Source organism: Hibiscus syriacus, unplaced genomic scaffold (assembly GCF_006381635.1).
Source record: "Hibiscus syriacus cultivar Baekdansim isolate YM2019G1 unplaced genomic scaffold, ASM638163v2 tig00010888_pilon, whole genome shotgun sequence".
Lineage (NCBI taxonomy): Eukaryota > Viridiplantae > Streptophyta > Magnoliopsida > Malvales > Malvaceae > Hibiscus > Hibiscus syriacus.
In genome coordinates, this window is record NW_024062236.1 from 77,501 (window position 1) to 131,725 (window position 54,225).

General features: G+C 33.8%; 4 protein-coding genes across 6 annotated transcripts; 1 reads left to right on the forward strand and 3 right to left on the reverse strand.

Moving 5' to 3' along the window:
- Positions 1–12,895: 12,895 nt before the first annotated feature.
- On the reverse strand, positions 12,896–13,396 carry LOC120204414 (extensin-2-like). Its single transcript, XM_039204508.1, has one exon. The coding sequence runs from the start codon at positions 13,394–13,396 to the stop codon at positions 12,896–12,898; it is 501 nt and encodes a 166-aa protein (XP_039060439.1).
- A 1,223-nt stretch (positions 13,397–14,619) lies between these two features.
- Positions 14,620–15,198, reverse strand: LOC120204415. The gene has a single exon (XM_039204509.1). The coding sequence runs from the start codon at positions 15,196–15,198 to the stop codon at positions 14,620–14,622; it is 579 nt and encodes a 192-aa protein (XP_039060440.1).
- An 11,601-nt stretch (positions 15,199–26,799) lies between these two features.
- On the forward strand, positions 26,800–29,348 carry LOC120204418 (COBRA-like protein 7). The gene is made up of 2 exons (XM_039204510.1): positions 26,800–27,378; positions 27,661–29,348. Exons 1-2 carry the CDS (start codon positions 26,832–26,834, stop codon positions 29,079–29,081), a joined length of 1,968 nt encoding a protein of 655 aa, XP_039060441.1. The 5' UTR covers positions 26,800–26,831; the 3' UTR covers positions 29,082–29,348.
- A 5,206-nt stretch (positions 29,349–34,554) lies between these two features.
- On the reverse strand, positions 34,555–38,391 carry LOC120204419 (two-component response regulator ARR2-like). Of its 3 annotated transcripts, XM_039204512.1 has the most exons (7): positions 37,974–38,391; positions 37,487–37,639; positions 37,005–37,385; positions 36,486–36,562; positions 35,174–36,364; positions 35,033–35,076; positions 34,555–34,942 (listed from the first exon to the last, which is right to left on the reverse strand). In XM_039204512.1, the coding sequence occupies exons 1-7, from the start codon at positions 38,146–38,148 to the stop codon at positions 34,939–34,941; spliced, it is 2,025 nt and encodes a 674-aa protein (XP_039060443.1). In that variant the 5' UTR covers positions 38,149–38,391; the 3' UTR covers positions 34,555–34,938. The 3 variants fall into 3 exon arrangements, with proteins under 3 accessions (XP_039060443.1, XP_039060444.1, XP_039060442.1); XM_039204513.1 differs by lacking the exon at positions 35,033–35,076 and having other exon boundaries at positions 37,974–38,390; XM_039204511.1 differs by lacking the exon at positions 34,555–34,942 and having other exon boundaries at positions 34,951–35,076.
- Between the last annotated feature and the right edge of the window lie 15,834 nt (positions 38,392–54,225).

A 54,225-nucleotide genomic window follows, 5' to 3' on the forward strand; every position in this document is an offset into this window, starting at 1 on the left:
GCTTGATCATTATCTTCAAGAGAAAGTAAGGACACAAAATTCGGAGCTTGATATTTTGTCTTGGTGGAAAACAAATGGTTTCAAGTATCCAACATTACAAAAAATTGCTCGAGACATATTAGCAATTCCAATATTCACTGTTGCGTCTGGGTCTGCCTTTAGTACAAGTGGTAAATTGGTGAGTCCTCATCGGAGTCTTCTTCATCCAAAGACGTTGGAAGCGCTAATATGTGCCCAAAGTTGGTTAATAAATGAAATAAGAGGTAATCAATCATTTCTTTTACTTATAAGTTTATTTTTTCAATTGTATTGTTGATATGATATGGTATATAAATTAATAAATACAACAACTTGTTCACAAGAGTCCGAAGCATATTGTAAAAGCATCGAATATGATCGTGATGATGGTGACGAAGTACTAAATTGATATACAAGTTATACGTGATATCATTAACTTTTTTATATAAATTTTGGTGGCTTGTAATTTTTTTTGTGTAATTGTAGCAATCGGGGGTCACAACTGTTTGATGACGGTGGTGGTGTCCTTGACGTGACTTGGAAGTTGGAACTTTGGAAGAATGATTTCGTTTATGAAAGTTGAAACATTATATTATTTGTCGTTGTTATTATATTTGTCTATTTGAATTGTTTTGTTTTTATATTTTGGATGCATTTGATGTTGTTTGGCATTTCAAATAAGTTTAGATCCGATAATGACATTTTTTTAAATAACTCGTGTTATCGTGTGAAATTTAAACAGTAACGGGGATCCCGCGGTGAAAAATAATCATCTAAGGTAAACGGTTATTTAAACGGGTAATTTTCACCGTGGTTGTCCCCGCGGTGAAAATTACCCGTTTAAATAACTGTTTATGCTAAACGGGGATACTCGTTTTCTCGCGGTTTTTCCTGATTACCCGATGGGGATCCCCGTTTACCCGATAGGGATCCCCGTTTAAATCTCTGTGATTTTTTAAGCGGGAACGGGTACGAGTTTTTTAAACGGGGACGGGAGACCAATCCCCGACCCGAAACCGCCCCGTTGCCATCCCTATTCATATGTGAAATATATATCATATAAATTTGACGGACTTTGCTCAAACTTAAAAATCAATACATTAATTACTAAAAATTTTGAGTTATTTGAATTATTATTCGAGTTCAACTTTATAACTTGACTTGAAATTGAATTCTTTTTTAGTTGATTCAAATTCATGAAATTATGAATCAATTAAATTGAAAATATCAAATTTTCGAGTTGAGTCAAGTTTTGTGCTCGTATCCCAAAAGACATGTGATTGTTTAATTGAAACATTAACTTATTGATTTTGAGTTAAATATACGAGGAGTGAGTTTGTTTGAGACAATACGGATTTTAATAAAATAATTTTGAAAGGTTTATTTAAATTTTAAAAAAAAAGAAGAAGATTTATTGAGATGTTTTAAAAATTTTAAAAGGAAATTTTATTTAAAATATTTAAAGAAATTAAAATTTAATGAGAATAAAAAGTATTAAATTGTCAAATTGTTTTTTAAAAATATAAAGGATCAAATGTTAATTTTATTAAAATTTAGGGTCGTATCCCTTCTAACCCATTAATGTTTGTCTCTGTTTGAGGGATTATTTTTTTCTTAACTTAAGAGATTATAAGATAGTATATGTTCTAAAGATTCTAAATTATTTGATAGTAAACAATCAAATATCTCTGCAGACATTGTTGCTCGAATCTGGAACCTATAAAGATAACATCTATCCATTTAACTACTGAGGTAAATGATACGAAATGTAAGATTACCAGTGGGAATAAAAGATTACCAGGGAATAGGATTATTGGGAATGTTACATTACTGTGTTTGGTTAGTTTGGCAGGAATGCAAGATTACAGTGTTTGGTTGAAGGAATAAAAGATTACTAGAATGTATATTTTACCAAATTGTCCTTGTTCTATATTTGTTTTTTTAACAAGTGAAATTCTAAATATTTAAATAAAAATTATTTATATAAAAATTCTATTTTTTGATAATATATTTCTTGAGTATTTAAATATATAATGTATTATTTTAATTTTAATTTTAATTAATATTAAATTTTACATAATTTATGTAAAAATATATTAAAATGAGTTTTTGTTATGTAACAAATGAGATAATACTTGAGTAAGAATACAAATGTAAATTAAAATTCAAACTCTGTATCTTTATTTTGAGGAATTATGATTATCAGTTTTTATTTTATTGTAACGAGAACCACATTACAAAATGTAGCTAGCTAATTCATGGATGATTGTGTAATCTATAAAAGTGTTCACATGAATTTATTCAGTTGAACAAGATGACAAATACAGTGTAATGAAAGTTCATAATCCAAATCCCACATGAAGATATGAGTTTTTGTTCACTTGATTCTTAGTTTGTTAAAATAAATTTATTTAACTTCCTAAAAGAAGGGAATTACTTTTGTTTTGTTTTGTTTGTTTATAGTTTAGTTAATAACTAATATAATTACCGTTAAAAAATATACATGAAAGGGGTGATTATGATTGATGAGATTCACCGGGATTAAATACTGAAACACTCTTACAAATAATGGAACCAACAAAGGCAGCAACTAGTGTTGTTGGGACCATCGCAGATCCTTAGGTAGGATAGAGTTTTGATCAATCAATGCCAACGCAAGCAAACTGTGCTCGAATTTTAAGCCTCCAAAGAAAAGTTGGCAGTTCACTCTTTGCAGCATAGGCGTACTTAGATGTACTGTACTTCCTTTGAACGCCTGTAAGTTTTCCTGTCCCCGCTTTCTGATGGAACCCGATCATCATTCTCGAGCATTCCATAAGCTGCTCTTCCGAGTAGGAAGTATACCACTCGCTGGTCTTGCTCTAATGCTTACACCCACTAAGCCTGCAATGGGCAGTGAAGATAGCTGCAGCAGCTAACAAAGATGGTGGGAACTTAAGCATTTCGTATTCGACCAGGCAAAGCTCAATCATGAAGTATGACAGAAACTCAAGCTTCTTGTTTGATTGAGCAGCTTTCAGAAATCTCCTCATGAACACGTTAGGCGTAGGGACTGATAGATATGCTGATTTTTATGGACAATTTCAGTGGCTGATCCAGTACGGTGCTCTACTTGTCTATGTAACACCATCTGTCAAAGACTTCCAATATTCACTACCGATAAGTTGCGACACACAAGAAAGCGATAACTCTTAACTATCAAAGACAAGGCTTTTACTACATAACAAAAACTATCAAAAGTAATTAACATATTCGAAAACTAGCACATTACTTGCAACTCATATACTACATAACAAAAAGAAGTATAACATTAACCATCAAAAGATTATACAATATTCATACTTACAAAAGATAATAGCCATGACATTCTAAACATAATCATATATGTTGGCTATATTATATACACACAAAATTCTTCAAGTTAAAATATTGTCATATACTTGGTAAGCTACACAAAAAGTTGGGACCATATTCTAAAGTCATAATCAAAAAGAGATCGACATAATTGTAGAAGGACGACAGTCAAGATGATGGTCTAAATTGACGGCATTCAACCAATTGCTTAATCACATAATCTTGCTTGAATTCTTTTGATTTATCGATTGCATCTACATTGACCTTAATATACGTTCCATCTAGAGCACCCAAACATCCCTATATTCATCAAATAAAGTTAAATTTCATTATTACCATCCATTTATGTATTAAGCTTATAATTAACTTAAAAGAAAGTTCAAAATTATGATACAATACATTAAACCATTTCCATCTATCGTCTGTTGAATTATCTTGTATCGGTTCTGGTTTTCTAAAAATGATCGGATGCAGTTTCAAGACTGAAGCTAACACTCTATGGAGAACTCTACTAATTGTTTCACCAGATCTTACTGTTTGACGTTTTAAAACTCTAATTATATGGTGGGATATAATATGAAGGAAAATAATAATCATTTCTTCTATAGACATATATCGACTCTCTTTTAACTCACCTTGACTTTGTAATAGGTGACACAATTTGATAAATGCTCTCCTATCAATTCGACAATTATCAACACTTTGTCGATCACTTTCAAATACAATTTTATGTAAATTAAGTGATCTAATATTATGTCTATGAAGTCTTTCATGTGCATAAGTTATTTTAGGTCGATTTTTATATTTTCTAAGAATAACTGAAATAACCATAAGCATATGACACACAATCCCATCATTTGCAGTTGTAAAATAAGAATTGTGGCGATATGCGTCTTCTTTCGCATTGGTAACGAGTCATAACTGTTATTATGAACAAATATTTTAATATTAGAAAATAATAATATTTAACAAAAATAATTGTTTGTCATCACAATAAAAATGACACTATAATAAAATGATGATAGAAGAGCAACTATGTCAATACAATTCAACAAGTTACTGTAAAACAAGTAGGTAGCCACACATTTCTTTGTTGGACTAGTGGAACTCGAGAATCAGGCTAAGATAAACCCGTATGCAACTTTAAATGTTAAAAAAAGAAAGAAAGAAAAAAAAGTAACCATCTCAGCAAAACTTAAAATCTAGACCAAACCACCTTCAACTTTATCGTATTACGGCTCCAACCAGTTCTCGAAAAGAAGAAAAAGCATATAGGGGTTCCTTCTACCAGTCGAGCCTTATCGTACGTGCATGAAAGGAACAGTGTCACCTATTCTTGGTCCAGTTTCGTACCAACTTCATGTTTTATGATGTATCCAGGGTTCTTTTTATTCCAACCTCAGAATCTAGAAGGAATCTGCCTTCACCGTGAAGGCACCTGAGTGTGATATTTCTAATTTTGGTGAAAAAAAAGGGTATCTGCATTAACCCAAACATTCTTCTTTTCCATTTCAGATATTCTCAAGTAAATCTTTCATATATATATATAATATATATATATATATATATATATATATATATCAGATTAGATGAATATGATTATTAATCCCTAGATATAGAGTGTTATTTTATTCGGCCTTGGCACTAAAGCTCTCATATGTCTATCAGTGCACCGGTTGTGATTCTTTTCATCTACAAGCGGTGGACTTCAACTGCTATTACCAGGAAAATCATTCTATAAGCAAACCTTGTATGACTAAAGCAGCTAACAACTACACTGTTCTACCCACTGATGCAAATTTCAATCCAAGAGCTGGAAATTTCAATACTAAAACTTAAGATTCGTTTGCAACAAAAAAAAACAGATTACTTGGAAATTTTAATTCTATAACTGTTATTTAAAGAACACAAGCTTTGGTTACTATAAACTTTCCAAAATCCTTGGAAGTAGTTGTTAAACGAAGTCATAGACTCTAACATAGAGATAAGAGTAAAGATGGCAAGAATTGTAAGTAATTACCAAATAACCAAAGGCAAACATATCCAACATAACAATATCTGCTTGAAACATACTTGCATGGCGTTCTTATATTTTGGTTCCTTGCATGGCGTTCTAATATTTTAACCAAGAAGCCTTGGTACAATGATAGAGACAATACACATCCCAAAGGCTGATTGCTTTTAACCAATAAATTTAAGGGAGGCAAAAAGTGAAGATGCACAAGCTTAGCATGATAAAATATGGAAAAGAAAAAGACAGAGATGTTAGAATGATGCATTCTTCTGTACAATGAGGTTGCCTAAAATTTGGGTAGTAGAAATGCTATCCTGCATCTGATATGAATCTATGTGAACTGATTAAACCCATATAACAGTTCGGTCAATGGATACTATCAGATTGAGCTTAAGCTACCGATGGCCACTTGGTTTATAACCACAAAGAAAATAGGATATGTTCATAGCCTAAACAACCAACATGATAAAACTAATTTATAATAACCTATGGAGATAAACACCAAACAAGTTCACAAAATGAGAATTACATAAACTAAATGCTAGAGACAAAATCTAATTTCGAAAGATAACTTATTAAAATGTAAGGACCCCAACAGCATATAGCTTCATCACTCTTGTCATCTGCATGTACCCAATGTGTTCCCTACTCTCATGCCCTAACAACCATAAACATCCTGCTTGCTCGTAACTTTAGATTATAAATTATTGAGAATCTTAAATGTTGGTATGATATTTCCTTTTTTTGCTAACTAACTGTAGTTTCCCTTTTCCCTCAAAATCTCTCGTCTCTGTATTTCCTATCCTTCTTCAACATTACTCCAAACAGTATAGAACTCAAATGAAGCAAAACAGAACATAACGTAGCTGGAAAACTATTTTGGATGAAAGTCAATCCCCAAGACTGGTGTGGCAGTTCAGAAGGCCAAGTGTGTGGAATGGGCAGCAACATTCTCAAGAAGTTTAAAAGAGAACCAAGTAAATTTAGTTTGATAAGTTCAGTAAGATTAATTCAAGTAGATGTAAATCAAAGACTGCTAGGAAAGAAGGAAAAAGGGGTAGATCTATAAACTCAAAGAGAAAGGACATGGTTGCTTCTTACATCAAGGAAAAGTATATGGAAATGGGATAACAAAACATGTAAAACATTGTGGAGATCCACACTCTATCCAGAAACATATGTAAGAAATTGCAACCTCAAATTTGAATTAGAAAAGGGCAGGTTCTACCTTCAAATTCCATCATATTCTATCGTAGAAGTTCAGAAAAATAACCTATTTCTGTTAAGTAATTACATTGAAGCATATAAACTAAATTTTTGTGTTTATGCCTTATCAATAACTTAATTTTTTGGGCAATCGCATATACGGTTCAAGTTAGACCCAACTTCAATGTAAAAGATTTCCAGTCCCGTAACTTCAACAATTGATTACTTGGTTTATTTGCGCAGAAAAGGAAAAAGAATTCGCATTCTAAGCTCAACACTGAAACGTTCCAAACGCTTAAACATCATACGAAAAGCAACAAGTTCAGCTGAGAAAGCACGAAATTGTGTACTTTGTAGACAGGAAAATGAATAAAGCAATGTAACATTATGAAGCAAAGTCAGAGAAAGTAAGAGTTTCATGTGATTTCTGGATCCTCACGACAGAACTAGTACTCACAGTAAGCTCAAATCAAAAGCATGGATGTTGAATTCAGGAAAAGTTGTTGAAACTAGACTACCAGGAAAAGAATCAAAAGCAAAGGAAAAGAATCAAAAGCAAAAGCAAAGTAACATTACTGGGAAATTAAAAGAAAATGAGTGGAGGAGAAATCTTGCTAGGAAAAATTCTCAGCAAAGGAAATTGGACAGAAGCGAGGTCACGGGGAGAAGATGAGAAGAAAGGGTATTTTAGCCCAAATGCCAAGGAATAAATAAAACCCTATGTAATATGTGGGAATGACATTCCCAGTAAAAAGGTAAAAAAAATTCTTTTTGCAATGAGATAATACCCTCAAGTGGGAATCTTTCCCATCCAAACGTGAGTATAACAGCCCGGGAAAAGAAAATTCCTACCAATAAACAAGATTTCCACGATCCAAACATCCCCTAAGGGTTTATAACTATCACCGTAAACTAATACATAATTTGGATATTTTCCCATAACATTGAAACTAATCACTTTAGATCATATGAAGACTGGAAAAAGTTAAAAACTCAACCAAAAGATTCAAATAAAAAATATATGTTAATAAATTTGATTGCATCGGCAAATTAACCACAAAAGAGGATTAAGCTATTGAAAGACCATCGAGAACCCTAAATTAGAGCCAAGTGTCATGAGACACTATCCACGAAAGCAAAATCGTGCATCCAAATTCAATCTGAGGGTCCATATCAGGGAAGATCAACATGACTACAAGTAAATGTCATCTTGATCAGTCGTGACGTCATCAAATCATACTCTAATAAAATATAAAGTAAAGAACGACCAAGCAACTGAGAAAGAAAACGAAAAACGTGTCACAAAGGTATAACTATTTTTATTAAAATATCAAAAAGAAACAAAGAGAAGAGAATTGACGGACGACAACCAACATCAAAACCGAAGTCATACGACTAAATAAAAAAATTAATCTAATCTATTAAAAAATACACAAACTTTATTATCAATATTTAAATAATAATGTTTTTGTAATTGTTATCAATAATGTTAAAAATTATTTTAGGTTGAGTTTGTCTCTTCAATTATTTGTATTGTATTCATTTTTTGAGTATCGTATTTTTAATTTTTTCACTATAAATTTATTTTAATATAAACTCACATACTTTATTATCAATATGACGTTTCGAACCCTAAATAAATTCATACTTATCATAAGGACACATGTGTTAATAATTCATATTATATTTAAGTGTGCATATCATTTTCATGTCACATTATGTATTGAAGGGTATATCATAGTGATTTAATTTATAGAATAATATTTTATATAATATGTTATAATTCATCTCGTATTTTTATATTTTATACTATTCATTTTAAAGAAAAAAAAATGTGTTTATATTAGTGTTCTCGATTTTTTATGTGTTTAAATTTTTTTTGTCCTCTCGATTCCAAGGATTTACTTTAACTAATCCAGATCGACCCACGTTGCACAACTGACTTTGACGAATGAGTCTCCCAACAGAGATTTCCTGCATACACAATGACTCAAACTTGAGACCTTACTCAAGCGATATCAAGCTACTTATCACTTGAACCAACCCTTATTGGTAAAATATTATTAATCTTTAAACCATAATAATTAAATTGAAATATTTGCATATTTTTTGTTGTCTGAGTATTATTTTCTCCTGTATTATTTTGCTACCATGTCTTATTTAAATTATATTTTACATAATTTATTATAATTATTTAATTCCAACTTTATTTTTTAAAATTATTAAAACTATTTTATATAAATATAAAACATTATTTTTAAAACATTAAAATGATAGAAGTGATTAAAACTTTGAATCAACGTTAAAAATTTGACTTGACTCATAATTTCATGAATTTGAATTATCTAAAAAAATTAAATTTGAGTTTGAGTTGAATCCCTCATTTATGTACAATATATGTAGTGACGGATCTAGAAAAAATTTTGAGGGTGGGCACAAGTATATTAATAATATAAAATTTTTATACCTAAATAGATAAAAAAAAATTAGGGTGGGCACATGCATATATTAAGAGAAAAAACTTTGAGTTATAAAATGAGACTCATCACTCGAATAATTTAAAAGATTTTTATTCGACTCGATTAAATACTATACATCATTTTATAGTTTAATACAAAAGTAGGATCTTACTTAGGTTACTGTACGTAATTTTCCCAGGGAATGAGTGACCAATATGAACAACACAATATCTTTTTTTCTGGATAAATGTTGATTTTATTCATCCAAAAGAACCCCACTATACAAACCAATTACAACCAGGGGAAAGTAAATAATGCAGCACCTATAAACACCATAAGCAAAAGAAAAGAAAAGCTATACCAAATCTCATTCTGCAGCAAGCACAAAAGAAAGAAAGAACTATCATAGTACATCCCTTCAACCTCAATCTGACATAATGCCTTATCTGCAGAACCATACACTTAACTCGATGAGGACTAGCCCCATGTAATCTACCATTCCTCTCATGCCAAATATAATAAAGATACAGCATCAGGCTATTCGAGTGATGGTCGCCTTCAAGGACTCCCCTCTACGATGAGCTTGAATCCAACTCATTATATCCACTCAACAACACACAGACCAATCAACATGACATGCTTGTAAAACACTAGACTAAACCCACCTAGAGAAGCTACATTCAGTAAAAAGACGATCTCTATTTTCAACACCATAATCACAATGAACACTAGTAGGGTCTATGTGACCCCCTCCCCAAAGGAACATACGAATTTTCATCGACAAACGATAAAAAAAAATTAATCAAGAGATGGAGTGATGGAGGATAAACAAATCACCCCAGGCCCAGATGATTTTGAACCGAGGGCCTTATCCTTGCTTGCGCCGAAGAGCCTCCCAAACCCTCTTCGATTGGTAGTCACCGTCCAAACCACACAATATCTTCATTCAAAATTACTAGCTGCATAATGGGTTTATTTATTTATTTGCAGTTTGGGTTTGATAATATCGAAGTTAAAGGCAGTGGAGCAAAGCCAATAATCAAACTCCCTTTTTCCCTCTCTAAAAAGCTGCTGCCTCTATAACCTTCACTGACACGGTTCTCACCATGCTAGAGACGGGTGTGGGAGATGAGGGTTTTAGGGGCTAAATTATTAAAATAAGACCCTTTTAATCTTTTTTTGTTCTAATAAAATAGCACCCCAAAATTTTTAATTTCCAAACAGAATAGTTCAGAGAAAAGTAACATATGCTTATTTTTCCAGCTCCAGATTATCCCCGGCCGTTTCTAGAAACTATTTGTTGTCTTTGTTATAGTGAGCCTTAATATTAGTTAAACATTTGTGGACGCAGCATGCTCTAAAACATGGATCAAGAAACCGCATATCCCGTGTTAAACTTGGATGGCTTGTGGATAGTGTCAAGAGGGATGTTTTGTTGCAGGATTTGCTGTATTGATTTGGTTAGAACTTGCAACGTTGTAACTTTGTTTAGTATGATAATTGGAACTCGTTTTTCTTATTGTTGCGGTTGTTCCTTCCTCGTATACTATTTTAGAAATAGATTCCATACTTTGGTTGATTGATGGGCCTTTGAAAATGGATAACCACTATTCACTCCATTTCATCTCTCAATACCTTCTTTCGTCTTTATTTTCTTCCTCATTCTTATTCTTCTAAATTTTATTTTTATATTTATCACATATTAAAAGACTTTTATAATGTTCTTAAATTGTGATATCGACAGTTTGTTATAACTAAATTATAAAGAAATATGAAAATTAATCATATCAAATCATCAAGAATAAAATATTAAATTTGTAGAAGTCTACCTGAATTAATTGATATATTGAAATCTTTGAGTCTTTATTTGGTTGTGATCTTCCAATAAGGTAAGTTTACTCTTGTAATAAAAACTCTATGACGGGATAAGACTAATACAAGTTAACATATTTCTTGGAGACTACTACTCTTTATATAGATTGAATATTAGGTCAATCTTTTAAGTATTTATAATTTTGTCCTTCATCAAATTATAAATACAACTTATGGTATCTACACATTTATTCTATGTAACTTTAATATATATAACACATATAACATAATTAATTACTTAATTCTATGTCATATTTTATAATAACATTGTACATTATATATACAAGACTACAAATATGAATTTTATTCAAACACGGTTAACATCTTATCATATTTTTTATTATATTAAAATATTGATCATGTTTATTTTTCGATCATTCCGCAATGGAGAATGCAGTTTAGTATTTAGTTGAGTTGATGGGACAGCTTTAGCCTACTTGGCTGGTCCCCAACATTTTTTTTTGGATAATTGGTCCCCATCATTGATGAACATGTTAAGTGACATCCAGCTCATTTTCCCTGTAATTCCTCACTCAATAAGATAATAATTTTTATGCCCGTATCAATTCGGGTATTTTATGGCTATGGTTAATTGTCAAACCTATCTTTAATTTTGGCTTTCATTATGATACTAATTTTAAGAAATATACAAAAATATATATATAAGGGTAAGGGACCCCTTAAAAATAAAGGACAACCCCCGCTTTTTCTCCACGTTCATAAAATGCCCTTGTGAAAGCAAAGTAAAAGTTGTCATGAAAAAACCCTTCAAATTGTTATTGCGTGTAGCCTACCCTGCCAAGATTGGGATAATGCCCCAAAGATTAAGATTGGGTGGTCAAGATTGGTGCCCAGTAATCAACATTGAGAGATGAGCAGATCAAATGTATGTCAGAACTCCCAATTTTTCTACTATTATCCTTTCGGCTGTGCCACCCACCATGCATTATTGTTCATACACCTATTTAATTTTTCAACCAAAATTATATAGCCTCTTAAAGTATATATTTTTTCAATCCAACGTCCAAAAAATGTATTTGATAGACTTGAGCTGAGTCAAATTAAAAAAATAGTCTTAATTAATTGATAAATTATATTTTATAATTTAAATTTTATTTAATTTTTTTGAGTCGACTCGTATCTATAAATTTTGAGTTTGAGTTAAGTCGAATTGTTTAGTTTCTATATAAATTTAATTAGCATTATTTATAATATTATGGAATAAATTTTTTTTATTGATTTTCTCTAATCAGATAAGATGTGCATATATATATATATATATATATATATATTCATCAACTTTTTAATATTTATAATATTATTTGTTAAAGAATATAATTTGAGAATAAAATATTGATATGAGCATAAAAGAGTCAAATAATTGATAGAAAAAAAAATGTAAAATAAATTACGGTCAAAAGATTAAATAAATAAAATAAAAATTAATAGATCAAATTGAAAAAAAAAAGTTTTTTGATTTACTTAAATTTCTTATATTCTAACTCAATTTAAACTAAAAATTAAACTCTATAATTGAAGGTAACTAAAAAATTTAAAAATAAAAAAATATTTTCGAGTAGCCAACATTTTTGTGATAATTTAGTCAAATTATATAGTTTCCATAAAAGAAACCCTATAAGTCGCATGTAAATCTCGATACTAATTCAAAGACCTAAGCACTATTAAAATGGTTAATTAATTAATAAACAACCATAACTCGCCTTACTTCATGGGCCAACACGTTTGGACACAAATAAAACCTCCAACCCAAGCTCAATTATTGTGGAAAAAGTGACTGATTTTGTTATTAACTTCCGATTAACATCAAATATTAATGAAACAAAAATGATCAGAAAACAAACTATGGCAAGAAATGAAGAGAAGTTTTACTCCACGTGTTTTGTAGTTTTCTTTGCTTGATCTTCTTCATTTTCCCCTGATCTGCCACATTATTTTCACCATTTTCCTTTCTTCAATGTCTAAAGGCATGAAGGAAGAAACACATCAAGGGAACAAGAGTTGAGACCCAACAAGCTAGCAGTTTTTCAGACCCCGAAGGCGGCGGGGGAGTGTGGTAATAAAATGGGAAGTAAGGCACAATGGGGTTCGGAGGTGGCGGCGTTGGGTAGTTTTTGTACGTCGGTGGAGGGTAATACATGCCACCGATGACGCCACTTGGCGGCGGAGGAGCGTAGTAGTTGTTACCACCTCCGGATTGTGATGGTGGTGGTGGTGGAGAGTAGTAGTAGTTACCACCACTACCGCTAGAGCTGGGTGGAGACGGCGGTGGTGGACAGTAGTTGGAGCTAGAAGCAGGTGGAGGTGGAGACGGTGGAGGCGGCGATGGGTTTTGTTGCTGGCATGGGGTGCATTTGATGTCGTTGGAACTGGTTTCTTCTGAACCAACCAGTACTGAACTCAAAAACCTCGCCAGGAATGTCGAAACAGCGGTAATTGTATGAATTTTTTTCATTTTTCTGGGGAAAAATGATTCCCTGTTTGGATAAAATGAGTTTTCTTGGGAAAGAAGAAGGGGAAGAGGTGAATTGAGTGAGTGAGTTGAAAGGAAATGAGTAAGATGCCTTATGATTGAAGTTTGAAGTTAACGGAAAGCTATTTTTATACGATGGATTAAATGGAAGTTGGTGACTCAAAAAAGGAAGAGGAAAGGAAAAAGTGTGGGTTAAAATAAATTTAAAAAAGATGAGCTTCAAGTTCCAAAAGACTACACCGACACGTTTTTACTTTAACCTTTAAACAGAGCGCCGAATTTTACGCGGAATCTGAGGAGTTTTATGTCCATTTTGTCAAAATATGAGGGTAATTTTGGGATTTTAAACATCATTCATGCACGTGTTGGCAGCTAATTGGATGGGTTAAAAATTTGATGAAGTAAATTTTGTTTCAAAATTCATACCTCTTTTACATATTAATTTATCTCATAAGTTGTGTAAGAATGATTATTTTACTACTTGCTTTCAGGTCGAGCACCTTACCGAGTGAGTTATGCAAGGTAAATAAATTGTGACAATGGTGTCACAAAATTGAGTAGAGGATAATAGCATGCCTTGGAGAGTTGATAGACATTAATCCTACGTCCAAAAGAAGAAGAAAAAATGTACTAAAATTTAAGAAAGAAAACGTAATGGCCATGTGACACTTGCACAATATAATAACTAAAAAATTTTAAATTAATTTAGAATTATTTTGTGTAAATTAATTATTAAAATTATTTAAGATCCATTAATCGGTTAAAGATGTTTATTTTATCTCATTTTGCATGAATTTAAATTCTTATATTTACTTTGAAAATATAATATATCTTCACTTAATCGAAAAATAAATAAAACTAGCAATAGTTCATTAAAAATTATTTTTAATTTAAACTATTAATTTATATTTACTCATTAATATTAAATTAAATAAAAAATAGAAAAATTATTTCCACCGTGTAATTGTATTGTACCGGGATGAATTTATAGGGTCATAAGTGGGGGGCTTGACTGAGATGACGGATTGGGTGAATCAGCGCAGACGTGACAAAGAGGCAAGCTAAACGTGTTGCTTTTCCCTTATGTTTTTTTTCCTCTCTAACTAACTACTTTTTTTTTTTTTATAAATTTCATATTATTATCCAAGAAGCAATAGTAAACACACTGTTACAACTAATACAATGCACAAACCAACACCCACCTCCTAAGAGGATCTAATTCCCCAAGCTAGACAAAGGTCCCTATTGGCTACACTACTCTGTATAACCATACGAACAAATTTCATCCTAACAACCTCAATAATACAATTCACTACATTAGCAACATCCCTACTGTGACCCCTAAATTGTCTATGATTCCTTTCTTCCCATATACAATATATATATGCACACCAGGCAGTTCTAACTATAAAAACAAGAAAAGTTTTCCCCCTGAATCTGGAGACTGCCCAACTTAATTCCTCATCCCAACTTTCCACTGTTATGTCGATATTACACAATCGATTGATCATCTCCCAAATAGCTTTCGTGTATGAGCATTCAAAGAAGACATGGCTGCGGGTCTCGGCCTCGGCTCTACATAGCCTACACTTATCATCCACCCCAATCCCCATACGGATAAGTCTGTCAACCATTGGCAATATGTTGAGGATAGCCATCCAAGCAATGAGAGAGTGCTTGGGAGTGTGCAAAGGAAACCATATAGCCTTATGCCATTCTACCTTCACTGTCCTCCCTCTAATCTCCTGCCACGGCCAACGAGCATTAATTCTGCCCCAGTCCATGATCCCCGAGAATAGGGGTTGCACTTCCTCTCTAACTTTTAAGATTTTCCGTATGCACCAACTGAAATATGGTTTACTTTCAACAGACCAGAGATCCACTCCCTTAAAAACGTAAGATCTCACCCAAGCAACCCAAAGTGACCCCTCTACCATAAGAAGCTCTTTAACCAATAACAAAATGCAAGCTTTGTTCCAGCTAGCTAACTACTTATATCTTAACCACAATGCTAAACTGATGCTAATGTTTATATTTTTTCTCTCTCTCTTTTTATTATTTTTTGAAATATGAAACTTAAAAATAGTTAAAGTAATAATTATTAACATGTATAATCAGATCAGATCAATTAATAATAGTAAATTACGTAATCCAAGGCTGGCCCTAAAGGTTTTAATACTATATTTTATAAATAAAAAATAAATACAACACATTTTAAAAGAGTAAATATCTAAATGAATATATAAAAAAAACCATTAATGATTGCATATCCTATGTGTTGTTTATAACTGTAATGTCAAATATCATATAAAATTATTTGAATAAATAAATAAATATATTTTATAATGTAATGATTTCTCAATATGTATACACTTTCGGCCGAACCTATCCAGGCTGGGGAGGAGACATATGCCCGATTGGATTCACAATAATTCAATTTTCTTTTCCTTTTTCTTTTTTCAATTAATTTGATTGGAATGTGCAATATGTCTTAAAAGATTCCCGGCTCCTTGATATATATAGCTTGAAAAAGGGAAGAAAATATAGAATCTTACTATACATCTTTGGTTTCCCTTGACTTTCTGGAGCCCTAAGGAAGCTTTAGGAATCAAAATAAATCCTTTTTTGAATGTTTTGGAAGATGGTTGCTTATTTGGAACAGACTATGGTTAAATGGACTAAAATCATCTTATATTATTTGCACTGCACTCCTCTAGGCAGAATAGATGAAGCAAAGTAGTGGGCGATTTTCTCGATATATCACCGGTGATCGGTAATTTTATTGATTTAACATCGGTCATACTATATTTCCTGATTTAACACCCTTAGCAGTAAAGTGCGCCCTCTGCACCGCGCTATACGATGATTTGGCGCCACGTGGGGTATAGCGCGCCCCCTGCACTGCGCTATACGGTGAGCTGGCGCCACGTGGGTATAGCGCGGCCGCTGCAGCGCGCTATACCTGTATATCTGACACGTGGGGTATAGCGCGGTACAGGGGGTGCGCTATACCCCTAATTATCGACCCCTCCCCTCCCCCATCCTCCCTATAAATACCCCCGTCCTCAATCACTTTTATCACACCAAATTCTCTCAAATTCTCTAAATTTCTCTCAAATACTCTCTTTTTAAGGTATATTTTATAATGTTTTTACTATTATGTTTTTACTTTATTTAATATTTTACTAATATAATTCTTTTACAGATATATAATGGAAGGCAGTCTATTTCGCTCGGATGGAAATCATATATCTCTACACTTTGCTGATACAGTAACATTTTAACGTTTTAATTTAAATTATTAATAATATTTAGTTATTTATTTAATGCATGATTATTATATTAATAATTAAATATCTCGACACTTTGCTGATACGATAACATTTTAACGTTTTAATTTAATTTAAATTATTATTAATAATTAGTTGATTCATTTAATACATGATTATTAGATTAAGAATTAATTTTTGTAATTATTTATTTTTAGGAGAAGGACCGTGTATTAGATCCTTTTATTAAGAATCTTAAGTTAGTGATACCCAGCCGTGTCTTGCCGTATTTAGTAGAGGCTGGATTCGGTTATATAGGTAGATATCAGGGTCACTGTAAGATAGAGCCAAACCTGATTTCTGCCTTAGTAGGGCGGTGGAGGTCGGAGACCCACACATTCCATCTTCCGTGCGGAGAGTTCACGATCACGCTTGAGGATGTTTCTATGCACCTGGGGCTTCCGGTGGATGGAGATGTGATATCGATGATAGCTTCCGGTTCTTGGACTGCTTTATGTCGGGATAGTCTAGGACGTGTCCCGGAAAATTTTATCGGAGGTAGGATACCGTTAAATTGGTTAGATGCCAATTTTCGGGAGTTGAGCGCAGACACCTCTGAGGATGAGGTTAAGATGTATGCACGGGCATGCATACTGCAGCTGATAGGATTATATTTGTATTTACTCTATTTTGTGATGATGACAGCGAGGAGTCAGAACCAGTGATACGAAGAAATCCTCCTCGAGACTGACAGCCACCGCCCTGCGGAACACATTCGCGTCATAGGCATCTATAGTTTTGTTTTTTTATTATATTTTGTATTTACTTTATTTTGTTAAATTGTAATTTTTTTTATTATTTCTCATTTAATACTTACTTTATTTTGTTAAATTTGTTGGACTTTTTAATGTATTTCAGTTCATTTTTTTTATTACCATTTAATATCAGTTATTGTAATTTGGTTATCATTTACCATTTAATACTTATTGTTATTAGTTTGTTAAAATTTAATGATTGTGTTTGTTTTTTAATCCTTATCGGTGATTATCAAATGACATTAACTTGAAGTAAATGCAAATTAAAGTAGAAGAATTATTATTTGATAATAAAATACATCATTTCCTCATCAATTGTTACTTGATGACAACAGAATTGGACATGTTTTTCTAGTGTGTCCTGGGTTTCTACAATGACCACATCTTCTGTCTTGTCTAGATCTTTCTCTAATATCCATATATTTGATTGGATTTTGGACGACCACGCTCCCTCAATAAAACTCAGATTTGGTACAATCAGAAGCCAATCTTGAACCTCATCAGGGTCTTCTTCATTACCTATGGGGGAAACTCAAATTCGTATACCTTAAAAACTTCAGATAGTAGGTATACGGGATCCACAAAATGGTTATAGTCTTGACGTGTATACGAGCAAGCTGCTATCACATGAGAGCATGGATACTTTAGAGCTTGAAAAAACCCGTAGTCGCACATTTTGTCCCTTAGATTTACTCTTAACGACACAACTTCAATCCCTTGAAGAGGTCGCGGCAACTCTGTGACATGAAACATTTCATGCCTTATAGAGAAGCTTGTTACAGACATTCCATTTGATGCAGCAATTTTTTTCTGTAGATTTGCAACTAATTTAGGGTGATAGACATGACCACCTTGCATCCAGGTTTTAGCTTGTCCCCCGAGCTTCGCAAAAAGTGCCCCAAAACGAAAATATGTAGTCTTTACCAAAGCCGCTACTGGTAAGTGACGTGCACCCTTTAAGGTTGAATTGATTGCCTCTGCCAAGTTGGTCGTCATGTGTCCATATCGATATCCACCATCATATGTGTTCGTCCATATTTCTTTATCGATGAGGCTGATATAATCATATCCTTCCTCGTTCTTCGCCCGCAACTCTTGAAACATTGATTCAAACGTTCGAGGAAGTAGTTCGTAACCTGATCAAAACATATATAACTTGCTAACTTGTTGTCTTTGCAAAATTAAAACGATCGAAAGAAAACAAACTTGCTAAGTTTCACTTACCCATGCGCACAATTAATTGACGCTCATCATTCTTCTTGTACCTTCCATGGTAGTTCGCGGCAATGTATCGAAGACAATACCTATGTTGGACAAAGGGTGGTTGCCACATTGGACCCAAAGACTCCATTGCTGCTTTGATCCCAGCTCCACGATCTGAAATTACACAAATGTTTTCCCTCGTGATAACATGTGCCCGTAAATTTCGGAGGAAAAAAGCCCAAGAAGCTGTATCTTCTCATTCGACAAGAGAAAAAACAACTGGAAGAATGTTGCGATTGCCATCTTGGACAACTGCCAATAATAAAACTTGCTTGTATTTTCCATACAAGAAAGTCCCGTCGATCTGGACCACATGCTTGCAGTATTTGACAACATTAACGCACTGTGGGTAACTCCAAAAAACCCGGTAGAATTGGCATCGACGCGAAGAACTCGATCATTATGGTATGCATAGGAGGTTTCAAAGTCCACAATTTTCCCAGGATTCAACGTTCGCACCAGCCTAAACCAACCTGGAAGTTTGTTGTAAGATGCATCCCATTCGCCATGAAGTTTGACAATGGCATTTTGTTTTGTCAACCAAGTTTTTTTATAGGAGACAGTGTACCCATACTGCGATTATATAGCTGAAATCAACACTGCAACAGCTATATGAGAGCTTGTTTTGACCATGGGCATGATGGCTTGGCATATCACTTCAGAGTCCAAGTTGGGATAATCTTGGTTGACCCCTCCAGCACAACATGTGTGAGGACCGTTGTATACTGTTAGTTCCCATCTGCTGTTTTTCCTCTTCCTCTTCGATACGTGAACCATCCAATTGCATCCGTTTTCGCGCTGGTCACAATAGCATACATATTTTTCGGTCGTAGAGCGGTCTACTCTGGATTGAACAGAATTACGGATATTGTAATTTTTGATAGTCATCATCTCTTCTTATTTGCTTGAAAACTCCATGCCTAAAGATAACTCACAATTATTTATTGATGAGTAATACCCATAGTCACCGAGATGAGGCATATCCGCAAATTTTGGCCCGTACATTGCACCATAATCAGCTTCATATATGTGTTCAGGAGGGTCAGTTTTTGCCACATTTCCTGGAACTTCATCATCATCGGAGTTGAATTGCGGTGATTCTGGGTCAATGAATAGTCCAGTCTCAGCACCATCCGCACCAGGCTCACGAAACGGTTCTTCTGGTGGAGATGATGGTTCCTCCATGCTCTCCACATTTAGGTCGAAGAACCTACTACTTGCACGCCTTCCCCTTGAACTGGAAGGCATATCGACATTGAGATCGAAAAAGCTCGCAGTCGAATGCCTTCCCCTAGAGCTTGAAGCCATCGCGTCAAATGGAACTGCACAGATGGTTGCGTCGATGGCATCTCCATATTAAGGTCAAAGGGATTTGCAGATAAATGTCTTCCCCTTGAACTGGACGCGATGTTGCCATACGGATTGTTCGTCGACCTACCTCGATACATATCGTAAGGAGTTGCGGATGAATGTCTCCCCATTATGGCATTAAAATCATTACACATTACTGTCGTCGGGCTGTCAACTTGATCAACTTGTTCAGTCAGCCTATAGTGGGAGCTTAATGATTGACCCCGAACAGCACGCACTTGAACAAAATGTGCATACATCTCAATAGCGGCGTCTGAATAATTACTTTGAGCTTCAACCATCATTTCAACATCATCATTGTTCGAAAGTTCGAACGCTGTATAAGTTAATGGCAACAATGATATTGGAAATCTATACTGCAACGACGACACTCTTCTACTACTTCCAACATGAATCTTCCTCGAAATCTTCGTTATCAGCTCCTCAAGAGTTATGTTTCTCTTGAATGATATTTTAACACGCTCATTTGATACGAAAACAACGCCGGTTTCATCTTCTCGAATTTCACCATCATAATAAACAATAGCTGAAAGTCGCGCCATTATTTGAGTTTAAAAGTGCGGCACTATTGTATCTGTAAAAAAAATAAATGAAATAAAATCTGATTTAATAAATTATATATGAACGAACATATAACACAATAAATTTTTTACACATCAACGTAAATAAATTAAATAATATAATTTAATATTATTACCTGCACCGTAAAACTATTTCGATGTATGCTCCCGCTTTCCAATTTTACAAACATAAAAATTAATTGAAAATAATTAGTATAATATTTTTTTCAAATAATCATAATAAATAATAAATATAATAAAAATTATAACAAAATTACCTTATAACGAAAAATCGCACGAACTTCTAAATAAAATAAGAGAAGATTGCCAGAATTATTGACTCGTTGACGGAATTGTTGTATTAATTTATAAGTTGAGATGAGAGATGTGAGAAATTAACCGGCGGAGAATTGTATTTATAGCGAGGAAAGTTATACAAAACGCGGTACCTGCCCCGCGCTATATAAATTATGTCAGGAGTAAAGGTATGTCGCGGTACCTGCCCCGCGCTATATAAAATTATGCAGTAAAGGTATAGCGTGGTACCTGATCCGTGCTATACCCCTACGTGGCGTATAGCGCGCTGCAGGGGCCGCACTATACCCACATGGCGCCAGCTCACCGTATAGCGCGGTGCAGGGGGGCGCGCTATACCCCACGTGGTGCCAAATCATCGTATAGCGCGATGTAGGGTGCGCGCTTTAATGCTAAGGGTGTTAGATCGGGAAATATAATCTGACCGGTGTTAGATCGATAATATTACCTGTCATCGGTGATATATCGAGAAAATCGCCAAAGTAGTGGGGGTGGAACTGTAACTTGAGTGTGTGAAAAAGGACTTATAAAAATGGACCTACAAAACATGGCAGATACAGTTGCGTAGTTGTGGTGGGATGGCGGGTGAAGTGTAAAGTGTCCACAAGAAGAGAAGATGATGATTTTGTACTAATATTACCTTATCATAGTGCATGGATTGGCATACAACACATACAGTGATCCCAAGTTCTTCCAGTCCCTGTAAAACCTGACAAGAAGTGTTGTGTTGTGTTAGGTTGGCTGCCTTATGTTTCTTATGCCCCCTTCACATGCTCTGCCAACTCCCAAGTTCGGCGATTGGACCAAACTGACATTATTTAACTGAATATTTACCTTTTTAACACTGTTTGATATATATTTCCCGAAGTGGCACCCTTTCGGCTGAGCTGGCGAAAGGTGCATCCCCGGGGACGCGCTTTACCTGGGTTTTCGCTGAGTTGGATGCCACGTGTGGAAGACACATCCCCGGGGACGCGTCTTCACGGGATTCTGATGACTCGGCTGCCACGCTGGTATTTTGTTTAATAATAAATATTTTATTTTTATTATTATTATAAATTAGTAATATATTATGTAAAGTGTTTCGATTATAATGTAAGAATTATCAAATGTATTTTGTTAATGTGTGTTAAAGGTGGAGTGAATTATCTACATTAATATGATAGAACAATATATGAAAACCAGTTTTGATTTTATTGTAGTTATAGGAAAAATGTATGAAATTATAATATTACACATATAGTTATATTATTATTTTTTATTTTGATTATCGATCTATTTAATTTTATTAGTTAATTATTCAAATGTTATCAATCTAGTCATCTCTTATCAATATTTAACGAAAATATTGATGCATAAGTTAATAAATTAATATAATTACACATTTAATCTTCAAGACTTACATATTTTATGAATTTAGTCTTATTGAAAATTTAATTTAATAAATTTAATCATCCAATCAGAACATGAAATGTGTCATCATATACATAATTTTTTTAATAACTTTTAATTTTTTTAATTTAATATTTTTCTCTACTTAGAAGGTGGAATTATTATTATATTTTAAAAAAAATTATAACTAATAATATTAATTAGTATATTAAATAAATATATTGAAAATATTTATGTATTTAAAAGTTAAAAAAAATTATTTAGGTGTACATACATTGACAAATTATATAAAATGCAATAACATTAAATTATTAGAAACAAAAACATTCATTTAAATACAATATTAATTACATAAGAGTTAACGGTTATATGATGATAACAGAGCTGGACATTTTTTTCTATTGTACCCGATGTTTCTACAATGCCCACATCGTTTTTGTTCTGTTGACTTCTCCCGAATATCTATATCACAATGTATTCTAGTAGATTTTGGACGACCTGAGTCCATCAATAACAATGGATCTGGTACAATTGTAAGCCAAGTTTGAATCTCATTTGGGTCTCTTTCGTTTTCTATGGGCGGAAACTCAAATTCATATACGTTGAATACTTGTGAAAGTTGGTATACGAGATCAACATAATTTTTGTAGTCCAAATACGAATGTGAGCAAGCTGCAATGACATAAGAGCACGGATATTTGAGTACTTGAAAGAAACCACAATATTACCACCTCTCTTGCAGATTAACTCTGAAAGAGTTAGCTTCAATCCCTTGCAGCGGACGTGGCATTTCGGTTACACGAAACAATTCACGGGTGCGAGAAAAATTTGTAACTAACATCCCATTTGATGCAACAACTTTTTTCTGTAAATCAACTACTAGTCTTTGGTGGTAAATATGGCCGTGTTTCATCCAAGTAAGAGCTTGTCCACCGAGCTTTGCAAAGAGATGACCTAAACGAAAATAAGTCGTTTTAACCAACGTCGTGACTGGTATAAAATATAATAACTATTTAAAAAAATACTAACATAAAAATAAATTTCTTACCACTAATAAAAAATTTAAAACTCAAATAGTTGGAGAATTTGAGTCATATAAGAGAGGAGAATATGATTTTGGTGTGAAGAATGAGGGAGGGTTGAGGGGGTTTATATAGGGGAGGAGTAGGGGTAGTTAGGGAAAACGGATGGGGGCATTTATGGCATTTAATGGAAGGCGCGTCCCCAGGGATGCGCCTTCCACACGTGGCAGTCGAGTCATCAGAATCCCGTGAAGGCACGTCCCCGGGGATGCGCCTTCTACACGTGGCATCCAACTCAATAAAAACCCGAGTAAAACGCGTCCCCGATGATGCGCCTTTCACCAGCTCAACCAAAAGGGTGTCACTTCGAAAAATAAATATTAAACGATATTAAAAAAATAAATATTCAATTAAACAATGTCAGTTTGATAAAATCACCTGAATTCATCATATTCATTACCTGTTTTTGCTCATATCTGAATATGGCTGTCAAAGATGTCTCTCAGCTGTCACAATAGTCGAGGTTCGAATATTCTAATTATAATTTTAGTATTTTACTATATTAATGTTCAAGATTTTATACTTTCACTTTAATTTGATGCGATGGTCTCTCTACTTTTATGATGTCATCTGTATATCTAAATTGATAAGTTGTTATTGTTGAAGTAATTATACGGTTAAGTTTAGATAGCAGCTTAGATTTAAGAAAGAATAAACATTAATTTGAATCATGTGAAAAATAATAAAGTATCCATTTGAATCCTGAAAGTAAGTTTAAGTAGCGATGAATGCGTTAAGCCTTTATATGGTTGGGTTTGGGCAAAGTCAGAGACGAAGACGTGGGCGCAACAACAGGCGGAGATTGTGCAACACTCTCTTGCATTAATTTTGACCCTTGCAATTGCAAACGTTCTAATTCTTTATTCAATAAACAATTCAATTGTTATTATTATTATTATTATCTTATTCTCAACATAACAAAACTTAGTTATCATCATTGCGTGTTCAAACTCAAATCTCGAATTATTAAAGAAGAATTTTTAAAATATTAAATTCAAATTATATATACAAATCATATGTAAATTATTTAATTAAATGAACATTAGACCTCTTATTATTTTAGTATAATAATAATTTAATCCCTCTCAATACTTTTATTTATTAACCCAAGTAATTACAAAGTAGTATATGTTATAATTCTCTCAACATTTGATAATGAACGCTCATCACCCTGCATTGTCGCTGGTCCTCGAACTCGTGACCTCTAGGAATCAACAACAATTCCTTTAATTAACCACTGAGGTAAGTTAGTTTATGTTCTACATTTACTTCTATTATACCAAAATAATACTATTTTTATTTTTAATTTCCTAATATATATGGGTAAGCTACAATTTTGATATATGAACATTACTCTCTCTCATATTTCACTCATCGTACTTACAATTTTTTCAATTTAATCACTGAACTTTTTAGATTCTGCATTGTCGCTGGTCCTCGAACTCGTGACCTCTAAGAATCAACAACAATTCCTTTAATTAACCACTGAGGTAAGTTAGTTTATGTTCTACATTTACTTCTATTATACCAAAATAATACTATTTTTATTTTTAATTTCCTAATATATATGGGTAAGCTACAAGTTTGATATATGAACATTACTCTCTCTCATATTTCACTCATCGTACTTACAATTTTTTCAATTTAATCACTGAACTTTTTAGATTGAATTTTTATATCTCTCCGTCGTTATTTATTCAACGACATTATGATATGGTCGTATTTTAATCAAAACAAAGTCATTTTGATTTAATTTTTCATGTCATAGAGACGTTTAATTATTTAATAGAAGAGTGACCAAAAAATTCAATCTATAAAATTTAGTGAGTAAATTGAAAAACTTAAAAGTATACTGAGTGAAATAAGAGAGAGAGTAAACCTCAGTTGGAAAACGTGCAATTTACTCTCTCTCTACAAATATCAGAGTGGATCCCTTTAAAACAACGGGTGGAAGCAGCCTCTCTCTTTCGCACACGCTACCCAATGAAATTCAAAATATAGGAAGAGGAAGAGCCATTATTACAACGGCAACTTCCTTTTTCATTGTTTGTTCTCCACTTCCTTTCACACTCATTTCTCTTTACCCTTACTTAGATTTTGATTTGAAATATTATAATTATTTTAAATCAACTCTAATTTTGTATATCTACGTTTCATTTTAAATTTATTGAAAAAAATAAGATATTTAACTTTAATCATGCCATTAATATTAATGATTAGCACTAATTTAAAAGTAAGAATAAGGTAAAATATAATAAAAATTTTAACAAAGCTTGTATTTATTTGACGGATTAAATGAAAAAAAAGTTGGCCATAGCACTGGAAATAAATATTTAAATAAAAATAAAAGAAAATTAAATTATATGACAAATTACTTATTTGATCAACTATTTATTTCAATATTTATATTTTAATCACTCAACTATAATTCTAGACTATTATATCTAATAGTAATAGAAATGTTGATATAATAACAGTTTTAATCCTAAAAAACTTACACATTTTATGTTTGTACTCTCCCCAAATTTTGGGGGTTTTAATTTAGTCTTCTATATTCGAAGGTTTTTAGGCGTGACTTGGCAGCATTTATGGGCACAAGGGCATGATTCGAAAATTTTAGGGTGCAGTTTGGAGTGGTGATAAGGCGGAGTCAATTCAACGAAGACTGCTATCGATTTTGAATTAGAGATTCAAGTCGCAATGAAACTGGTAACATGAAGTGACGACGTAACGATCAACAAAAATGATCCATAATTTTGAAATATAAAAGAAAAATAGACATTCACACAATAAGCTCCTAAGCTTTGACATTTTTGACATATTTAAAATGAGAATCGATTGAGAGGATTTTTAATTATGGGATTTTTAAATCATTTTAATTAATGACTAATTTTATATAATGGGTAAAATTTGAGGACTGAAAACTATTATTTTCATTAAGTCAACGGTCAATTCTAACAACAGCTGACTGAAACAAAATGTAATGTTAGATGTAGTTTTGATAAAAGAATATAGTTGGGTGACTAAAACATAAAGACATGAATAGGTGGATGATAAAATAAGTAGTTTACTCTAAATTATAATAGAAGGACTAAAGTATGAAAAACATATAGTATAAGTACCTGGTAAAGAATTTCACCTAAAGGAAAAGAACCTAACGAAACAGCGTCGTCGGCTTCAAAATAAAAATTGGCTCAAGAAAATCAAAAGGACGATACTTTCAAATTCCATCGTCTACTGAGCTAGCTGTCTTCTCCCTTCTCTCGTTCCACGCGTTTCATTTCTCTACTTATTCTTTCTTTTCATTTTTTTCTTCCAGCAAAAAAAATTGGGAACCAAATTCCAAAACAATGGCTTCCAATGCGAACCACAATCACCACTTCGTCTTCAAGCTTTCGCTCCTCCTCTCCCTTTTCAACTTCTCCTTGTCCCAAACCGTCGTCGTCGGGGCCCCATCCCCCTCCTCAGATTCTTGCAACGGTATATTCTTGTCTTACGCTTACAGTTCCGGTACCAAGCTAAAACCCGACGACCCGACCCATCAGCCGTACAGGTTCGAGTCGGTTTTAACGGTGCTGAATAACGGCGACGAGGAGCTTAAATCGTGGAGGGTTTTCGTGGGGTTTCAAAACGACGAGTTTTTGGTTTCGGCCGCGGATGCTGTCTTGGCTGATGGGACGAGTTTGCCTGCAAATGTTGGGAACGGCACCGTTTTCGCTGGGTTTCCGATGAGTGATCTCAAAACGGCTATTGAAACGGCGGGGGATTTGACTCAGATGCAAGTTCAAGTTAAGCTTCTTGGGACTCAGTTCGGCGTGGCGGCTCCCGGTGTACCATTGCCGGAAAACATTCAGCTTGCTAATGATGGATTTATTTGTCCCAAAGCTTCTATGCAAGGTAAAAAAATTGGGTAAACTTTATTCATATATAGTTGTTTGATTTTGGACTAAAGCTACGCGATTTGTATGTTTATAGCTATTGAACTGCTAATTTGTTAGTCAAATATGCCTAGAGCCCTAGAGAGTGAAAGAAAAACCCTTTGATCATGTTCCAAGTTTATATGATGCTAATTAGGCTTATTATTACTGTTTTTAATCATAGTTTTGAGCATTAGTTTAGTTGTGAACATGCCTGTTGGATATTGATGGTGTATGTTTCTACCGGTGGTGGTTGTCTCAGGTAGAAACGAGATGCAAGTTTGTTGCACCGAAGACCCGAAATTCAAATCGAATGTTACCGTAGATGAGGAGTTTCTCCCTCGGCAAAGTGGCGATCTCACGATTATGTATGATGTGACCAGAACGTATGACTCGAACTATTGGTCGCAGGTTACTATATCGAACCATAACCCCCTCGGGCGTCTTGATAACTGGAAGTTGAGCTTTGACTGGATGAGGGATGAGTTCATATTTAGCATGAAAGGGGCTTATCCTTATGTTGTTGATTCGTCTGGCTGCTTATTTGGCCCGCAAGGACAATACTACAGAGAGCTAGACTTTGGCAATGTGTTGAATTGTGAGAGGCGGCCGACGATTATCGATCTGCCTCCAACAAAGGCCAATGATACATCCCTTGGGTTGATCCCGAAATGTTGCCGGAATGGTACAATCTTGCCTCCATCGATGGACCCTAGCAAATCAAGTTCAGTTTTCCAGATGCAGGTGTTTAAGATGCCACCAGACCTCAACCGATCCGAACTTTCTCCTCCTCAGAACTGGAAGATCAACGGTACGTTGAACCCTGATTACAAATGTGGCCCCCCGGTGCGTGTCAGCCCTAGTCAGTTCCCGGACCCAAGCGGCTTGCCATCGAACAAGACTGCAGTTGCTAGCTGGCAAGTGGTTTGCAATATTACACAGCCAAAGGGCGCAAGCCCCAAGTGCTGTGTATCCTTTTCTTCCTACTACAATGATTCAGTTGTCCCCTGCAGAACTTGTGCGTGTGGTTGCCCAAGCAACACGGCTCGCACTTGTAGCGCAAATGCTCAAGCGGTTCTTCTTCCTCCTGAGGCACTTCTCGTTCCATTTGAGAACCGAACTACCATGGCTCGAGCTTGGGCTGATCTTAAACACCTAACCGTGCCAAATCCAATGCCATGCAGTGACAACTGTGGGGTCAGCATAAACTGGCATGTTCTTACAGACTACTCTCGAGGATGGAGTGCTCGGATCACGATATTCAACTGGGACGAAACTGCATTCCCCGATTGGTTTGCCGCTGTACAAATGGATAAAGCGGCCCTCGGGTTTGAAAAGATGTATTCCTTCAACGGAACTGCCTTGGAGTTGAATGGGGTTAACAATACTATACTCATGCAAGGTCTTCCCGGATTAAACTATATTGTTGGAGAAACCGATGGAGCCGACCCAGAGAAAGATCCAAGAGTGCCTGGGAAACAACAAACAGTGGTCTCCTTCACCAAGAAAAACATCCGTGGCATTAACGTGGCTTTCGGCGATGGATTCCCATCTAAAGTTTTCTTCAACGGCGAGGAATGTGCTCTTCCTTTAGTATTGCCGACGAATGATAGTAACAGAAAGGGGTCCACTACAATACTCTCGATCTTGGTGGCAGTTGTGTTCATAATGGTGCATCAATAGCTGGAATGAGCCGGTCTTTTGATTGTGTATCGATAGCTGATTCGTTAATTCTTTCGAGTGGTTTGATCATTACATTGCTGAAGGTACCGATACTGTGATTAGAGCATAGAGGAATTTGGATTACATAGGTTGCTGTCCCTTAGGCTTATCACCATGTGGTTCTCTACATGGCCCTGAAAACTTACAAATATATGTAATGATCCATGATCATATGAGAGTGTAGACCACATTTATTTTCTCTCTAAAGTTTTCTCGACTCTTTCTACCTGTCTTTTATTGGAGGGATAAAAATGATTGAAAATAAATTGTAGCCCTTCGAAATCAATTATTTATCGCAGCTGAATCTGTATATCAATAAACAGATTGCATAATGTGAAGGTTGCCTTGAAGAGAGCTTGAATGTTGATGGCCAATATTCTGTAGCTCCCACTCTTCCTCGTGTCTCTCTTTTCCAGTCATCATCACCATATCAATGAAGAGCTGAGCCGCGTTTCCATAAAGTCCAACCCTTCTTCATTCGCTTTCTTATTCTTCGTTACTACCATATCTATTATCATCCCTTCCTCTTTGCCTCTTTACATCGCTTCAGAATCTTCACACATTCATCGTCACTCCAATCGTCTAATATCCACTGTTTAATCAACACGAACCCTTCACTTAGTCAAAAAAAAAGCATAAACAAGAAAAGAGACGACAAAAGAATTAGTAAAAGAAACCTTTAGTAAAACTGCAAACGTGGAAATGCATTAGCAATGGTCTTCCCCAGATTTCCTGTGTCCCCTGCAACATCCACCGGTAGATGTTGCATGCCTTGGTAGCATTGAGCGTCGGTGATGATCATCGGCTTGCCTTGGTTTCGAATGATATCTGGGATGCCTAAATCAATAGCACACTGTAGAGACATGGAATTTATGAAGCTGAAAATGTGGATCCAAATGTGAGCTTGAGCTTGAAGAAGCTCATTAACAATCTCTCCGGTAACATTGACCTTACCCATCTTTGCTAAGGTATATTTTGTTTTGGAATGAAACAAGTATGGCAATGAATATGTCATTTATAGGCCATAAAATATATACAAGGAGAGGAAAGCCTTAGCCTACCATATATACAGGAATTGGCGTCTTAAAATGACGTCTTTTTCCATGAAACAACGCGCCTACAAAATAATAATTAATTCAGCCACATAAATTACATCAACTTTGTTACAGTATTTAAGATGGAATGACATTTATGGACTGGACTGGGGTCCTTTTTAATTCAGCCACATGTTTCAACTCAAATTAGGTTTTGTTGTTTTTTTAACATGTTTTATTTTGTTGTTGTTGAAAATCCTATATTTATGCGAATTTGGACTATGGTCAAAGATTTAATATTTAAAATTATTATAGAAAAAACTATTTTTTATGTCTATATAAACTTAGTAAAACCTTATAACGTTAGATTTTGTTTGGTCATCTTATGTAACAAACTCTCCCTTAACAGAGTTCACTTCGCATTTATGTTTTTCCTTGAACTCTCCTAATAAAATATAATCAGTTATATATTGTTTTATAAATCATAATAAATTACACAATCAATACTTATTATAAAATATTTGTTCTCAGATAAATATATAAAATGCTACAAAATTATTCACTAAATACAATCTTTGTCACATTTTGAACTAATCTTTAAATATTTAAGCATGTAATATCTTTATTTTTTGAATATTTTTTTAATTTGATGACCGGAAAACATTTTTTTAAAGAATAAAACATTTATTCTAATCATTAAAAATGTGTGTAATTCAATTAAATTCATTGGATTGAATGTTAATTCGATTTAGAATCAAATTGAAAATAAAATAGTGAAATTTGTAGTTCAAGGACCACTTTGTAAATGGAGCAACAGTTGTAAATATGCATGGTTATTTTGAAGTTAGTGGATTTTTTTTATGGACATTTGGTGCCAGAGGTGTTAGTGTGTCATAATTTTTTAAGCCGAATTTTATTACTAATGTTATAATTAGTAAAGAAGGTGTAAAGGAATAAAAGGAATTTTTTAGTCTTATTTTCCCAAAAAAAAAAAAAGAAGAGCCTTCATCTTCCTCAATTTTCCTTTGATAGTCATTGATGAATCCTTTGAGATTATAGAGAGAGAAAATCCAAGCTGAGATTATGTTAACCCAAGGCTTAATATTCTATTCGGAACTATTTATTATTTGAATCAAGGTTGGATAATATTATAATATTGGAACAATTATCGAAAAACTTAAAAGGAAAAAATTACGAGAAGAGGAGAATAATTTTACTAATATTAATGGAAAAAATACAAGATGATTTTGGAGAAAGAAAAATTTGATATTTAACCCTTACTCTTAGGGGGCTTTTGGTTCGCGGAAAAGAATATTATCAAGGGAAATAATTTTTTTCGGAATAGTATCCCTACGTTTGGTTCACGAAACAAATTATTCCCTGGGAATAATCTTTTCCCAATAACAACATTTTTTATTAAAATGAAGGGAATGTCATTACCTTCAAATTCTTAGGTATTAGACAATTCTTATCACTTTGGACAAAAATACCCTAAAATAATGAATTCTTTTTTATAATAATCCTTTTCAATTCTTATTTTTTTACTTTACTAAAAATTATAAATATAATAATAATATATAAATAGTTTAATTTAGTAAAATATTAATAAATTTGAATATTTAAAATTATTTTATATTATTAATATTCAATATATTAATTATTTATAATTTTATGAGGTGAAAAGTAATATGATTGTAAAAATGTAATTATTTAAAATAGTATCTAACTTTAAGTTATTAAAAATAAATCTTATACATTGAAAAATAATATCTTTGAACACTCCAGATCGTAATATTATTTTTTTAATGTGATATTAAATTTTATATAAATAAATATGATACTTATGAAAATTATTTAAAAATAGAAGTTTAATATACTAATTATATATTAAATGTATTTTTTCTCAAAAGTTAGATAATTTAACGATTAAAATATTTCTATGAATTTTCATTCAAATATTTATAATTTAATATTAAAGTTTATATATTTAAAAAATTATATCACAAGGATAATTTGGTAAAATATGTATTCAAATAATCTTATATTCCTCTAACCAAACACAATTTTTTACATTCCTGCTAAACAAAACAAACAAGATAATACAACATTCTCATAGTAAGCTTACATTCTAGTAATGTTATTCCCAAAGGTAATCTTACATTCCGTGAACCAAACGTCTCCTTAATATCTATTTATACAACAACAACAACAACAACAAAACCCAATTCCCATATGCAATGGGGTAAGGGGGAGGTAGGGTAGTAGGCTGCCCCCAACGCCAGGTTGAGAGTAGCTTCCGTGGAAGACCTCCGGCAGTCAAAAATTAAAAATATAGATAAAATGCAAAGCATGTATAAATAAATACATAAATACATAGTTGAACAGTATTTATATGCAGTCATAAATATCATTAATATTATATGCACGTTTGAAATGGGAAGTAATCCCTGCAAATAAATCCTTGCGAAAAAATCTCTGCATATAGACAGAAACGTAAGACCCGACTAAATTTAAAAGTGAAGAGAATATTACAGAGAAGTCCACGATAGCAAGCCCAGTTCTAAGCGTTCATAAATACCAGTACCAGAAATGTATAAAAAGTAGAATTTATGGAAATTACTACAAAGGCATTAAAAGAAGACAGAGATGATACACCCTAGAGATGTGACCCACACTACTCGACTACCCTAGTCTTTAGTCTCCATATTTCCTATCAGAGGTCATGTCCTCGGTAAGGGCTAAATACATCAAATCAGATCTCAAGCAGTCTTCCCACTTCCGCCTTGGTCGTTCTCTCCTTCTGGCACCGTCGACTGTAATCGACTCTACCCTCCTGACCGCATCCGACGGTAGTCGTCTAAGGACATGCCCAAACCACCGTAGTCTTTCCTCCCTCAATTTTTCAGAAATAAGCACCACCCCAAGGACATCCTAATAGTAGAGTTTGTTGTCATATCCCACAGAGTCCTACCGCATGTCAATCGAAGCATTCTCATTTCTGCAGCCTCTATCCTCCTTACATGATCCTTCTTGGTTGCCCAATATTCTGATCCATACAACAACGCTGGTCTTATTGCCATTCTATAAAATTTCCCCTTAAGTTTTAGAGGCACCTTCTTGTCACACAAAACTCCAGTAGCAGCCCTCCACTTTAGCCATCCCGCCTTTATACGGTGTGTTACATCATCATCTACACCCCATCTTTATGTATCATAGACCCTAGGGATGAATAATTGATTGCAAAGAAAACTTATAAAGCATAAATCTACTTAAAGTAGATTTTCTATATAAAAGAAAAAAAAATAAAGTTTCCACTTCTACTCAAATTAGGTTTTTTTTTTACTTTCTCCAATTAATTTAATTAATTTGTGTCACTTTAAATTTGAGTTAAACACTAACAAACCTCCACCTTTACTCTTTTTAATGAATGGATCAAATTACGTGACCGAAACGAAATAAAAACTTACGTTTAATGATGATTTTTAAAAAAATAGTTGAGTGACCAAACTAAAATTATTGAGTGGCTAAATATATAATTTGCTCTTTTTTAAATAAAGTTAATAATTTGGAACAAACAAAATAATAACTCAAATTTTAAAGATAAAATGTTTTGAAAAATACTTCGCCACGTAGTACAAACTGCATAGTTTAAAGACAATGATACATTTAAGTTTAAAAATAAATAACAAAATTAAAGAGGTTAAAAAATTAGAAAATAAGTCGAGCAAATGATTCTATCATTGTTTAGACTTAATATAAAAAATGCTTAAATTATATATACTTTTTATTTTTAAAAATTTTCGGTCAATATAGATATGTAAGGTTAGCAACGTTACTATTTAAGGGTATGGTCCGTTATATAAAAGCTAGTCAACTAATTAATGTTTGACACGTGACTTAATTTTAATTTTTTTAAAACTTTAAAAAATAAATTTCATAAATTAAAATAAAAAACTATTTTTTTGTTATAAAAAACCCTAAAAATCTGTAATTCCTTACCCATCGTGGGCAACCACCACCATCACCACCTAACGTCTACCCACTCATCATCAGAGACTATTCCTAAAGAGAGGCCGTAATACCACCAATGCTAAATAAGAGTTCTACTGAGCTTGCTGTCCCCGGTTAGTGTTGCTTTTAATTGATGGATGTTCATGGAGAGGCTATCGGCTATGCATGCTATGTGATCTGGGTTTTATCATTTTCAAAGAAAAGGATACGGTTTTGTGAGATTTTTTTTTAATTCCTTTAAACAAGCTCATATTTAGACATGGTGGTATTACAGCCACGACAAAGAATGACCCACAGTGATGGTCCGGTTGGTGAAGGGACTCAGACTGGTTTTACATACATGATACTAAATGCAAAAAAGGATGATTTGCAGTGGAGGTATACAATGGTTGAAAATAAATTGTAGTGTCGTTGAAATCAATTATTTATCCATCCTGAATCTGTATATAATATACATCAGAAAGATCATATCGTTAACAATAATACGAACAAAAAGGAGCAAACTTAATCCGTTATTAAAGTCCCCCCAGCGCTGCTGATGAAGGAACAGTGGCTCCAATTGCTGAACAAAATTAGTCCATCTTCCCAGATTTCGCTACACCAAAACAATCAAAATTTCGCATGAACACCTTTGCATTTCATGCACCCAGTATTTTTACCCACTTCACCAATCATCCGATTCTGGTAGGTTCAAAACAAACCCGACAGAAACTGAGCAAACCTTGATTTCTTCGAAAGAAACAACTAACTCGAGTTCCTGCTGAAGGGGTCTTTCACCTGCAACGAATATGTACATTGGAAACTGCAATCACTAGGAGAAATGTAGTACGGAAGAACCCCTACACCGGAATATTATCAATGGAATACCCGTCGAAATCAAATTCGTTTTCAGTCGGTCCAATGCCGTCTTGCTGCCAAAGAATAAGTGAAACATATATATACTCATTGATTCATGGAAGTGAGTACCATCTTAAACAGATATTATGAAGATAAAGTGATAAACCAAACCTGTTTGAGAAGAGCACTCATGAGATCTTCCTGTCCGAAATGATCAGGGAATAGATTGGCGGGACTGGTATCGTAAATTCTCTCGGATTTGACCCTTCTTGCATTGTCAACAAGGTTGTTGAGATGTTGGTTAACGTTTTGTGCATTCCCATGCTCCTTAATATCTCCGGCAGAGAACATTGCCTTGCTTGCAATGGCTGCACTCCTGTTATGTCCGTTCATTTGGACGGTAGATCCTTGTTGAACTGAAACAGATTGCATAATGTGAAGGTCGTCTTGAAGAGAGCTTGAATGTTGAGGGGCATCGAATGTCATGCCAACATTCTGTAGCTCCCAACTTTGGGTTTTATGTTGATTCAAATCATTAAATATATCGTAACCGAGCATGAATCCGACGGATCCTTTAATTTCCGAGCTAACATCTTGAAAAACCCCTTTTGATGAAAAACTAGAAATCCCAGGGGTGCTTTCGAGCGGGAAACTATTACCAGGTAGTTCTGAAGCGTGATTCATTGGGAAATTCAATGGTAAATTCAACGTCGAAGAGGCCTGTGAAACCGTATTGTAACTAGGGCCCCCAATATTTTCAGGAATTCCATTTCTTGAAGCAAAATTAGCAGCCATTCCATTAGACAATATAGGCTGTCCCATGGATGACGGATGCCCGGGAGACTGACTAACGGTCGTATCACCGAGTACCTGCCCTCTTGACTGCGGCTGCCCCATCTGCATCAATAAAGAATTATTTTGGTTATTTTGCGCCCCATGGGAAGCAACTTGCATATTCATGTTTCCGATTGATTGTCCACTGTGCTGCAAGTTGTCAAGCTGCTTCGGCTCCATATTTGTAGGAATTCCATGAAGTAAATTTATTTGCTGCTTATTATTCATATGTTGTTGTTGTTGTCCTCCGAATCTTAACTTTGGGTTTTCAAAGCTAAAGGTGTTTCTTTGATCAACAAGGGTCATAGGTATGCTGGATTTAGCAGTCGGACGACCAAGCCCCGCTGCTTGGAGTCTGGCAAGACTTTGCGTAGGAAGTTGACCGGTGGCAGCAAGAGCTTGAAGGTCAAGTCCATTGAGTGAAGAGAGCGGCCCAAATGTTGCACCTTGGGGGCTGATAAAAGGAGGATTCAAATTACTCTGGTGCTGCGATACTCCACTCAGTCGTCTTAGATACAAGCGATATTTCTGATCATGCATGATAACATGGATATTATTCATCCAAGGATCAAAGATATTCAGAGAACAATTTATTAGAAGCAAATGCAGGATAGTGAAAAGATTGTGTATTTAGAGACCGCATACAAACCTGAAGGTGACTGGCGACATTTTCTCTGGTAAGGCCTGGAACATTCATCATCTCCAAAATTTTCTTTGGGACAGCCTCTGTATAAGAAATTCAAACAAGCACTTTAATATGAGAGAAACAGTACAAGAAGATGAACACCTTTCAATGGTAAATGAAATGATTATGAAAGGAAGAATATCTAAATGATAAATATTTAATTCATTTGGCGATAGTAAGTGTGTGATAAAATTCGATCCAAAAGCATGAACTTATACGAACAACGAAACAGATAACAACAAAAAGGAACAAATAATTGCTGAATACAACTAACGGACTATTTGCTAGCAAGTGTGTGATACAATTCATTTGCTAGAAACGTCAAAGAAGGAAAGTAAAGTAACAACCAACAGCTAACAACACTTTGCCCGTGGTTTCAGAAAAAAACGGACTATTTCTAAAATTCATACGCTATTATGATTAAATATATTTTTAAGCGAGAGAACATCAGCAAATCGGAAGAAATGAGCAAAAGACTCATACTGTCAATGCCTAGTTGATTAACTGCTGCTACAAATTGCTGATGGAGCTCAACAGACCACACAACCCTTGGTTTTTTCAGGGTGGAAGTATCATCCCTCTCGTCGGTTTCCTCTTCATCATCTTTTCTCTTTTTCGAGCCTCTCCAGTTCCCTTCATTAGCCGAAGATGAGTAATCTGCATCTTCAGATTGTTTCAGCTGCCTATCCCCTTCTTCTACACTTCCTGATTGCTCAAACTCCTTCCATTCATTCTTCCTCTTCCTAACGACGTGCTGCCATATGTTCTTCAGAGCCTCGATACGAACCGGCTTGATTAGGTAATCACAAGCACCATGCGTAACACCCTTCATAACAACATGTTTCCCGTCGTCTGCCGACATCACTGCAGAAGTAAAAGTCAAATTAGGCCATAAAAGTACCCACAGAACCACATAAATTGTCAAACTCATGGTAATTAAGCATTTATGAAAATATAATGCTTACTGATTACAGGGAGGTCCATCTCCAAACCAATATGCTCAAGAAGCTTGAATCCATCCATGTCCGGCATGTGAACATCACTGATGACGACATCAAACCCATTTTTGTTCTCTCGGAGTATCGACAACGCAGTCTCCGCTCGATTGCATTTGGTAACTGAGAAAACAAATCACAAATCAACCAATCATCCATCAAAATAACAATGAACATCAACCTCTGAAGTATCCACAAGGAAGGGGGAAAACAAATCCCCAAACTACATATGCACAAACACAAAACAAATCAGGCCTTCAAAGTTAAATCTAAGATCAAAGTTATAAACCCTAACTGCTCCCAAATCTAACAAAGGAAAGATCATTGTTTTCCCATTTTTTCCACTATGACCCACAAACAAAATCAACATAAACAAGAAAAAGAAAACCCTATAAAAAACTAAAACTAAAACTAAGAAAACCCAAGAAAGAAATATAAAAATTTCGTGTAAAAGTACCTTCATAAAGGCATGTTCTTAGCATCTTTTCCAGTATCATTAGACAAGTTGGATCATCATCAACCACAAGAACACGCAAACCAGCAGGGAACTGATCAGCAACAGCATCTGCTGGTTTCCAAGCAGCACTTGAGCTAGTAATTGACATGGCTCCTCTCCCACAACTGAAATTCATCTATTAAAAAAATTGACCCAAAACCAAGAAAACAAAGATAAAACAGACAACCTTTTTTTGGCATAAAGATGCTGCCTTTCACATCCTTAGACTTGAACTAAGCAATAAAAGGGAATATAGATTGATACTTTGATTGATACCCAGATGGAATCTGAAAGAACCCAAAGTTTAAAGCTAAAGAATTTGAGGAGAGGAGGGTGATTTTGGCTTTATTAGAAGAGAATTTATATAAAGTTTTTGTAAGATTGAAGTTGTCTTGCCTTGAAGCTCAATTTCTGTGTTTTATGAATTATTTTTTTATTATCTGTTTTAAAGTGGGTTAGTGATATATTCATGGATCCAGCTCACACATGAAATTAACTAATTCCACACATCCAAATCTACTTCCACACGAAGTAGAATACATATGTAGCTTTTTCACACTTCACACCTCTTCTTTTAGCTATTTTCTTACAAATGTTATATTTTCCTTTTTTTTATTGGTACCTATATTTGTTGATCTTGCACATCCAATACCTTAATTTATCATTTCTACAAGCATGATATATATATATATATAATCAATTTGATATTATTATATTTCTACCGCAAATTGTATTTTCGTTGTTACTTCTATATCTATTAAACTTTTTGAAGTTTTATATATTTTGAACCATTATATTTTCTTGATCTAATTGTTGCCAATCTCATCACATGTTAAATATATTATATATCAATTAGGTCTACACACCCTACCAATCTACAAATAATTATCATCACTCTAAGTCTGACACTAATACTAAAGACATGTGTACAAATCACCATGTAAAATGACAGTCAGTCTACTCAATCTATTAATTTATAAATAACCACCATTACCTTACGTATGAAATTAACACCAAATGTTCGTGTATAAATCACTATGCAAAATTGATCAAGAGAACTCTATCTCACTATTTATCATATTTTTTAGATCATCTATTCTTTACATCTTTCATAAAATTATTATCTACAATTTTTTGCTTAAATAAAAAAATAGACAAATGGTCAAATACCATAACTATCCTATTTCTCACACCGACAAATACTGAATATATAATGATCCACATTAAAATCAAAATTAATCAACAAATTAATTATTAAATATAATGCATAATATAGTCATGCATGAGAGGTAGTTTGCTTTATTGCTTTATAGTGCAAGAAAAGCTGTGAAACAAAATATGGTAAAGTAGCGTAGGCATAGCATGCTGCTGCTACTGCAAAGCGTACATTCCCTGTTTTCAACCTTTATTTTAATGAATTTGTTATCATTATTTTTTACTTTTTTTTACTCTGAATGTTTTCAAGTCTTTCACAGTCAAAAAGTAACTTTGGTTTCATCCCCCATTTGGTTTGGTTTTCTTACCCCAAGAAAATAACCTCGGCTAAACTCCAAACTCTCCACTTTACTTTTTTTACCTTTTCATCTTTCCAACAACAAATGGGGTTTAAGATATCTTCTCTCCTTTCATGTTATGATTCAATGATTTTAATAATAATTTTGTTCATTGCTTTTTAGGACTTTTTATGGGGAAGAGATTCTTTTAAGAAAGAGATACTGAAAATACTATGGAATATTTTTCTTGTAAGTTGTATAACTTCACTTGATTCCATGCCCCCAAACCCTTCTCAATTTGGGTAGAGTATACAAATAACCCCTAAATTATGAATATTTGTCATTTTAACAAGTGAACTTTCAAATATTATAAAACGATCATAAACCTTTTATTATCTACCATTAAGGTGATGACATAACATATTAATTAAATAGATAATATCTTATTTGATCATTTAATTAGTACCAAAGTTTATTATGATATTTTTTTAATATTTTTAAACAATAAAGTCAAATTGATCTAAAACTATATTAATTTTTAGAAGGCAAAAGTAACAAATGTCAAGGTTAACTTTTTTTTTGGGTGGGGTGGGAATGGGGATGTTGGCTTAGGGCAACTCCAATGTTGCACTACAGTGGATATATTTCCACTGTAGCGCGCTCCAGCCCTGCACCACATCCATCTCTAGTGTAGAGTATTGCTACAGTGTCGCGCCACATCTAGCGTGGTACTGTAGCTCGCGCTAGATTTAGGTTTTTTTTAATTAGATTATATTAAATTACAAGATAGATAAAAATATATTGAAATTAGATAAATAATCATACTAATTTTTTTTGTATTTTTTTTGTATTTTCTGATTTTTTTATATTTGTAAAATTAATATTATAATAGTTAAATATTGTGAATAAAGTAAAATTAGTGGTAATGTAGAGATAACGCTAGAGATGAATTACTGTTTCATCTCTAGAGTAGAGATAGAGATGCGCTAGAGTAGAGATGAGGGCTGGAGATGGCCTTATATTATTTAGGGAATTAACGTTGTTTCTACAACGCATGATGCAGTTATTAGCTAATGTTGTCGAATTAGTGAAAGTCGTCAATTAATGCATGCGTCTTTGAGAAAGTTGTCCTCTAATGTAGGCGACCTCCTTCGCTATACTTTTTTAAAAGCAAAGTCGATTTGTAGGCGTGACAGATCTAAAAATTTAAAAATTTTAATACTCTTTTTTCCAACAAAATGGATATGCAAAATTTCTTATTTTCTTCTCCTTCCCTTAATATATTGAACTATATTTAATAACTTATCCAAAATAAGTGAATGAAAGTCATACACATTTAGCAACAACTTCTCCCTTTATGCAGTCTGGACGACCTGTAGATAATGTCAATATCGAGTATTAATGTAGGTTAGGACCAAAATAATACATTAAAGTCTGTATATGATTAATTAATGATAAAGTATTATCATGGGTTTAAGATATTGATTTTATTTTGGATAAGTTTCAATTATATTCATCTAAGAAGCAGAAAACTTACTACAAGTATAAAAAGTAAAATGGGGTCACTAATAAAAAAATCAGGAGATACCTCAAGTTGTACAAAGTCGAACATTAATGCTATCCAAACTATTATATTGTCTACCCCCAATATTCACACTACAATCTGTTTAAAATCATCCACAACCTCACTCTCAGCCTGAGTTTTACCCCCATTAACGAAAATTTCTTTCTTCCCAAAAACAGTAAATATGAGCACACCAATCTAGCTTCAAAATAAAATCCAACAAAGATTTCCCCTCCAACCGAGAGACAGCCCAAGAAATCTCCTGATCCTAGTCCAGTACATCCCTCCTTGATAAGTGATCAAATTTGTATTTATTTTGTTAACAATTAGTCCTCTCTGTTTATTTGATGTTACTAATTTGGTTCTATTTTGCTTATTTTCGTGCAGTAACTTATTTTCCAGAATCAGTAGTAAAGATGGTGAATTCTGTATTTTTTTATTTCTGGAATCGTGGCTGGAGATATGGGCACGACATGGACGCGATGCAATCCAACATGGCAGAATCTGATGATCGAATCAGTAGCAACAGTTTCTAAAAGGTCCAATCAGCGTTTTTTTGGAAAGAGGATGGGCGAAATTACTTTTGGATTTTAAGATTGAATTTTCAAGATAAATACTTTGGAAAAATATTTTAATTTGTTATTAGGATATTCTATTTTATTTTAAATATTTTATTTTATTTTTAGGGAGTTTATCTCTTGTATTCTTTAGTTTGTAAATACCCCTTTGGGGTGAAGCTTGAAGATGTACTGAATTTGATTTTGTTCTTTGAGGTTGTTTTTATAAAAGTTTTCTTTTCTTACATCTTTGTTTTTACTTTAGTTTTTCTTTTATTTACTTTTAAAAAATGCTAAGTATGATTTCTATCATGCTTAACTAAATTTCCATTTACCCAAAAGGCTTAGTGATAACTCAATTTCGTTTGTGAGAATTGAAAAGTACTTAACATCTTCGGATGACATTCTTAATTTTCTGAAAACTTGATTTGGAAAACGACCATCTCTTTAATAATCTTAACACTCTCACTTCAAAAAGACGTTTTGATATGAAGGGTATTCTGATTTACCATTGGGAGGAAGAATCAGTTGGTTGTAATTCGATTTCCTATGAACAAACTTAGCAGCGATCCACTAAGGTGAATCGAGATTAGGTTTGATTCTCATTGAGACACCATAACCCTAATCAGATTTTTCAGCGCTTAAAGTTGTATTAGTGCTAACGACGATAGTAATGGTTACTCCAAACAAGGATTGAATTCCAAAGATATACTTGGGGATATCAACTTACCGGAGAGAAATGTAAGTTAAAAGGGTTGGGCCTTGTAGACTGTAACCGACATGTTTCTCGAAGTAAAATATATATCGATGATCAATTGAAATTGAGGCAAAGTGAAGCTTGAGGCTATTTTTATTTATCCGATTTCTTTTCAAAATTTTACCTTGTTTTATTTTTCTTTCAAATATTTGTTTCTTTTCTTTTAATTTGATAAACCTTTTTTCTTTATTTTTTTGTTTTAAACAATATCAAAACAATTCAACATTGGAAGCTGCTTCATACATATCACCTCGATTCTCTAGTATCCACATAACCATAAAACCTCCCTCCAAACACCCTAAGAAAAAGAACAAGAACAAGGACAAAAAAAAAATGATCTATAGTTTTCAAAACTACATTACAGTTCATAAATATAGGAATAACAACAATATTCATTTTCAAAAGCCTATCCCTTGTGCTAAGCCTATCCAGAATGGCTAACCATGCAATGATCGAGTGCTTAGGAACATGTAAAGGAAATCAAATTACTTTCTCTCAGAGCATATAAGGAAGATTCATCATGGTCCCCCCACAACCAAGTAGTTGCCACCTGTTGGATATTAGAAGCAGAAGTAAAAATAGGAGCATCCTCCTCCCTCATCTTGAAGAGCTTTATAAGACTCTAGCTAGCATTACTGTTACATGAAGCCTGCCAGAAACCAATCCCCTTTAGCACATTAGAGCTCACTCAGGCTACCCAAAGGGAACCATCTTGAGCAAGCAAAGCCTTTATAAGCTGCATCACACAACTTTATTCCAACAATGCAGATCCTTTAAACCTAAACCACCTCAACCTTTAACAAGCAAATTGTTTGCCAACCCACCATATCCCTCACAACACTAGTATCCCAGCCCTTCCAAAAATATGTCATACACATCGATTTATCCTCTTAATCGCAATTATGAGAATAAGAGGCTGGTAGCACCAGAAGCTTGTTATGCTGAACAACACAGACCTTATGAGCTGAAGACTCCCTGCATAGGTCAATAATCTGCCAAACCCATTTATAACACACATATCTTGTATACGTCCCCGTATATAAGGTAAAGATGTCATATCAATCGTATAAAACATATATTGTTCGAGAATCGACAAAATTTTGTTTCATTTAAAATCGACATTAAAATAAGTAATAATCTTTCACTTTTTATAATAGATAATATGAGGAAGACTTGCGATAAGTCAACCTCGACCATTTTTATAGAAAAACGATTTTAAAATAGTATTTTGAACATATATTTTATTAATTTATTTTATTTCATAGTATATGTTTATTTTGGGTATGAACTACCTAATATCGTATTTATGAAATTTATTTTATTTAAATATATGAATGCTTTTATATATGAAATAGTACATGATTTTGAATAAGCCTATTGTATGATAGTGAGAGTTAATGGTACAATTGGCATGCAATGAGGTGGGATCACACATAGATACATTTATGTACAACATATGTAACACCCCCAACCTGTACCCGACCTGGATACGAGTATGAGGTGTCACATTGAATTTTTAAACTTTGACTCTTAAAGAAAATCAAAGAAATTTTAAACTTTCATTAAAATAAAATTGTTACTTTACATAGGTTGACTAAAACAATACAAAATCAATCAGAGCATTCGTAACTAACACATTTCTTACAGGCCAACACACTATACACAGCAAAATACATACTTTATCAGTTACTTCTAATCTGATCTTCTAGTAATGATATTGTCCATGCTACTCCAATTTCTGCTATTCTTGATTCTTGGTACCTACGTGTAAATCACTTACACGCTAAGTCATAGACTTAGTGAGACATAATAATAAACACATAACAATGAAATCATGAACATGCACTACCATCTATCTATTCTGACATTGCAATGTACAGGTATACTACACTATAACATATAATTATGATATGCACAAATGAACTTTCACTTATAATAATTTTCTTTTAATTTATCTTTAGATGCCCATGTACATTATTGAGAACATGAGGTACGTGAGTACACTGAGGTCGTGCACGAATGCTGTCACCATAGCTTGAATAAATTCCCACTAGGGGCACTGAATATTTGTCCAGAATGACCACTATGTCCGAAGAACCACTATGTCCCGAAGGACCACTGATAATCCCTCGACTTTTAGCATGCCAATTATACCTACACTCTCATATTAAATAACATGGGCTTAATTATAAATACATTTCTCATTTTCATATCTCTTTTATCATTGTCCATGTAAACACATAAGTCACTTCATATGCACACATATGATCACTTCCATTATTTCACATATCTGGATTGATTCTCTTATAATGGCATTTATTCATATACTATCATGTTAAAGCATGAATGAATTATGCATGAAATCATTATAACATTAATACATATATATGTATGTATGTGCATGAATATGAAACCATAAATTTAACTATGAGAGATAGACTCATCGCAAGTCTTATCTCGATACAATTCTATCTAGGATATTCACTCACCTTAGCCTTGATTGCTTTGGCTTGATCTTAATTCTTTGTTTGTTCCGGAATGGGATTACGCTCTAAATCTACATAATAATACATTGATACATATCAGTATACTAATTGGTATATTCTAATCTATCACTTCTTAGACTAAAAGAAATGCTACTTTCATCTCTTAATTAAGGTAGGTATCGGTACACTCTACAATGTATCAATACATCCCTTAACATGTGTATCGATACACTAACTATGTATCGATACATAAATTAAATTCGATGTTTTCATCTTAAGGGGGTGTATCGATACACTTATTGCATTCGATGTTTTCTTTATTCAAGAGTGTATCGATACCTGAAGAATGTGTACCTATACACTCTGCCCAGAAATCATATTTTAAGCACGAAAATAACTTCATTTTCAGCTCAATACTTCATATTTCATCCCCTTTTAAAAACTAATTAAGCTTTCCTTAAGCTTAATTTTCATCTAATGATCATAAACCAACCTTAATTTTAGCTAAAAACCAACTAATAAGAATTCTTACCTTTGGCTTGGTTATCACGTAGAAAGGAAGATAAAGAAGAAGAGAACTCTAGAAACTTGTGTGTTTCCCTCTTCACTCCACGTGGGTTAATATAATCCATAACCATATTTAAATATTCCTTGCAAATGACCATTTTGTCCTTTAATTCCTCATCCTTTATAATTTGATCATACACCATATTTCCTATATAAGTCCTTGAACCATTCAATTATTCTATTTTAATCACCAAATTCTGAAACTTTACAATTTAATCACTAACCCGATATTGAGGATGTTACAAATCTCCCCCTTAAGAAAATTCGTCCTCGAATTTTCATCGCACAAAGAGATGGGGGTATTGATTCCTCATGTCTTCTTCACGTTCCCACATTGCTTCATCTATCTTGTGATTCCTCCACAAGACTTTTACTAATGGAATAGTCTTATTTCTTAGTTGTTTAACCTCATGAGCTAAGATTTGAACCGGTTCTTTCTCATAAGTTAAATTCGGTTGAACCTCAATCTCTTCTGATGATACGATATGGGAGGGATCAGATCGATACTTCTGAAGCATTGAAACATGAAAGACATCATGAATCTTCTCCATTTCAGGTGGCAAAGCCAGTTGTTTTGGCACTGGTCCAACTCTCTTAACGATCTCATAAGGTCGATGAACCTGGGACTAAGTTTTCCCTTACGCCCAAACTTTAAAACCTTTTTCCAAAGAGATACTTTTAAAAACACTTTATCTCCAACTTGATATTCTATCTCATTCCTCTTTAAATCTGTATATGATATGCGTCTATCAGCTGCTACTTTGAGGTTATTCTGAATTACTTGGACCTTTTCTTCCACTTCCTGAATCAATTCAGGATCGAGAACTTCTCTATCTTTAAGCTCGAACCAATTCAGGGGCGTACAACATCTTCTTCCATAAAGAGCTTCATAGGGCGCCATTTTGATACTTGATTGATAACTATTGTTGTACGTAAACTTGGTAAGTGGCAAATACCTTTCCCAAGATCCCTTGAATTCTATTATACAGGCTCTTAGCATATCCTCCATAATTTGGATAGTTCGCTCAGACTGTCTATTGTCTACGGATGGAACGATGTACTGAAGTTTAGTCGTGTGCCTAATGCTCCATGCAAGGTTTTCCAAAATCTTGAAGTAAAGCGAGGGTCTCGATTAGAAACTATGGAAACAGACACACCATGCAATCGTATAATCTCTCTGATATACAACTCGACATATTTATCCATAGTGAAATCAGCTCGTACTGGAATAAAATGGGTTGACTTAGTCAATCTATCTACAATTACCCAGATTGAATCTCTTTTGTTCAGAATTAAAGGTAACCCTATTACAAAATCCATTATTACGCTCTTCGATTTCCACTAAGGAATCGACATTGGTTGTAGCAGTCTTGACGAAACCTGATGCTTAACTTTGATTTGTTGACAAGTCAAACACTTGGATACAAATTCTGTAATGTTCTGCTTCATTCTAGGCCACCAATATCAACTCTTGAGGTCCATATACATTTTGTTCCCTTCAGGATGCATTGTCAATGGACTATAATGAGTTTTCGATAATAATTCTTCTTTAATTCATCATTATCCGGAATTACCAATCTCCCTCGATAATACAAGTTCCCATCAGACTTGATCACATAATCTTTTATCTCCTCGTTCTTTACTATTGCAACTTCTTTAGACATTTTTCATCTTTACTTTGCAATTCCTTAATTCAATCTAGCCATGATGGCTTGATAATTAACTCCGCACATATTGAACCATCTCTGCTTAACGATTGTCTGGTATCCATAGCTCGTAAGGTTGTAAACGTCTTTCGGCTTAAGGCATCCGCTACCACATTTTCTTTCCCCGGATGGAAATCAATCACAACATCATAATCCTTGAAAAATTTCACCCATCTTCTATGTCTTAAATTCAACTCTTTATGAGTCATCAAGTACTTTAAACTCTTGTGATCTGTATGTAAATAACATCTTTCACCATACAAATAGTGACGCCAGATCTTAAGAGTAAATACTACTGTAGTCATCTCCAAATCATGCGTTGGATAGTTTTTCTTATGCGGTTTTAATTGTCTCGACGCATAAGCTACTACTTTACCCTCTTGCATCAACACGCATCCCAAGCCATTATGGGATGCATCACTATACAATATGAAGTTCTTGCCATAGTCAGGTTGAACTAACACTGGAGCTTCTGTCAAAATCTTCTTTAACTTTTCAAAATTTTCCTGGCATTCAAGAGTTCAAGCAAATTTTACTTCTTTCCTCAATAACTTAGTTAGGGGTAATGCTATTATCGAACCTTTAGTAATAACCAGCTAACCCCAGAAAACTCTGAACTTCTGACACATTCTTTGGAACTTCCCACTCTAAAATGGCTTTAATATTTTGAGGATCTACTCGAATTCCTTCTACAGAAATTACATGACCAAGGAACGTCACTTCATTCAACTAGAATTCACATTTAGATAGTTTCGCATAAAGCTTCTTTTCTCGTAAAATCTATAAAACCATCTTCAGGTGCAAACTATGTTCTTCTTTGGACTTCGAATACACTAGAATATCGTCAATGAACACCACTACGAACTGATCCAAATAGGGTTGTAATATTTTGTTCATGAGATCCATGAAAATAACAGTTGCATTGGTTACTCGATGGCATTACAATGAACTCATAATGTCCATATCTCGTTCGAAAAGTTGTCTTCAGAATATATTTCTCTTGAATCTTCAATTGATGGTAACCAGAACGTAAATCAATCTTCGAGAACACTGAAGCTCCCTTTAACTGATCAAATAAATCATCAATTCGAGGGAGGGGATATTTGTTCTTAATGGTCACTTTATTGAGCTGTCTGTAGTCAATACAAAGACGCATTGATCCATCTTTCTTCTTAACAAACAAAACTAGGGCTCTCCACGGTGAGACACTTGGTCTGATAAACCCTTTGTCCAGTAATTCTTGTAATTGTATCTTTAATTTTTGCAACTCTTTTGGAGCCATTCTTTATGGTGCCATTGCAATGGGCGCTGTTCTCGGCATTACTTTAATATGAAATTCTACTTCTATATCCGGAGGTAACCCTGGTAACTTTGCAGAAAATATACCGGGGAACTCTCTGACTATAAGAATTCCCACAATCTACTTCTCTTTAGCTTTAACATCCATCACATTAGCAATGAACCCCTGACATCCCTATAGTAGTCATTTATTTGCCGACATCACTGAGATTACGTTGGCGAATGGATTCCATCCTTCACTAAATACCATGACTTCTACCCCTTACGGACTTCTCAATGTTACTATTTTCAGTCTAAAATCAATAATAACTATATAACCAATCCATTCCCAATATTACCTTAAATTTGTCGAAGGGTAATTCCATCAGATTAGCAAGGAATTTAATTCCTTGAATCCGTATGGGACACCATCGACACATCATATTGACCCGAGTACTATGCCCTAACGGATTAGTCACTATCACTTCACTGCTAGTAGCTTCTAACTGAATATTCAATTCTCTCACTAACTTACTGTAAATGTAAGAATAGGTAGACCCTGAATCAATCAATACAAAAATATTCTTTTCATACAATTGAAAGATACATTCTATAATATCCAGGTCATCTCGATCCTCGCTAGTTTTGAGATTATACACCCGAGCTGTGGAGCGTATCTCTTGTGGAGTCGAGGACATTGACTGACTTATTCCTCTGTCTCTACCACTTCCCCTCTGAGTAGCAGTGCAGATTCACCAGCTATCATAGGATAATCTCGAACAAAATATCCTGTGTCTCCACATTTAAAGCATGCTCCTAAAATTAGTCTACATATCCCGGAGTGATTCTTTCCACAATATGGACATTGTCTGACTTGGCTCTGGTTAGATCTCCCAGTTCTAGATCCCACTAATTGTGTTTATCTGCCCCTCATCAAATTTGATCCCCTCGCGGAGGAGGCCACTAACTCCGATCTAGCTTGAGGTTGAGAACCATCATCTTGACCCCTTTTTGATGGTGCAAAACTCGATGACGCACCCGTTCTTTTCGATGTCTGTACTCTGGAATCTCCAAACCTCTCATTCTGAGCTGTTTTCAAAGCTTTGGCACGGTTCACCACTTCTTGAAATGAAGACAAGTTTAACACGATCAGCATCTCTTTCAACCGATGACGTAATCCCTCTACGAACCACTCACAAGCATCCTTCTCTGTAGGAATAAGCTCAGCAGTAAAACGGCTCAATTTGTTAAATTCGCACTCGTATTTATATACAGTGCGATTTCATTGCTTCAAATTCATAAACTCTTGCTTCATTTGTCGGATGAATTGATCTCCGATGTAATTATACTTAAATTCTTCTAAAAACAAGGACCAATTTACTTGCTCACCAGACATTCTCAATGTAACATTAGTCCACCAAATCCTTGCTTGCCCTTTCAACAAGGAAACCACTTCATCGAGTTTCTCAGCATCAGAACAATGAAGTCCCCTAGGCATGATTTTCACGTCATTAAGCCAAAGGTCCGCAGCAACATGACCTTCAGCTTCACCTCTAAACTCTGGTGCTCCTAAACCCTTCAACTCATTTGTAATATTTATTCTTGGAGTTGAAGTAACAGAAGGTGGAAACGTGCCAATACCGCGTCCAATGTCCTAAAGAATACATTTTGATCATCTACAAGCACTCCAGAAGGTGCCTGCTCTTCACCTTACCTGGCCAGGGTAGGTGAATTACTGCTCTCAGTGGGCCTATCATCTCCCGCTTCACTTCTAGAACTATCATGTCCGGACATCTATAAAAACATAACCATATCGTTCTATTAGCAAAACAACATAATTACTATTATATCAGATCATAAGTTTTCACTATTTTGTTGACATGTATACATTTTAAGACACTCTAGACTTCGGTTTATACTGAGAATCGACTAAACCGTAGCTCTGATATCATTAAATGTAACACCCCCAACTTGTACCCGACCCAGATACGAGTATGAGGTGTCACATTGACTTTTCAAACTTTGACTCTTAAAGAAAATCAAAGAAATTTTAAACTTTCATTAAAATAAAAGTTGTTACTTTACATAAGTTGACCAAAAAAATACAAAATCGATCAGAGCATTCGTAACTAACACATTTCTTACATGCCAACACACTATACACAACAAAATACATACTTTATCAGTTACTTATGATCTGATCTTCTAGTAATGATGATGTCCTTGCCACTCTTATTTCTGCTCTTCTTGATTCTTGGTACCTACGTGTAAATCACTTACACGTTAAGTCATAGACTTAGTGAGGCATAATAATAAACACATAACAATGAAATCATGAATATGTACTACCATCAATATATTATGACATTGCAATGTATAGGTATGCTACACTATAACATATAATTATAATATGCACAAATGAACTTTCACTTATTATAATAATTTTCTTTTAATTTATCTTTAGATGCCCATGTATTATTGAGAACAGGAGGTACGTGAGTACACTGAGGTTGTGCATGAATGCTGTCACCACAGCTCGAATAAATTCCCACTAGGGGCACTGAATATTTGTCCCGAAGGACCACTATATCCCGAAGACCACTGATAATCCCTCAACTCTTGGCATGCCAATTATACCTACAGCTCTCATATTAAATAACATGGGCTTAATTATAAATACATTTCTCATTTTCATATCTCTTTTATCACTGTCCATGTAAACACATAAGTCACTTCATATGCACACATATTATCACTTCCATTATTTCACATACCTGGATTGATTCTCTTATAATGGCATTCATTATATACTATCATGTTAAAACATGAATGAATTATGCATGAAATCACTATAACATTAATACATATATATATGTATGTATGTGCATGAATATGAAACCATAAATTTAACTATAAAAGATAGACTCATCGCAAGTCTTATATCGATACAATTCTAACTAGGATAGCACTCACCTTAGCCTTGATTGCTTTGGCTTTATTCTAATTCTTTGATTGTTCCGGAACGGGATTACGCTCTAAATCTACATAATAATACATTGATACATATCAATATACTAATTGGTATATTCTAATCTATCACTTCTTAGACTAAAAGAAAGGTTACTTTCATCTCTTAATTAAGGTAGGTATTGGTACACTCTACAGTGTATCGATACATCCCTTAATGTGTGTATCGATACACTAACTATGTATCGGTACACAAATTACATTCGATGTTTTAATCTTAAGGGGGTGTATTGATACACTTATTGTATTAGATGTTTTCTTTATTCAAGAGTGTATCGATACCTGATGAATGTGTACCGATACACTCTGCCTGGAAATCATAATTTAGCACGAAAATCACTTTATTTTCAGCTCAATACTTCATATTTCATCCCCTTTTATAATCCTCATGGTTATCAAAACCGGACCGGACCGATCGGTTTAACCGGTTGAACCGTGAACCGGTCACTTTTTTTCTTTTAAAAAAATTTAAACCAAACGACGTCGTTTGTTCAACGAGCCAAGTCAAATTCGAGTATTGCTGAACTCGACTCGAACTCGAAAACTTTAAAAGTAAGCTCAACTCGACTCAAAATCTCACGAGCTAAAAATTATCAAGTTCAACTCGAACACGAAATATAATATTGAAACTTGAACTAAAAAAGGCTCAACTCAAAAAAAATTAGAAGTTCGATTGAAGCCTAAAATTTGAGCTCAATTGAAGCGAAAGAATAGTTCGCTCTGTGCTCACCAAAAGGCTCCATGATTTTGAATGTCAAATTACCTCTATTATTTATAGAAGTAAGTTGGGATTCTCTTCTATGTTTCTTAGTCATGTGGGATTGTTTTGTTCTCATATTTTTACTTTTTAAACTTTTGAGATGCTCTTCTATGTTTCTTAGCCATGTGAGATTATTTTTTTTAAAAAATTAAACCAAATGACATCATTTGTTATGATTTTTTAAGCCCCAATTTTATTTTTTTGATTATAGTTATATAATTATATTTATTATTTAATATGTTTTACCTTAAATATTATGTTGTAGTTGATTTGAATCATTTTGTTTCACTTGATTTTATGGTTTTTAATTTATATATGTTATGACTTGTGATATTTTTATACATTTTAATATTGTAAACTTAAAAAAAGTGTTACATATATATTAATATTGCTTTGAATATTATGTAAAATTAAAAAAAATTATTTTATATAAAATCCGGTTCAACCGCGGTTGAACCCGGTTGAACCAGTGAACCAATACCTTCACCGGTTCAATGTCCAGTCCGGTTTTAAAAACATTGATAATCCTAACTAACATACACATGCTTAGCCTCATTAATATTCATTTATCCTATCTTTAACCTCAATATCCTCTCCTCTTTATAAATTTCAAGAATCATACTCAAAATTCAATATGTTCTAACTTCAATTCTAGCACTTCTTATGTCTTAACTAGATTGATGACAAGTCAAATTTAACTTCCAATTCGAATTATGAACTCCATACCAAAATTCCATTTATGAACTCATAATCTTTAATCCTTCATACACCCTTAATCTTGTTGTTTTAAAACAAATTAAGTTTCCTTAAGCTTAATTTCCATCTAATGATAATAAACCAACCTTAATTTCAGATAAAAATCAACTAATAAGAATTCTTACCTTTGACTTGGTTATCACGTGGGAAGGAAGATGAAGAAGATGAGAACTCTGGAAACTTGTGTGTTTCCCTCTTCACTCCACGTGGATTAATATAATCCATAACCAAATTTAATTATTTCCTTGCAAATGACCATTTGTCCTTCAATTCCTCCTCCTTTATAATTTGATCCTACACCATATTTCCCATATAAGTCCTTGAACCATTCAATTATTCTATTTTAATCACCAAATTCTGAAACTTTACAATTTAATCACTAACCCGATATTATGGATGTTATAAAATAGCTACTGGATACATTTATATATTCAGGATTCATAGGTACAATGTTTTTGTGTTCTATAGTACCTGTACATTCACAAGGCACCTATGGTGCAATCACAGGGCACTTTATGTGCGACATAGTCACAGGCAATTGTAATGCACATAGCATAGAGCACTCAATCATAGACTCATGTACCATATATTCTCATGAAAGTATAGTGGGTGATAATACGAATTAAAAATAGAATAATATAGATTTTATATATGGTTTAAAGTAAAGAATTTTAATAATTGTAAAATAAATTAATAAAATCTATGTTCAAAACACTATTTTAAAATCCTTTTCTATAAAAACGGTCGAGGTTGACTCATTGCAAATTTTCCTCGTACTATTTATTATAAAAAGTTTAGTTGCAGTCACCTGTTGCGTCACTATGCTTTAATGCTACTTTCGTTGTACTTAAGAACTTAATCCTTTTCTTTTTGTTCACTTTGTATTTGATTTCAATCGCGATCTACACGAATGGCGATTTCCCAACATATATAATTTCAAATACGTATTAATACTTTAACTAATATAATATACTCATATTCGTACAAATTCTAAAAGTTACCCTAAATGCTTATTCGATACAAATTCTATTATGAAAACGAGACGAATTAAACTTCATCAATCTAATTAACAAACTTGCCTCAAAACTACCATTCCATAGCAATTATCTCAACAAACAATTGTCATTTTTTTCAATCACACCAATCTACTCAAACTTACCTAATCAATTCGTGATTAATATTAGTATGTTAATAATCGTTCCATCATTGCAATTAGTGGTGTGCCCTAATAGTTTCCCCATTTTCCATGTTTCCCTTGCATT

What these genes read in the sequence shown, in the direction of transcription:
- LOC120204415 (XM_039204509.1), bottom strand. Translation starts at nt 15,198, where the DNA reads ATGGACTGGGGCAGAATTAATGCTCGTTGGCCGTGGCAGGAGATTAGA.
- LOC120204414 (XM_039204508.1), bottom strand. Translation starts at nt 13,396, where the DNA reads ATGAAAAAAATTCATACAATTACCGCTGTTTCGACATTCCTGGCGAGG.
- LOC120204418 (XM_039204510.1), top strand. Translation starts at nt 26,832, where the DNA reads ATGGCTTCCAATGCGAACCACAATCACCACTTCGTCTTCAAGCTTTCG. An exon ending in TCCCAAAGCTTCTATGCAAG is followed by an intron (nt 27,379 to 27,660) that starts GTAAAAAAATTG and finishes TGGTTGTCTCAG; the next exon opens with GTAGAAACGAGATGCAAGTT.
- LOC120204419 (XM_039204511.1), bottom strand. Translation starts at nt 38,148, where the DNA reads ATGAATTTCAGTTGTGGGAGAGGAGCCATGTCAATTACTAGCTCAAGT. An exon ending in GATGGACCTCCCTGTAATCA is followed by an intron (nt 37,386 to 37,486) that starts GTAAGCATTATA and finishes TTACTTCTGCAG; the next exon opens with TGATGTCGGCAGACGACGGG. An exon ending in ATGTCGCCAGTCACCTTCAG is followed by an intron (nt 36,365 to 36,485) that starts GTTTGTATGCGG and finishes ATGCATGATCAG; the next exon opens with AAATATCGCTTGTATCTAAG.